Below are 66,824 nucleotides of genomic sequence, written 5' to 3'. Positions count from 1 at the left end.
GATGGGTCCAGAAGGTGAATCAAAGCACCTCTCCTTGGGAGGGGAAACACCTGTTCCTCCTGTTGGTGCTGCAGGTGATCATCTGCCTAGTGGTAGTAAAGGCCAGCAAGACTTTTCTGTCCTGGCACCTTTTGTGTGTGAGCAATCCTCAGATGTATTCAGTTTTGGAGGTGATATCAGAAATTCTGGTTGTGGGGCGCTGAATGGAAATGACCGTGCTTTTCCATGGGAAGGAAAGCAAGTAGCCCCAGTGTTGCAGGTGCAGATGATGGACTGCCCAACAGGAGTTAAAGGCCAGCAAGATTTTTCTTTCTTGGAATCTGTTGTGCTGTAGGAATTCCTGGATGTATTCAACCTTGGAGCTGAGCTCCTGATGCCAAACTGGGATCTGCATGTAAATGACACCACCTTTCCTTGAGAAAGGAGGCACCTAGTCCTGCTCTTGGTGCTGCATATGATCATCTGCTCAATTGAAATAAAAGTCAGCAAGATTATGTATTTCAGAGTTGTGCAAGCCTGTGTGCTCAGTGATACTCAACAAATCCGGCACATGCCCTAGCAGACTTTGCACAGCATTTTTTAGACACTGAAATTCAGAGTTAGTAACTCACCAAGTACAGCCCGTCTATTACGATCAGTTAGTTGTTTCCACACAGTTACATAACCCAGGAATCTTTTTGACCTGTAGATATGATGTAGGTATTACAGTGAACATAATTCACCTATCAGACACATGGACATTGAGTATTTTGCCAGGCTAGCGATGGCAACATCAACATCAACATCTTGATTTACTCCATCCTTATGGCTTGTTAGTTACAGGATGTCCATGGGTAGGGGATGCTCCTGCACCTTGTTCCGCTGACACGGTTTCCTTTCTTGATCGCTAGGCTTGAAAGTATACAAAGAACCTTACACCAAAGAACATCCTGCCTTTAGATAATCTTGACATATTCCACATTTTTGCAACAGTATGGGAGGCTCCAGGTCTGTGCTGGGGTTTGGTTTGGAAGGGGCAGAGGTGGCAGATCCATGCCTGCCTGCTGCTGTCAGCCATGTCCTGGGGATGGTGGCTCTGCCCCAGAGCAGCAGGGAGAGCAGCATGGAAGCAGCCATAGCTCCCATTGCTGAGGTTGGTCAGGCCATCCTGGCTGCCCCAAGCATCAGTGTGAGCCTGTACACATGTCAGAACTGGGATAGTACCAGGAGAACATGGCAGAGTCTCTCACCCAGAGTCCCTCAGAGCCAGCAGCTTGCTGGCAGGAGTCATTCTGCCTGCGCCTGCTGCACATCCCCTGCCAAGAGCCATCCCACCTGTCCCTGTCACGTGTTCTCTGCTCCTGGCTGCTGCTGGCACCAGCTTTCACGAGGCCACAGAGTGAGTCTGAGCAGTGACCCAAATGGTGAAGCAAGCTGGCTTGTTTTGCCAGGTTAGACTGAATCTGGATCACATCTGCATCACCTCACAAATGCTGGTGCAGATGTGAGCAGCAGCAGCTGGGGCAGGGAGTGAGTCCATGCTGCCAGCAGCAGCGCTGGCTTAGAGGGCTTAGGGAACTATAATATTCTCCTCCTCTCTTGCCCAGCGCGTTAACTGGGATGTCAGCTTCTCAAGAGGGCAGTAGCAGCTAGTTTAATGGCCCTGAAACTTCACAGTAGGCCTTAGAAATCTTTCATATGTTCTTAAATTTCAGACCTCGGGGGCCCAATGGAATCACCTGTCTGGACTTCCTATCCACAGGCATCCCAGGTCCCTGTGCTTGCAGCTGGTCTTTCCCGAGATGTTCTGACTTCCCACAGCTATCTGCTGAAAAGGGTTTACTGTGTCTGACAAGGTGTTTAGTTGTTGTTCTGACAACAAGGCAGGATGTTGAACAATGCAGGGAACTGTGGGATCTCTCTTGGGGAAATGCTACATTTCATTTTTTTCTTGTGCCTGCAGCAAATTCCAGGCAGGAGGGTTAAACCTGGTTTTGTTGCTTTCTATTTGCTTAGCTGCCCTTTGTGCATTACACTCAAGCCAGTATTAAATACCATTGTTAACAGCAAATTTTTTGGGGAAGGCAATGGAGAGAAGTGATTATACTTTTCTGAACCCTCTTTGCCGTTATTGAGTTACAGCCATTAAAAATGATGATGCTTAAGAGAACCTAAAGTGTGTATTATGTTGAGAAAAGGCTCTTGCCACAAGCAGTGTCTCTCAGTGATGTGACATGGTTTGTCCACCACAGTGGACACTTTCCAACTCAGAGCTGTGTCTGATAAATATTGACACTTACCTGGTTTTATGTTAGTCTACCTAATGATGCACAAAATTATTCTGACACACTTCAGTCGGAGAAAGTTATAGGCCCACCTAAGATTCCTCTGCCTGTCACTGCTCCATGTAGTACCAAGCCCTTTCCCTGTCAGTCTGTCTGAACACAGGTCCCAGAGGGAACAGAACAGCACAGCCTCTGATGGGATATGAAGCTAGAAGAATTAGCTATGCACCTGAGTTTCAGTTTTAGTTTCAGTTTTGAAGAGATTCCCTCAGTCCGAACACTGGCAATTTTTTCCCCTTTACACACATTTTTGCTGTCCTTAAGCTCCTCCATTCAGCTCTGCTCAGTGGGCAGCTCCACAGCTTTTTTGTCTTACATCTGAGATAATGAATCTTCCATGTGGAAGATTCTCCTCTTCCTGGGAGATTGCTGCTAAAGAGGCTGAGAAACTTGCTGTCACATGTTTTCTGAAACACGTTGGGGAACATCAACAGTTTCCTCAGGTGTTCATGTGGCTGAACAAGAAAGAAGAATCAGAAAGTATATGATGATGCTTAATATATATATTGAATAATAAAATAATTATTATTTATAATAGTAATTCATTTATTAAGACATTATATTTAATGTGCCTCTTGATTTGGCCTCAATCCTGTCTTCTCTTTAGCCTCTCCTAGGCTGGTTTGGTGGTCATTACTACAACTCTCCTTTTTGTCCTAATTAACAAGGAATGAAAAATAACTTTTAAACAAAGACATTTAAAGATTCGATCTTCCTGTCCCCCTCATTCTCCAACAGCACATAATTTTCTGTTGAATGTTGTCATAGCACATACGCTTCCTGTTTTCACACAGAAAAATAGACTGATCATTTTTATGCAGGCCTGTGCTTTTATATTTTAAAATGTTAAATATGCAGGTTAACTGAACATCTTGAAATAAAATCCCATAACAGCATCTTATATTTTTCTGTTCTTGGACAAAGGAAGAATCAAAATCAACCTGATAAGGCAATTGTTAGTCCAACATTTGCTGGGAGGATCTCCCTCCTAATGAAAAACAAGTAGAGCTTTAGACCAGGGCAAAAGTACAAATCTTTCAACTTCAGTCTTTCCTCTGCTCAGTCCCAAATTCCTGTCTAAGTAAAGATTTAAAATTGTATTCATTTTCCTTCTTAACCACCTGCTCCTGCTTCTGCAGAAGTAGAGTCAAAGGAGTCATGTAAGGAAAGAGGATTTGTCCATGTTACCTGGGACAAGCAGAGCTTGGACATTCTAGCTAACTAGAGGGAAAATAGTCCATATGGGTATACAAGGACACTCTGCAGATCATGATCAAGAGAAACCCAACAGAAAAAACTCAGTTAAAGTCCAGCAGGTCGTATTAATTCTGGTTTTCTGCCAATAGTGCAGAAGTGCCAGCTGGCCCCCACAGCTACGTGAGCTTCTTTCCCAGTGCTCCAGGTTCTGAAAGGGCTTTGTATGTACCACTGGAGCCAGTGTGGATCTGGCATTGCATCTTGTCTCATGCACTCCTTTAGGACTGGAAGTGCAGATCAGTGATAACATATACCTTGGAGCAGTGGTATATGTGGATTGACTTCTTCCAGAGCTTTCCTGGATGTGTCTACATTGCTCTTAGCAGAACTCTGAGTTCCAGCAGAGTGGTGAGGGGCCATCTGACCGCACGGGGAAACCCGGGCTCAATAGATTCCTGCCTCTGGCTGTTGCTGAAGGAAAAGGGCATTTCTAAGCTTGAACTGGTAGTTAATAAACAAATTTGTTATACTTCACTCTTCTGAAATTTTTCTCCTTTTCATATGAAGTAAATCTGAAAACTTTGAGACCAAGTCCACCCTTAGAAGTACGTTACAAGCTGAAAAAGGACTTTTAATGGACGAAAATCATATTTGAGCAACATGGAGGTGCTTAGTCCTCTCCATAAGACTCAGCTTGGGATGTCAGTGTGCATACATTTTTCTATTGCCATTCCCAGGAAAAATGCTATTTAAAAATATGAAATTAAGATGTATTTTTCAATAAAAATACAATCCTTACAATCCACTATGGACCTTGGCAAGTATGGAGATCAAATCCCTGATCTGGAATTCCTTGGCTAGAGGTGCAAAGCAATCCTTGCTCTGGTCTCCAGAAGGGAGTTACCCCTCTTCTGCACCAGTTCTGCAGGAGGAAAAGCAGACATGAAGCAGAACTAGCTGCTCAGTGCTGCACCTCGCTGAGTTTGGTGAAGTCTGGCAAGCACAACCTGAACTCCGTGGCTGAACTGTTCCGGGGGAGTAGAAATAGAACCTGGTTACTTTTTCCAGGCTTTTATATCCTAGTGGCTGCTGCTACTGTTAAATATGATAAACTCCTATTTGTTCACATTAGCCAGCCATCAATACTCCTTGTTTGCTGGGCAAGTCCAGGACGTTCCCCTCCCCACCTGTCAAATCTGGAGTGTGCTTTGGCACCCTGCCACTGCAGAGTCTCAACGACTTGAGCAGAAACGAGACATCCCAGTACTTAAGCTGCCTCTGTTTCATGAGCTTTTCTTCCCATCTGTCTGCTTTCCGAAGAAGAAAGTGTTTGCTGGTCAGAGAGGTTTTCCACTAGCGCGTCCTTCGGCTTTCCATTACCTCTCTGAGGTTATATGGGGTGCAGGGCTATACACTGTACTGTACTATATGCAGAGGTGTTCAGACTTAATTTATTCCCTTCTCCTGGATAAAGATTATTGCAGCTGTGTGTTTTGGAAAACTATCAATGAAGGGAGTTCAGCTCATACAACACACTTTCAATAGGGTACTGTACTCTATATTTCCAGGTTCTGTTTTAATTACACTTGCATATTAGCTTGGAGGAAGCTGAAATCTGGAAAATGTTTTCTCATATACCATGTCTTAAACCTTCCTGACCTTCTGTTTTATACCAAGTACTTTTATGTTTGTGATGAAAACCATACAATATGGGGGCAAGGTCTGGCTATCCTGGATAATCTGCCAGAGACACGCTGTCAGTCCTTCCTAGCAAAGACTGAACAATTCTAACTGAGAAATGTCCCTACTATCCCTCACCCCACCGCTTTCCAGCAGTCCTTCCTTCTTCCCTCTCTTCACATGGCTCCCAGCAAGAGCCCCATGTTGTGAATAGGGCATGCAGTGGCAGGGAGAGGCTCCTGCTGCTCCGAAGAATCTTGAGGGACTGAGTTACAGCATGGCTCATGCAGTGCCAGTGTACTGCCTGTATCCCAGAAAAACAAGGAAAAGGCCCAGCCTCATTAGAGGGGCTGTGTCCAGCAGTGCAGTCGTACAGCTTCTCAGAGGCTGGTGAGCCAGAGCAGCCATGGGGCCCTTGGGCTGCCTGAACAGTGGCTCCTCTTGGGCCAGGGGAGCAGATGCTGCTCTGGGATGCCTGTACTGCCTGCACTGGGCACTACTGGGAAAAAAAGAAACCAAAACAACCACCTAGTGTCCAGAATTTAAACCTCCTCAAGACAGCTGGTGCTGTGCTGGGAGAGCATGGGATTGGTGAGAGCTTTGGCACAGCACAAGCCCTCTGCCAGGAATAAGCAGCTACAAGCAGGTTGCAAGCAGGCTATGGAGCAGGTTACGGAGGTGCTCTATGGACTCACAGCAAGAGGCGCAAACCTCCTCCAGCAATCTGAGAGCATTTGCTTCCCAGGGCTGACAGCAGAACAAAATGTGTAGGAATCAGGCATCTGGTTTAGAGCAACTTTCAAGCAAATTTTATATCTATGCCAAAGAGAGCACAACTTGATTTTCACATCCTTGGGATGTCTGGAGAATGTCCTGGGACAAAGGGAATATGTGTGAGCAACAGAGAGTTTGTCAGTCCCCTGCCCAGCTCTTGAAGCCCAGCACCTCAATCTGTACTCCAGAAGTACAGATTGCTGCCAGCATCTTTCTTCTATGTCTTCTTGAGGAGCTCACTCTTCCTGGAGGCATGGGATGGTGGTGACCCCTCCAGCCTGGGATCCTGGGCTCTGCTCTGGAGCCTGGCACTGACAGGGCTCATAAGATCCCGCCTTCACTTGTCCCAACACCTCACCCTAAAAAGCAAAGTAACTTTTACTTCATAATGAATAACAGGAATTACATAAATCATATCAAGCAGAGACTTTTTAGTGGCACTGAATTGGGTTTTAACTCAGCTGTAAACAAGGATTTTCAACTCTGAGGCAAGAACTTATAAAATGGAAAGCTTTTCATTAGAAACTGGTGATTATGGAAAAGCAGGGTTGGTCATAATAGAAAAGCTGATTCTGAACTCCTAACATGATGTGGGAGCTGAGAGGGAAAGCTGATCCCCAAACTGTAAAAGTCAAAATCCAGTAAAAGTAGAAAGTTAGTAGTGCTTCTGTGGTGTTGATGAGACTGTTACTGCAACATTAAATGAGTTCTGGTGTTTACATACTAAAAGTATTTAGAGAAGTGAGAACCTAAAGGAAAAAAAAAACAAAGAAGAAAAAATCTGGTAACAAAGGTGCCCAGCAAAAGCAGAACAAAGTTGATCAACCTCTTCCACAGAAAATAAGAGAAAAACATTCATCACAGTCTGAGCAGGTAGAACAATGCCCATGGGAGTAACTTTTTTCATGCAGCAGACAAAGAAGCCAATTCAGTAATTTAAAGTGGAAACTGGACAGTAAGTAGAAATAGCTGCTTATTAAAAAATGAAGTGCTAATATTCCCAGAATTAGCTTAGAGCTGAATGTGGTGAGCTTTTTAAAACTTTCGGTCTTTAAATCAATTCTGGATCACTCTTTCCAAATATGTAATACCCAGCTATTATATAGCGTCATTTAATTCCACGGAACATTAAAAATAGGCTTAAAAAAATAGATGGCAAAAGAGACACGACATCAGACAGCCATGCTCCTCTAATAGGACAGTGGCCAGCCCCTGGTAAGTCCTACTGGTTTGAGCCATGGTGTCCCATTGTACCAGTTTACTCCGAGTTTTGCCTTCATATGGAAGAACAGTTCTGCCAAGTTAGACCATGGAGCTCATCTTCTACAGGAAACAGCAGATCCCTACAAAGAAAATAATGGATATGGAAATGGAAAATAAAGGACAAATGTGCAGCAAGGTTTTCTTGGCAGAGCTTTTGAACTTCCAGCTGCCAGGGCTCAGAAAGTCCCATGGACTCATGGTGAGCAGCTTTTCATGGATTTTTTTTCCTTTTCTCTTTTTTAAATGTATATAAATTTTAGCATCCCAACCAGGGTATGCTCAGAAGTTCTGCAGCTGGGCTACCCTGAGGGAATCAGTGTGATTCTGCTTGCTTCAAGGCTGTCCTGAGCCACTATCATTTGGTGTACTGTGGTTCTTGTTTGAGAGAAAACTTGCACGCAGTTCACATTCTTAGTCCTCACCACTTTTCCTTCTTGCCCCAGTCACCTTTCATTGGAGGGCTTCAGTCTCATTACTTCTCTCACAGAAGCTGTTCCATACTTCCTGTCCTTACTGCCCTTTTCCAGCCCTTTTGCATCCCAAAGTATTTCAGAGTTGAGTGCAGTGGCTGCATATTGTCTTCTCATTTATTCTCTACTTCCCTCTCAGTCATTCCTAAAGTTGTATTTGCTTCACTGATTGCTGTAAAAACTGAACTGACACTTCAGGGACTCAGAAGTAAATTTTTTTACCTGCAGTAAGCAGAGCTCATCAGGCCAAATGATCCTCATTGTTCTTCTTGCCCTTATCACCTGCAAATTAAATTGCCATCCTTCAACCACATTATTAGATTCAGTCAGTATCAACAGCCCCATAATTTGCATAGGATTGCCAGTTCCTAACAGTTACCCTTTAAAGAACTGAATTAAGTTCCTTTTCTCTTGAGACTCCCAAACCACTGGAATTTCCCTCAAATCCCAAGATTTATTAAAAATCAGTAGGCTTACTGGTGCAGGTTAAGTGTTTTAAAACTGACAATGCCAGCACATGCTCCTCATCACTTTCTTATCTTACTGGCATGGGGAATATTTCATTACTGTTGCAAGAAGTGATTTCTTATGTCTTTTTCTTTTACCAAAAATATAATGTTTAGAGAGATAGACAGCCCCACTGTGTTTTGAGATAAAGAGCAGGTCATTTTTCTAGAATTCAAAAGAATCAATTTGTGTTTAAAGTTTCTGTGCTACTGAAAGATTCCATCTTATATTTTCTGGAACTTAATGATCAAATATTATTATGCTCCTTCCAGTTGCTCAAGTCCTTTCTCTCTCCTCTCTCCTTCCTCACACTCAGTGTTTCTTACCTGTCTCTTGACTAATTCAGCAGCTGTTCTCACAATGCTCCTGAACCACCAGGTTGTCTGTAACCTGCTGTTTACCTAAGAATACAGGAAGTAAAAGAATCAGCATTTTACCTATTACCTAAATAGCAATTTTACCTATTACCTAAATAGCAATTTACCATATTACCTAAGAATACAGGAAGTAAAAGAATCAGTTAAATGTGGAAACATGTAAGTCCTTCCTCGAGGTCAGATCAGCTATTCCCCAGGGGGTGTTCAGGAGTAGGTGTCTGTCTCAGCCCTGCTTTGCAACATGTCCAGCTTCATGCTTGTAGGGCACAGGCATGAATGTGACTTTCCCCATAGCCGTGGGAGACACGAGGAGTTCTCCCTCCTGGCTCCTCCAGCCATCAGTGCAACAGGGAAAAGGAACTGGGCCCAAGCTCTCATCACCTTGGCAATTAAAAACCTGTCAACAAACCCAGGGACTCTTGTGTTTAATAGGAGCTTCTCTACTCCCTTTTTTGCCTGGAAAGTACAATCCCCTTATGCCTGCAGCTGAATTCCAGCAGGACAGAGGGACCCAAATGCCAGTCCCCTGCCAGGGGGCTCATTGGGACACCATGCCTGGTGTCACTCACCAGCTCCTGCTTGCCACAGATGCTTCAGCTCACTCTCTCAGTGCCTGGTTATTCCCTCTTGCTGTTGGGGAAGCTGCTTACTTTAGTGCTCTGAATCAGCTCCTGGAGTCAAGGGCTGCTGAGAAAAGCACAAAAATGCCAAAGTTAAGCACTTTGTAAAGTTCAGAGCTACCTTTAACCCCAGGCTGCACAAGGCTAGGAGAAGACAGACTGCTTGTGCCTGGGGCCCAGCAATGACATCTGTGATCCACCTGAAAGTCTCATAAATTGAAGTCCCTCATCATCCAGATTGAGGTTCCTAACCTCTGTTGGTTTGGAGTCTCACAACAGCACACGTGGCCACAGCCAGTGTTGGGCAAGTTACTGCTGTTTCTGTCTGTTCAATGCCACTGTCAGAAGTTATTTGCCTCTGCTGAGCTTCTGAAGTATTGTACCAGCAAAGATGGGGCCAGCAGGACCAGGGCAGAGGTCATTCTCCAGTGCTGGGCACTGGTGAGGCTGCACCTTGAATCCTGGGACTAGTTCTGGGTCCCTCATGACAAGAAAGACATCGAGGGGCTGGAGTGTGTCCAGACAGGGACAATGAAGCTGGAGAAGGGTCTGGAGCACAGGTGGGATGAGAAGAAGTTGAGAGAGCTGGGTGGGCTCAGCCTGAAGAAAAGGATACTCAGGAGGGAAGGAAGTTGTAGCCAGGTGATGATTGGTCTTTTCACCCACTGAACAAGTGACAAGACAAAAGAAAACAGCCTCAGGTTATACCAGGGGAGGTTTAGGTTGAATACTGAGGTCAATTTTTTCATGGAAAGGGTGGTCAGTCATTGAACAGGCTGCCCATGGTGGAGTCACCATCCCTAGAGGTGTTCAAAAATGTGTAGATGCGGCACCTGGAGACATGGGTTAGTGGTAAACCTGGCAACTCTAGGTTAAGAGTTGGATTAACTCTGGGTTAAGACCTCTGAGGTCATTGAGTTCAATCTTTGACTGCTCACTACCCTGTCAACTAAACCATAGCACTGTGTCACATCCAGTTGTTTCTTCAACACCTCCAGGGATGGTGACTCCACCATGTCCCTGGGCAGCCCCCACCAATGCTTGACAATTCCTTCTGTGAAGAAATTCTTCCTGATGGCAAACCTGAACCTCCTCTGGTGCACCTTGAGTCTGTGTCCTCTTATCCTGGTGTTTGTCAGCTGGGATGTGTCTGTTCCTCCAGCAGCACTGCCACCCACCCAGCTCATGTACACTTGGAGGTACATCCACTCTACAGTTGCTCCTGCATTTGCTCCACCTTATTATTCAGTCTTTCACCCAGTCTCAGCTCCTGCTGTGAAGGCTGCCTGTCTGTGTCCCTACAAGAGACACTTGTCTCCAGGTCCTCTCTCCCAAGCCACATTTCCTTAGAGCAGCTCCTCCTGCTTCTCCCAGCACTGCCTTTAGCCCTTTAATCCTCCTTAGCTGGGTTCCTGTAACCTGATCACCAACCCTATGAGTTAATGACATCTTTGCCATCTAAAGGTTATGAGTCTTGTTTCATATTGCCAGAAAAGAGAGCTGTGGGGAAGATATCCATCCCCTTCTCTCAGCATGGGGAGGACCTAAATTGTGTTTCTTTTCTAAAATTTCTGGAGAAGGATTTATGTTTTGAAGGCATTTGCATGAGCAAACTGAAATGTCTCTGGTTTTATCAGTTAAACCCTTATTTCTGACTTTATGCAACAATCAATGGCATTGTGTAAAAAGAGGCAGATGGAAACTGGATGTGCAGAAGCAATACCTTCATTTTAATTAAATTTAATTAGGTTTAATGGCATTTCTCTGGCAGTATGATGGGCAGAGGCTGCTTAGCCTGGATTCCTGGATGGCAAAGTATGGCTTAAGATATTGTATCAAAGAGATTCTAAGAGAAAAAACAGTGAAAAGAACATTTTCTGTCCCCTAGCAGAGGGTCAGCCAATTAATCACTGTTATTGTTGACTAAGTAATTTTTTCTTGACAGCTGTGCCCTTCAAAATGACATCAGGGGAAACTGAATCCATTTGCGTTACTTCAGCTGGCCAAATCACTGCAGAAAGTTGAAACTAGTCCTGAAAAAAACAATGAGAAAAACGGGAACATCAGTGAACTTTGAATGACAGAATAAATGGGCTATTCTGAGCATTCAGCAAAGTGCATTTACTGCTCTGTATTTACTGGTTTTCAAAAAAATTTCAAGATTATTGTTCATTGAATTTGTTGAGAAGCAATGAAATCTCCTGCAATTTTATTTTTAAATATCCTTTTACTACCCAACAGCAATAGTAAATCCATAAAATAACACAATTGACCAGGACTATGGAGTAAAAAAAAATATTGTTTGCTTTGTACATTCTTATTAGTCTTGGCTAAGATGTTATAAAAGCAGTATCTTTTAACACCTTTTATTATACAAGGGTCAAGGGGTTTTTATGTTTCTTAAATAAAGCTTCAAATAGCCCACATAGCGGGTTCCTGCATCTTTCATATGGCTGCTGCATAAACAAGCCCATTTTACACAGGAAATGACATAACCATGTAAAAGTGTACATGGAGTTTAGGCACATATTCAAACACTAATGGGAATGCATTGTTTTCAATGGCATACTTTTATGTTTACCTATTGAGCTTAGTGCCCATATTTTAGCCAAATATAACAAAAATTATCCACACATACCTGTCTTATAGTGTACTGTTTATTTGAAATTTGGACCTTCACAAAGACTCTCGTGGGACAGATAATGACCCTAAAAAGTAAATACAAATGAGGCATTCTCAGTGAGAGAGTGAAACCTGCCATCATAAAGGTGGAAAGCTAAACTTTTAACCTGTATTGCTTTACAGCTCAAGTTTCTGCCATCCAGTTGCTCGCACCAACTCACCCATGGGAAGAAAGCCGTAACAATAATTTAGGGTGCCTATCTTTGCACATTATATAATGACCTGGCTGAAGAAAGTAGTGCCAAACTCCTACAGTCATAGAATCACAGAATCACTCAGGTTGGAAAAGACTTCCACTAAACCACATCACCAAATGTCATATCTAACTTTTTGCTGAACACTTCCAGGGATGGTGACTCCAGCACTTCCTTGGCCAATATCAAGGTTCTCTGTTTCTCTCTAGTTTCTGTGCTGAGTGTCAACTCCAGGGTGTGCCTTATTTCTAAATCCCTGGGATTGGAGGGGAATGAGGATTGAGTGAACCCTGCCTGGGCCTTCCTCTTCTGCTCATCCGTGACATTCATGTACCTTGGGAAGTTTCAATGCTTGTTTCTGTTCACATGCCATCTGAAACTGCAGATTGCCTTGTAAAGTCTTGACAAGATTTGCAACAATTTGTGAGAAGACAGAAGTTTGTGACAGGGCCTTCCACTGCCTCCAACAATGTACCAATAAAGCACCTACAGGCTAGTACACATTTACACCATGGAGAAAGTCAGTAGAGCATTCCAGGATAAAATAGTGTCGAACCACAATTCCCAGACTTATCAAACAATTTCACAATGTAAATGCAAAAGGACGCTCTGGACATCGCAATACTGGTTTATAACTAATGGTATAAATGAAGAATATTCAATTTAAAACCTCAAAGTGAAAAAGAACCTACCCTATTCCTATGCCCACGATTATGAATTTGTCACTTTGAGCTGAATCAAACTTGAACAGTGCCAGGGATGTGCATTCTGTATGTCACCACATTTGAGAGACCAGCAAAGCAAACTGAATGTCATGTTACCTCCTAACTTGAACACTTGGGTTTAAACTGCTTCTGTTTTGGCCAAACCTGTTTTTGAAGCAGTAATAATCCATTATGATTCCAGCATTTTACCGTCTGTAGTTTCAAATGTATTTAAATTGATACTACAGACCTACTGGTGATTTGGCTTTTTATTTTCCTTTCTAGGAATAACTCCCACCATGCAGAATGTAGGCTTTTGAATGATCACCAAAGAGTGTCTTTTAAGACATTAGTTTGTCAGTATTTCTTTTAATTTTTCCTCAGATAATACTGTTTGCTTTGGGATAATTGCAAAACCTTGACATATTTTTCCATTTAAAATTTAAATACAGTTTACCTGAGCCTCAGTCTTGCTTTATTCATGCATTAAAAACATCATACAAGGACACTAAGAAAGAATCTCAGAGAGGTTTATACCTACTAGGCTTTAGGAACTTTCTGTTGTGACCAGCCTCATCAGAACTCTGAGGCTGGTCACCAGTTCTGCAGTGTGAACTGAACAGGAATTTTCCTCCTCAGATTTCCAAACTATCATGCCTTGTGTGTAACACCGGTGCTCCCATCCACCGCAGTTGTTACAGCACTTGATGAATCCAGGTGGTACTGAAGCAAACTGCCCCATGCAGGCAGTCCTAATCCCAGGAGTTAATTTGTCTTAACTTAGATTTGCTTCGAGTGTATTTAAATAGGCAGTATTTGCTATTTTAAACTGATCACTCTGAGCCATTGAGGAATGTGCCTGTGCGGTTAATAACTGGCATGGCACAGCTGTGTCTCCTGTGTCAGAGCAGAGATTTCCTTGGGAATGTGCAAACAGCATTCCCAGAGAATGGGAGCAGCACTTGTCGAAGGAAGAAAGGAGACAACCCTTTGTCATGGTAATTCAGCAAACCTCTCCAGGAGACAGCTGGAGCCAGTGCTAGAGGAAGCTGCAAACACACCTGAGAACAGCCAGGAGCAGGAAAAAAACTGTCTGAACAGATCGGGGGAAAAACAGCCTGAGCTGCCCTCCTGGCTTTAGACTTGGCAGGAGAATGTTTTCCCTCCTACTGTAGCAATGGCAAAAATCAGCAGTATCTAAATCAGCTTTTAGTAAAGCTTAGACTTGTAGTTTTGAAAGACTGGCTGGTGATAAGCAGTTAGTGATGGGGTCAGTAACTACTGCGCCCAGCCTAAGGCTCCATGAGGATGAAGAAGAGCAGTACTTGGGAAGCGCACGCCGAGAATCTGGAAGGGAGATAGGGATTCCCTGCGGGCAGCCCTGACCCATCAAAAAGACCATAAAATGCCTGAATTTCTCACACACTTGTTACAAAGTAGCTTCGAGTGCTCGTCATTCTAAGCGCCTGCTGCCCTGCGCTCTGGGGATTCACTGGCAGCTTTCTGGCCCCCAGGTTTGCAGCAGGCAGGCTGAAAACTGCAGTCCCTGCAGGCAGAAAACCAGGCAGTGTCAGCCCCTGCGGGAAGGAATGACAGCACTGGGCAAATCCCACAGACCGAATTTCCTTGCAGGGCTGTTCTGCATCCCCAAGCTGCAGGTGAGGGCACAGGGCAGGTCACCTGCAGAGGGGTGCCCCGGGTATCTAGCAGCAAGGCTGCTTATCCAAGTATGTTAAGATGGTTAAAGGCTGAGCTGCCCAGAGAGTGCAGGAGGAAGGGCAGAGCTTTATGTCACTGTTTATGGCCATTGACCAGGAATTTAGGGTGGTTTGCTGCTGGCATGAGCTTGAGAATGTCCAAACTGGGGTACTGAGCAGAAGGACCTTGGGGACTGTACTCATCTCTCTGCCTCTACCCACCCCAGTGATGCTGTGCAGAGCCAGGAAGTCTTATGACTTGATGGTCTAAGCAATATCAAACCTTAGCATTTATATTTTTTACTATTGATAAACTCCTTCAGTAATATCTGATGGTTCATAGGACCTTTCTCATTCCTCTGTAGTTGAACATTTGGTACCTGCTTTTGTGGGTGGAAACATGCAGGGGCAATCCCATTTATAATCCATGTCTGTAAAAGATAAAGGGAATATACAAGCCCGCAGCCCTTGGAGGGTGGAATAAAAGGATACCAAAGTTCTTTTGCAACAATCTGAATAACTCATTTTTGCCCCAAATACATCAAGTCATAGTGTCATTCCACCAGATCAAACCAGGCCTTCATTTCAGATCATTCTTTCAATGTTTCCACAGTTTCTCACTGTGGCAGCAAAATACACAGACATGTTTTGCATACCCCTGGTATCCTGCTGTATGGAAAGGTCCCTTCACTTGTGTTTATTGAACAAAAACATAAAACAATTTCTTAATTGCATTATAATTATGCAGAGTTGGACAGCTAGGCACAATGCAGCACTGTGTCAATAATTTATTACATCTTATGCCATAATTGAACACTTTTGCTATGAGCATTTGAGAACAACTTGGACCTTACACAGAATACTATATTTTGCTACATAATAATGGAAAGGTGGATACTTAAGTAAGATATGTAGCTTGGAGGAAAACATACATGGAAGCAAATACCTCCTGCCTCACCTATCTTCATGTAAAACTTAAAACTAAACCAACATATTATATTTAATGACCCCTTTCTTACATATGCATAGTTTCAAGAGCTAATCAGAAAGAAATCATATTACAGTGCAACTATTTACACCAAGATGGGGGCACACCAGAACACAACTCTTCTCGACATTGGGACTCTTTTCTCACATTTATGAATGGACAAACCACATGGGAATCAGACAGAAATTTAGTCTCAAGAACAATGTTCAAGGAACAGACAGGTCATATCCACAGTTCATTGATATCATCTCTATCCACTGCCTCCAGGCTAAAAGCAGGGGGTCTCAAGGTGTACAGGTATCATCTTCTCTGTCATGGACTTCACTTAGAGTCAGTCCTGTGTTGCCAGCAGCACAAGGCCTTAAATCCAGCTGTGTGACAGCATCCAAATGCTACTGAAATATGTCCATGGAGAGACATATAGAAACACTGGATTTATTGCTATATCCTTGTAAACATAGTTACCCTAGGGGTAAGAAATCTAGTTAACCTTGTTTGAGGAGAAGTTATGTCCAATGTGTCACATTACCTTTCATAACATATTCACGCGAGCAACTGTTCTGCTACCTACAACCACACGACTCCACCACCATGTCCTCGTACTGCTTGTAGACCACGTTGTTTGCAGAGTCAATGAAAAGGATGCTGATGGGGCTCAGCCGGGTTGGGACACAGCAAGTCGGGGGGGTGGATTCGGGGTCCATCGAGTTCATTAATGTCTGGATAACTGCATGGTTGGTGGGCTCCAGGTGGGATCGGAGGGGGAATTCACAGAGCCCTTCGCAGTGATATGCCTCATACTCCAGAGGGGCTATTATCCAGTCATCCCAGCCCATATCCTTAAAATTCACGTGGAGGGCTTTTCTGCTACACCTCGCCTTCAGATTCTTGGTGGGCCTCTTCCCTTGCCGTGTTGCTAGAGGAGCTCTTCTCTTCCGCCTCTGGTTGAATAAGTACTCATAAACGGTTTTGTCATCTTGGCCAGATCTAGCTTTGATTTCATTGAAGAATAAGTCTCTTTTTTTTGTCCTCCCAAATACCAAGAACAGAGCCTTTTCATTGACTTGTCTTCCTGTTCTATTAAATCCCACACTCCTGAGATCAACAGCTCTGCCTCTGTCAAAAGTTTCCAGTTCAAAACACAAGTTAACCAAGTTTTTAAAGTTCCTGAAAAGTTTCCAGATGTCAAACACTTCCCACTTGGGTGTATCAGTGATACTGACAGTCCGAGAGTCCAAGAGTGTTGAGGCTTGTCTGTTTGTAGAGCAACTAAATAATTTTACTTGGGAAGTTTTTCCAGAAGAATGAGACTTCCATGTATCAGAAGGTTTTTTTCTTAATATTCGAAGCTCTGCTCCCAGCAAACCATCTTTTTCTAATGCACTGATGTCAAAAATATATTTTTGTTTTCTTACAGCTGGTGCTCGCTCATCTAAAAAAAGCACAGATTTATAACTGTATATCAAGCACAGATCAATATAACTTATTCACTTCTTAATGGTTATCCTCAAATTTGCTTATAAGCCTCGAAGTAAGCCCACTGAACAGAAAGACTAGTTTTTGTCTAAGGGATCAACTCCATGCAGGGACTCAGAAGAACTCAGGGGCTCACCAGAGAAATGAGTTTCTGAGTCTGCCTTGTAGAAATCTCATTTCTTTCACCAGTGGGCATTTTCTACCTTCAAATTGTGATTAGCCAGTTGAAAAATAATACTTTTTCAGGGCTGAGCATCCACAGGATCTATTCACCACTTATATCCTACTTAACTTACTGAAACAGAGCTTCAGTGGTGGCCAGGCCTTATGCTGGCTCCAAACATGAGCAAATTTACCTTTAGACAATACAATAGTGAATTACTCCTTTAAAACCAGCATCCCTAGGAACTGGCAGACACTAGGATAATTGCCTAATTAACTAAACCCCACATGATTCACAGTTTTTCAAACTGGGCAGAAAAACATTTCTCACTTCATCCTGACTTTACATTTGCTTGCTTCAGCTGGTGAGGAATATAGCTGAGACAGCCTTCCAGTGACATGACATTAACAGTGCCTTCCAGTGGCAAGCTGGGAACCTGAAGGCAGCACTCGTGAGCAGTGTATCCCCCTTTCCCAGCAGCCAAGCTGTTAGTGAAGAGATGGCAAACAAATCCAGTCCTGGTGAGTCTTGCATCACAATTCCTTCACCAGCTGTGTTGCTTCCTTGAGAACGTGACAAAACCCTTACAAATGTCACGGGAAGCAACATGGGGCTCCCAGAGCAGGGTGGTGGGGTGAATATCATTCGTTGGGAGGTACATTATTTCTCCTGTGAAACTAGACACTAGCCCAAATTTCCAAAAGTGTTTGGAATGGGAATGTTGAGCTGCAAGTTCTGGAGTCTTGGATGTCATTACCCTTGGTAGCCTGTGCTGAGCTGTGGGGTCCTTGATGGTATCTGAAACTTTTAAGTTAGTACAGATACATCCATCCCATAGGATAATGACTCCTGGGTCTGCAGTGTAGTTCCTTACAATTCTACTTTGAACAAACCAGACTGGCCCTTTCATACTGAAACTTGTGGGTTTTCTTCACAGAATAGCTCTATTCTTAGCATATAATATGTTTTTAGGTACATTATGTAGTGTGCGTACATTAGTATGTACGCACACTACAATCTAACGTTAGCTGTTTCCATGAGCCAGTTTCCAGCTAGCTAGAAAGAAAATAAACAAAAATGCAAAAGGTTTTTAAACACCTAAGCATGCAAAGACTGATTGATTTTCAACAATATGCATCTAAAATATTTCCTAAATGTTTTCTTTGGCTGCCACACAACCACCTAGTTCTGCCTGTAAATGAGTTTTCCAAGATAAGGCAGGAGGACAAAATCTGCAGTAAAGTTGTGTGATTTAATTTACATTAAAAAGAGCTATTTGACTTTACTAAAGTAGGATTATTTTCCAAAACTCTCTGTATTTATAAACACACTCAGACATCTCTGTTCACACTCACTCAAACACAAGCTCCTTTCTTACCTTGTCCTTTGTCTATAAAGCTGGTTATTGTATTGGCAAGTCCAGCCTCCAGTTTTACACTTCCATTAACACCCTTTCTTTCTGCATCTGAGAGAGTCCTGTACAAAGAGAGCATGTATTCATGTGGCGTTATCGGGGGATGTCGGAAAGTTTCCTTAGCTTCCCTCTGGGTTACAGGCTCTTTAGTCTTTTTGGTTTTGAAAGAATCAGTGTCAGTACTGCTTGTGCCAGTTTTTTTCAAAGCCACCTTGCTGCTAAAATTTTGAACCTTTGGAGTCACTGTCCTTACTCCAGAAGGTCTGCTGGGGAGATGTCCTACCTTGCCCTCCATGGCTGCTGTTTTTGAGGGAACCTTCTTTGAGTCATCGTTCTTGGCCAGCAGAGCTCCAGCCTGAACAGCACTGCTTTTAGTCCTGGCCTTTGAGGTCCCAGCACTGTATCCATGGCTTGCAGTCCTCAGTGTACCTGCCCGTGCAGGGTGATTCCTCTCCTTTCCTTCGGGTTTCAAAAAACCTAGTTTAGATCCTGGATTACCCTGGCCTGCTTCAGAATTACTCAGCGCTCCAGGAAGTAGATCCAGAGACAGCCAAGTCAAATGCCAAAGCAGTAAAGTGAGAAAATGCAGGATTTTCATCCTCTGGTCTTCTTCTGAATGCCACTAAAGAAAAAATCAGAAAAGGTTCCTCCAGTTTGGCAGAAGAAAACATGAAAGAAATTAAAAACCAAAGTTAGCAAAAATTGTTTTCTTTTGAGATTAAAACATTTCAAATATCGTTGTTCAATACTTGTATCCAGTCCCATAGTGGAAATGCTCATGTACTCAGATACGATCTCCCCTGACTTCAGTTAGCAGCTATAAAGAACTTGTTCTTGAAAAGAGAAAGTTTACCACCTCGTTTTCTTCTGTAAAACTGACTGAAAACTTGAAGGAGTCTTGTTTAAATCCAAGGGTGTTTTTTTTTTTTTTTTTCCAAGAAGGAAGAATGGCGTAATGCTGCCTCTGTGTTAAAAGGTTTTTTTAAAGTTTTGAGTTTTGAATCCTTTCCAGTGAAAATATTTCACACACAGAGACCTGCAGGTGCTCAGAAATCTTTTACAAACCTGAACTCTGGAATTGGAAACGGAATTCCAACAAACCTATTTAATTACTCTCTGATGTCATGCTGTCTAAACTAATTTAACTGCGATATATTTCTTAAAAAAAAATCTTCTTTACCCTTTTCATTAGCATGAGTCATACTCTGCCTCATGTGAAACAGCTCCACAAGCTCAAAACTCCAGAGGATGCTTTTTCAAGTGGCAGCATGACCTCTGCCTCAGCCCTCGATGAACTTTACGTTTAGACAGGACAAACTGCAAGATCAACAACTAAGAGCTGTCACACAGTCCACTGGACACATACATAAACTAATTTAGAAATAATTCACGTAGCTCTTTTTCCAGAGAACTTTAACAGTGGCTTCACTTCGTCCTCCTGTGACTGAAGGGCTGCGCTGTAACTCAGGGGCTTAACGAGGGTAACATTTAATTTTACACAAACACAACAGGGTCGTGCCCGCAGTCAGTGTATTTTGGCTTATTTATTGCTGTGGTTAAAAAAAAAAAAAAAAAAAAAAAAAAAAAAAAAAAAAAGTGTCAGCCCAGCTGGAGAAGCAGCTCCTGCCGGAGGGGATGCCCCGCGGGGAGGGCGCGGTGCAGCGGGGCAGCAGTGCACCCTGCAGGCAGTCATCCTCCTTTTCCTCCTTCTCCTCCAGAGCCACTCGGCAGCTGGAGACAGGCCGAACCCCGTCTTTCCTCCCGAGACTCTTGAACACCAGCCTTTCTCTTAATTTTAGGTGAAAAATATCCAAGAGCTGCTGATCCCGGGGCCCCAAGAAGGCTGCAGGTCAAAACCAGCGCTCCTCACGGACAGGGCTGTCCTGTGGCTTTCAGCCATCCAGGAGAGATGTGGAGCAAGTGTGTCTTTCACAAGCTGCAAAAAACGAACTGTTGTTCTAAAAGAGCCATCGGGAAAAGAGGCACTGGGCTGGACTGAGCAGGGATTACTGGGACCCGTCTCTCATCTTGACTGGGCTAAGCCCAGTCCCTCTTCTGCAATTGCTTTTCTTTCTGAGTTCAGATGAAAGGGAAAACTTTTTAGCTTGTTCTGTGTGTCCTGTAGCATTCCCCACTCACCCTGACTAGTATCAGAAACACTGAACTGCTTTCATAAATAACTACCTGCATGACATGAGGAGCTCTGAATGCTTTACTTGTTTTGATGGAGGAACTGAAGGATAGAAGAGTTTTCAGTGGTTTTACTGAAATAAGGTAGATTCAAATCATTACCCTGATTTTGATCCAATGGCCCTTCCTCTGATGTCAGTTGTGCTTTTGATATTTCCCTACATAATAAAGCAGCTTTCCTCAGAGTTACCTCTGGTGAAACCATTCCCTACCAGTCACATTATCCCATAGCCTCCCCAGCCATGCCATCACTTTATCCTTCCCATATTGCCCACCTTTCTGCTGGGTGGTGTGCCATGTCTGGTTCTGCGCCATGGGGGTATTGATCAGCTTGCCAGTAAGCTACAAAAGTAGCTAAATGTTGAGTTTCCACTTTTAATCTATCCAGCTTCCAGTTTTCACAATGCTTGTGAGAATTTAGTATTTTTAAAAGGTCGTTTGCTCTCTCAAACTTGGCTGAGATTTGCAAACAGATTTACAAATGATTTAAGAGATGGACATGAAAGAACAGATGATTGGACAATGTGATTACATGTGCCTTGTCTTAGTAAATAAGATAAAAGCATGATCGTTCATATGTTCAAAGAATATTTACATGTCTGAGATATTTTTATCTAGAGGGCTGGGCAGAGCTAGACAGAAAGAAAAAGGAAAAGCAAGAAAGCGAGGTGTGCAAACTAATGCCTCTCTTTAAAAGAGGCTCTCTTGAAGCAAACTCCATCTCAGTGCTTGGAACCATGGGAGGATGGATGCTGTATAATGCACTGCATCCCACAGACCCCAGAGTGGAATGCTGACCTTGAACAAGACCCACAGACTGGGGGGTTCCTATGAACCCTACACCAAAGTGGAGTTTTTCCAGATGGCTAAAATCAAACTCCACTAGTATCTTCAATATGTAGCAAGGAACCCTCCTGCTGGTGAGGTTTGGGTACAGGACACAGTGGAAGCAGTGTTCTGAGCCTCTCACTGCTCACCACCAGCCGAATTCCTGTGCACCCTCAAGTGGCTGGGTTCACTAGCCCACCTGTCCTTCTCGGCTCATTCTGCGACAGCAGCTGCTCCCTCACATGGTGTGTGTAGGGATTAGAAAACGAAGGGCCATCCGTGTCCCTGCTCCCTGGAAGTGCACTGCCTCCTGTTCTCCAGATCTGAGATTATCCCTACATGAGCTGTGACACCTTCTCAGACAATCTGAGCAAGCCCTTCTGAATGTGCAGCATGGTCTAGAGGAAGGGATCACTCTGGGGAGCCAGAGGAAGATTTCATAGAGTGGATAATTGCCATTCCCTGAGGATGAATGGCTCCACTGGATGTGTCATGCCAAGAATTAGAATTTGTTCTCTGCTGCAAAGTTGCGGTTGAAGCTGCACGTGGAAGTTTTTATTCTAGTGATCTATGAGGAATTTCATTGTCCTTTCTCGGGTGGCCTGATTTCCAGAGAGGACTAACAGGACTGAGTTAACTCCATATATTAGGCCATTAGGCCTTTAGGCTGTCACATTGTTTTGCTTATTGAAACTAATTATCATTCTATTTCTGTGACGATTTAGACCTCTGTACCATAGCTCTCGGGGGACTGTTTTTTAAAAGTGTGACGTTATAATTGTAGCAAGGAACTTAACAGCTCTGTGCTTTTCAAAAGGAAAGAATTACACAAAAGTTACACGCTATAATTAAAACTTGCTTGTCTTAGGCCAGAGCAAAACAAATATAATGTTTCCACTTCCATGTGAAGTTGGCATAATTTTAAAACACTGTGCTACAATGTTGTGATGTTAAATAAAAAATAAAAAAAAAAAAGAAAAAAAAAAGAAAAAAAAGAAAAAAGAAAAAAAAGAAAAAAATTGGAAGTCCAAAGAAATAATTGTGTCATTGGTTATCAAGAAACTTGGCTACATCTGCAAACAGTAGTGTAGCACAAAGCACAGAATTTTAGAAACATGGAATATCCTGAGTGGGAGTGTTGTTTTTGTTTCTTAATTCCACAGATGTACCTAATTCCCCCAACTCTGAATTAAGTGGATTTTTTTTCTAATTTTGTACGTCTGCCTGTTACCAGTTAGAAAAATTCAGGGTTTGTTTCGAGCTTCTTCAAGCCTATTCACTGACAGTCCCTCCACTTGGTATACAATGCTAACTATCCTGAGCTGCCTTTGATAGATATTGTTCATTTTTAAATAGAAGCACGTTTAAATGATTCAAGATTTGAGAGAGAGATTCAGAGATCTAGAATTACTTAGCTGACCAAAGAGAATTTTGGTGGCAATTGATTTATTCTACCTCTTTAAAAAAACTGGAATGTCAGTGATGAAGCATTCACTGTCAGGAGAAAAAGCAAGGACTGAAAACGATTTAGTGTTATTGAGCAGCCAAATACAAAATGAGGTTAGCAATGAGGTTAACTAACTCCCAGAAAATTCCCGATGAAATGCGGAGTATTCACTACCAGATTTACTGATTGCACTCCCCGCCGGCGCAGCGGAGCGGAAGCGCCGATAGCGGCCAACGCTGCGGCGCCACGGGAAGGCCGCGCCGCCCCTCACGGAGCCTGCCCCGCCTCCGGGCGGGCCGGGGGAGCCGCGCCGCCCCTCACGGAGCCTGCCCTGCCTCCGGGCGGGCCGGGGGAGCCGCGCCGCCCCTCACGGAGCCTGCCCCGCCTCCGGGCGGGCCGGGGGAGCCGCGCCGCCCCTCACGGAGCCTGCCCTGCCTCCGGGCGGGCCGGGGGAGCCGCGCCGCCCCTCACGGAGCCTGCCCCGCCTCCGGGCGGGCCGGGGGAGCCGCGCCGCCCCTCACGGAGCCTGCCCTGCCTCCGGGCGGGCCGGGGGAGCCGCGCCGCCCCTCACGGAGCCTTCGCCGCCTCCGGGCGGGCCGGGGGAGCCGCGCCGCCCCTCACGGAGCCTGCCCCGCCTCCGGGCGGGCCGGGGGAGCCGCGCCGCCCCTCACGGAGCCTGCCCTGCCTCCGGGCGGGCCGGGGGAGCCGCGCCGCCCGCGGCCGGCAGGGCGGGCCCCTCCGGCGGGCGGAGCAGAGCGCCGGGCTGGGCCGGGCCCGCCATGGCGGGCAGCGCGGGATACGGGCAGCAGAGCTGGGGCTCGCTGCGGCGGCGGCTGCGGAGCGCGGAGGAGGCGCAGCAGCGCCAGGCGGGACTGGTGCGGCAGCTGCAGGACGAGGTGAGGAGCGGGCGGTGCCCGGCGGCGGGGAGGGCGTGCAGGGCTGCCCGCGCTGCCCGGGGGCACTCGGCGGGGGCCCGCGGGGCCTCCCCGGGCGGGCGGCGCCGAGCTGGGAGCAGGGAGGCTCCGGGAGCGCCCGTCCCGCCGCGCTCTCGTTGCCGAGCCCCTCCTGGGCTCGCTGCCTGCAGCATCGCTGGTGTTAGGCCCCGTTAGCAGGGTTTGTCCCGGGCAGGAGTCGGGCCGGTTTGCTTGCGGAGCAAGTTTGAAAACTCATTTCGGTCGCTTCAGGGACCCTCTCGAGCAGCCAAACGTTGGCTCAGGATACGTGGGGGCCGTAGATCAGGTAGAGATTCCCACACCTGTTCCCTCGTTCTGCTTGCTGCCGTTGTCTCAGGTGAGCAAGACAGTGGTCCTGTGAAAGAAATCCCGCCCCGATCTCTGTCATGTTAAAATGAAACTTTCCTATATTGGAGTGACATCTTGTTGCGTGTATCACCATCACTGTGCTTGGGCTGGACAGATTCAGAGAAAAGTTAATGTGGGGTGAGCAGAGGCTATTACAAACTACTTCTCTCATCTTCATTCGTTGTATCCATTCAGGTACTGCAGTACCAGACCTGGTGTCGAGAGTTGGAGCAGCAAATTAAAGCTGGAGGGGTGAGTGTGCAGGTTGTGAATTATAAAGGGTGTATCTAATGTTCCCAAATGCCAATAAAAAACCAATAAAAAACCTTCACAAACCAATGACAGGAAAGCAGATTTCTACTGTCTGAGGATTTAGAGAAGTGTTGTGAGTTTTTCCGTCAGTGTTTTGTCCAGTTGCCATTCTTAGAGCTGTTAGTAGTCCCAGAAATGCCAGTCCAGAAAACCCAGTTGAGAGTTTTAATTTTGTGAAAGAGTGCTTCATTGGAGTTACATTTGTCCCGGGTCTCAGGAGAGGACTGTGCTGTGTGTTGCATGATACAGCTGTCCTGGAGAAAGAACCAGTTGAAACAGCTTTTTGGAAGTCAGGAAGGCTGGTGGTCAACATAGAAAAGCATAGAGCCAGTTCTGTTTCTGCTTCATGGCTAATGTAAACCTAGAAGCCAAAGGGTGGAAGAATAGGAGAGCATTCCTGGGCTTCAAGTCCAAGTCAGCACTTGAGGTCATGAACTGAGGACACAAAGCAGTGGGAGATTGAGGAGAGCTATTCACACTAACACCCTTCCCCTCCCTTCCTCCCTGTAGTCACAACACTGTTACACCTGGAAGAAACCATGAGCTCCTGAGATAGCCAGCAAATGGATGGAAAAACGGTGAATGCTGACAGTGGTGAAGGAAACACCATCATTTGACTTAACATTTCCTTTCTTCTTCAAGGGATCCCTTCCAGGCAGGTGGGAAGCCACAGCAGACCACAGCCTGGAGAAAGCACTGCTTCAGGTGGAAGAGGAGCAGCAAAGGTACAAGGAAGAAGCATTTCTTCATACTTGGTATCCTGGATGCTCGTGGAAGTGAGGGAAAACCTCTCGGTGCTACCTGGTCTCCCCAAGGGAAGCAGTTGGGCAAGCTGCTTTGACAGGAGAAAGGTCCACAATCTGCTTTCTGTGATGCAGTAATAGTGCTGTGTGCTGAATGGTTCTGCTTTGAGTGGGGTGTATGTATTCTGGGTGAAAGCCTAAATTATTCTGTGGTTCAGTAGATGAACAACTCTGGACAGTAGTAGAGAAAGGTGGTACATCCAGTGACCATCAGCATGAAGAGGGGGAAAATTGTTACCTGTGGGCATCATCAAGGTTGAAGGGGAAACCAAAATCATGGGTGGAATTTGAAGGCTTAAAGCACAGAGGAGCAAATGAGGTTTTCATTGCAAAGAGATCTTAGTTAACCCTGTAAAGCGCGGTTACTGTGTTTCAGGCAACATAATCAGTGTTGAAGGAGCTGGAAAATCACAGGGATGCTGGAGAGCTGTTGTTCAGTGGCCTCATTGTTGTTTCTCTCTCTTTCCAAGGTGTGAGAATCTGGCAGAAGTGAACACTGTTCTGCAGGAGCACCTCGATAAAGCCAGTGAGGTTAATTCTGCCCTCAAAGAAGATGTTGCAAAACTGACAGTGGATTGGATGAAAGCCCGCGAGGAGCTGGAGCTGAAGGAGAGGGAATGGCACAGTGAGCGTGAGGTGAGGATAGGCTACAGGAATGCCAGCCATGATGCCAGATGGGAATGGAAATGTGTTTTGTTCCTGGCATGGAGAACTTGCTGTCTGGAAGCTGTCGGTCTGCTAGGATATACTGGTGCTTGACAGGGGTGTGGGAGGGAGGAGTGCCAGCACAGGGAGCTGGGGGAAGATGCCCACTTCTGTGACTGTGCTGCTCAGTCGAGGAGACAGAGGTGGGCACTGTAGGGCCGTCACAGGAACACTTGTCTCTTTAATAGTTCCTAAATCCTTCTTTTGAGCAATGGAGACCAGAGAGGTCTGTGTATGTTCAGATTCAGTGTGTGCCAACACAGGAGCAAGACATATCTCACATGCTGACTGCCTATTGTAAGCCAACCTGGAACTGGGTTTGGAGGGGCTTGTGTTTATTTTCCTTTGCTGAGACTTTGAGGTGATGAGTCACAATCAGCTTTGCTGCTACCCACTGCTACAGGAGAAGTGTTAATGTGTGGATGTTCCCTTCTTGGCAGGTGCTGTGGGCCTCTGTGATACCTCTTCAGTCCTTGATGCCCCTGGTGCAGTAGTTGTTAAAGGGCACCTGGTGATGGTGATTGTAAATCACCATCTCTCTTGTCTGAGAGATGTTACAGTGACAGTGAAGGCTGAATTGGCATTTCTTTTTGTCTTTGCGTGTTTAGCTTTATGACAACTACTTAAGGGCGGAACATAACCGTCTGCTCAGCCTGTGGCGGCAAGTGGTGACCTTCCGCCGCCATTTCCGGGAAATGAAGACTGCCACGGACCGGTGAGTGCAAGTGGAGGCGAAATGTCCTGCAGAAAACGTGTGGCTGGCTTGCTTTTCGGTCCTGCTTTTTGAACGCTGATGTTGCATTAGTTACAGCAGAGGTAGGATTTCTCCTTTGGCAGTCAGAAGCAATGCCATTCAGCATGCTTTGGGCTGTTCTCAGAAGAATTGTTTGCTGCCGGTCTTCAGATAAAGCCTAAGGGCTTGGGCCATGAGGACTGCAGAAGCTCTGAGCAGGTGATGACTATGGTGACGTGTAGGCATGTGAATGCAGGCACGGAAATGCATGGACACCTGGGAAGAGACTCACTGAAGCTGTGCATGCAGCATATAGAGTAGTCACTTTTATGAAATTATAAAAACCTGCGTTTAAAAAGTCTTACCAGGTTTCTTTTTCCACTGCTCCTAAGAGAAAGATGATTAATGCATATTTTTTTCTCTTTTCATTTCCAGCATAATTTTATTATGGTCAGTTTGTATCCACTTACTCCTCTTTCAGCATTGCTGGGAAAAAGAAGAGCTTCTCTACCCTGTGACTGCATTTGTCCAATTTCTTTTGCTTAGTTTGATACCTCTTTTTTATGGTTGTTTTCTTGTTCTTGGGGTCTCTGCAGTTCTTTTCTCCCAAGAAAAATAGTGTAGCCATAATAGTGCTTTCTAGTGTCAGCATGCACTTTCAAACTCTGGGTTACCATAAACCATTTGTCTTATTTGATTATGAGTCTTTCCTATTGTGTAGAGTCTGCCTGACCTGATGTTTAGTCCTTGTGTTGTTATGCTATAGCATGTGCTTTTATGTTGCAGCATTTCAGGCTGATTCTTATACCATGTTTCTGAAATGTTTTATTATATAGGTATAATCTTGAGTCTCTTAGCAATCCAAGTGGGGATAACAGAGCACTCAAGAGCACAGTGTATAAAAGCTGGGGATCTTGGTAAAATTCCTGATATCTATTAATGATAGAGTATGTTAATAAGAGTAATTAGAGGTGCTAGAGGCCTTCTGGCCTGTGCTATATCTTACTTCTTATATATGAGGAGAAAACAGACTCCACACTTGGCTGCCTGGTAAAGTCATTGCTCAGCTGTCAAAATGTGTCCTGGTCCCCAAGTGTCAGATGAATGACTTGTCCCCAACTAAGATGTCACCTTGCCTGCCAGCTCTTCCTGATGCATGATTGCATGCTTCAGAAGTGAGTCAGCTGATTAACATGGGGGAGTGAACATTGGCTCTTTCTTGGTTTCTCTTCAGAGATTTGTCGGAGCTGAAGGCGGAACAAATGAGGCTTTCTGGATCTATTCTTGTGAACTGCACCCGCCTGAACTCCTGTGTGCAGCTCAAGGAGTCCATCCCTCTGGGTAAACCTGTCCTGAAGGATCAGGCAGAGCAGCAAATGGAACCAAAAATAAACCAGACAGCTCAGGAAGTGATAGCCTTACAAGTCAGGTGGGACATGGAGAAGAAAGAGCTTCAGGATAGGTAAAGGTGTTTTAACTTTGCTGTTACTGACATTATCTTTTGTGGCACCTTCTTGGGTTAACAGATGGGCTCATATTTAGAACAGCTCTGCACAGTCCTGTGTCTGCCCCCAGTCAAAAACTCTTGTCTTCAACAGAAAGGATGAGAAAACAGTATCTGCCTGAGAGAAATTCTTCCAAGTAAGACAAGACTGGAAAAGAGATGGCCTCTGATAGTACTTTTGCTGTTAGCTGATCCTTGGTGAAAAACTGAATTCAGCATAAAGAGAGCTGTGTTTCTTGTACAGTCCTTTTACTACTTAGGGCTATGGTGAAGGAGTTGGGAGGAATTTGCCCAGGGCCATCATAAGCACTGCAGCACCTGTGCTGACAATTCCTTACAAGACAGAGCAGAGGCCTTTTGGGCAAGAAGTGCCATTTTGCAACATCAAGCCTATTAACCTGTAGAGATGAATGCTGTCTTTGTTGTGTTTCCTGGGTTGAACTTTGCTGTGCTATGCTTTGGGGAGCTGCTTGGCTCTTTAACAGGTGCTGGTGTGCAAAGCTTTTGGAATGGCATGTAGACCTTCTCTTCTCAGGGTGATGGAGCTCTCAGCCTTGCTTGTACAGTCTCAGAAGCAGAACGAGGAGAAGGAGAAGACCATGAAAACACTTAACGACACAGTGGAGATTCTAGTATGTTTTACCTTTACCTGGGAGATAGCCCAGTGTTTGCTCTCCAGCCTGAACACAGAGATGTGGCTTCCTCAAGAGAAACAGTGGTAAAGATGCCCATTGTATGGGAATGTCAGGCACCTTGCCAAAATATTTCTTGTCTGTTTGGCAGATGTGGAATCAGTCCAAATACAGGCAGTGGCAGGGAAGTGCAGACAATGGCAAGGAAGTTCAGGTGTCTTCCTCTGAGGGGTGGCAGCAATGCACTTCTGCCTGTGACTTTAGGTCTCTGAGGATCAGAGTTCTTGGAACTGACAGTTTAATAGCAGTCTATAAAAAGTTATATAGCTTTTGGTCTTCCTCTTAGTTTTAGCAGAGAAGAAATGGAATAGATATGGGCAACAATATACTGAAAGCACTAGAGCTGAGTGAGACTGCTACTGAGGATGGAAATGCTGCAGATGGGAGCAGTTCTTCCCTGCCCACCTTTTCTTTATTTTGTTCTCAGGAATCAAGTTGGTCAGAGAAAGAATTTGCAGCTTCATTGACTAACACTGCCAAAGAAGAGAATATTTTCCTTCAAAAGCTCATTAAAAATATCACTGAGGTGAGTACAGACCTGGTACAGGGAGTGCATCCCTGTAAATTTGATTTTGAAATAGTTGAGGAAGGCAACAGACTGGCTTAGGGACTAGAGATATGTGTTAACTGCCATTGCCTGTTTAATTTTTAGACTTTTCTGACACAGAAACTGTTCTAGCTTGTGAGTTGCTGTCCTGTGACAATTCAGTCATTAGAAGTTTCAGTACTTTTGCCTTCACCACCCCACTAAGGTCACTCTTGGACTGTGTTTTCAGAGTGTGCTACTTGACATTTGTATTCCAGCATTTCTTGGGCAATTCTCTCACCCTCTTTGAACAGTGAATCTATTGTTCTTCAGATCTTTATGAAAGTTCACTGACTCAAGTTGATGCACTTGCCAGCTCTGCTTCTTCCCTCTGTGTTCACTGATGGTTATAATCTCCCCAGAATCACAATTTTCAGGGGTAACTGTAACTTAGTCCTAAGGTTCTCTTAATAGAGAAGGATTTAGTTGTCAGCTCTTCTACACAGCTGCAAGAAAGTGAGTGTTCAGGCAGCCTCCAGCCACTTCACACTTGTGAAGAGTAGCTGTATTCAGAAATCCCTGGAGTACCTGTAGCCACAGGGACAAACCTTCTTTGTGGACTGAAGAAATGAGAGAACTGAGTTTTTAATGACTCCAGGGTAAAATGGGAGGAAAAGGAGAACAAGATAAAACCAAGTAAAATGAGCAAAGACTAACAGCTGGATGTGGGCTTTCAGATGGTGTTAGACGACAGTGACAGCATGGTCAGCATTATCTGCACTGACAGTTCCCAGCATGGAGACTCTGGGGACATCTTCTCAGCTCCGAGATCTGTTGATACAGGGCATGCCTTTGGATTGGTTCTGGAAGCACTGGCAAGGATGCGAGGGGCAACATGGGTGAGAACTTCTGTGTCTTCCCCAGTGGCCACAGGCTTGGTGCTGAGAATCAGCTCGACATCTTTCCATTTGCTTAGCCACTTGAGGCACTTTTTCTCACCTTCATTCTCGTGCTCCTGCCCTACTTTGCTGGTCCTCCCAGCTCTGTATTCTACTGCTTTTCTCTCCTTAATGCCCACCCCCTCAGCACAGCTTTTGTCTTCAGGGGAGCTGTCTCTGCTAGCTGTTTCTTCCAACTCTTTGGATCCACCTTTCCTGCTCCTTATTGCTCATTTGTGCTCCTTCCCTGCCCGTTCCTGCAGGCCCTGAGAGAAGAGCTTTCTGCTAGGCAGGACTCAAACAACTTCCTGCTGCAGCAGCAGAGACATCAGGAAGAGAAGTGCAGAGAGGTGCAGCAAAGGCTTGAGCAACTGGAGGAGGCGTGTAAGAAGTCCAGCAGCCACCAACGGCACCTTCAGTCTTTAGTAGAAACACTCAGAAGGTGAGCATTTCCTCCTCCTCCTCAGATTTCAGAGGCAATCTACTTCCAGGTCTGGGAGTTCAGAGGTGTCCTGGGTGAAGAAATCACCTGCCCTACCATATGTGGGCCTCAGTGTGGCTCTCAATCATCATCCTGTCTGGGTTTTTCATGCTCTACTGTGACTCTCAAGGCTGTCTGGAGTCAAGCTCTACTGAGCTCCCATGGCTCCACAGCCCTGTTGGAATAGAAGACTCCTTCTCACAGTGCTGCTTCCCTGAATTCTTTTGAGTGCCCCTAGCCAGACACTGCGTCTCACTGAAGGAAGGCAAAATTCTGCGTTCCATTCCCTTTGGCTCTGGAGGATTTCCTTGGGAGGGAAAGAGCAAGGTCTTCCTTATCCCACTGCCCCCTGCTCCACCCTGGAGTGCTGAAAACGGGATTGGTGACTCTTCCGGCCTCTTTGTTCTGACTGAGCCTTGTTTCTGCAGTGACTGTGCAAACCTTGAGAAAACTAGGGAAGAGTTACAGGAACAACTTGGATTAGTGGAGCAAGAAGCTTCACATCTGCGTCAGAGTAATGCTGAGCTGCAGATGAAGGAAGAGTCAGCCCAGGCAGAAAAGGCAAAGCAGCAGGACAGGATGGAGAGAGCACGCCATGAGCAGGAGCTCCTGTGAGTGTTAAAGCTTTCTCTGGCAGTGCTGGACTTGAGGAGGTCTAGTGTGAAGGAATGAATGGTGCCTGCTCCTCTCTTGCAGTATAAACTGTTTCTTCTATAAAAACCTCTTTCCTCTTCTCATAGAGTGAAAGACTTGGCTGCACTTGAGGAAAAACACTCACTACTGCAGAGTGAGTTGGTAGTCAAGAGACAGACACTGGAGAAATTGCAGCTTCAGAAGGATCTGCTGGAGCAGGAGAAGGATGAGATTGCCATGGCTCTGGAGAAGGTATGGACACCTTATTCCTAGGCAGCACTTGTGGGAGTGGGAGTTGTGCCACCAAGATCACCTGAGATGTTGTTAGAAGAGAGGGACACTATTGTTCTTCTTGGAAAATGGTGATCCAACCAGACAGGCTCTTTGGGGTCATTGGTCCCCATGATCTTATTGGGAGCTCTGTTCTAGGTGTAAGTCAAAGACACCCAGGGAGGTGGAGTTGCTGCCTGCAGTCTGGGATTTTGTTGCCCTTGTTGTCCCATTGTTCTTTTGCCTCTCCAGGCAGAGCGGTCAGTGGCAGAGCTGACAGGGGCTCAGAACAAGCTGAATGCTGAAAGAGCTGATCTACAGGCTGCAGCAGTGAAGATGAGCAGCATCAATGAAGCTCTTGCATTGGACAAAGTGCAGCTAAACAAATATGTGTGGCAGGTGAGCAGAGTTGCCGGAGATGTTGCCAGATGCTTGTCTCCAGCTGCTGCAGCTTCTCAGCCTTCTTACCTTGGCACAGTCTGACCAACTGTGGCAGTGTTCCTTTTGTGTCTGAGCTAATCTTTTGTAGTAATTCTTCCTGTACTTTATTTCCTCTATGCTTCTGTGATTGTAGCTGGAGCAAGAGAAGGAAGTTTTGTCTGCTAAAGTGAATGAAATGGAGAGAGCAAAGATCTGTGAGCAGGAGAAGCTGAACTTCTGTGAAAGAGCAAACAAAGAGCTCTGTGCAGAGAAAGCCCGGCTAGAGCAGCTGCTGAAGGAAGCAGAGGAGCAACGGGAGGAGCTGTGCCTGGAGCTTAGGACACTGGGAGAGGAGAAAGCAGAAACCCAGGAGAAATTCCATCAGGTGATCAAAAGTATGGTGCATCCTTGTGGGCACTGGACTACTTGGATGAGGGAAGCTTTACCTGTTGGATTCTGCAGTGGTTTTGTCAAAGGGACAGGTGGTAGTGCTGGAGGTCATAAGGCTTTGTTTGCTCCTTTTTGGAAATGTGTGGGTGGCTTGCAGAGCTGTTCCACAGTTCTCAGAGTTGTCCTCTGCTTCTACAGAGTCTTTTAGTCCACCTGTCTTTGTTGGCTCCTTTTTGGGTCTTGATAAGATGCACACAGATGATTGTGTCGTCGATGAATCTGAGTGGGTGGCAGAAGATGTGGCAAAAGGATCAAACTGTGTAGCTCTGAATTGTATTTCTGAAACAAAAAAACAGGTCTGCATGTTTCTGTTGGTGCATTTTGTCATGAAGTTGGAGCACGTCCAGAGAAGGGAACAGAACTGGGGAAGGGTCTGGAGCATAGATGTGACAAGGAGTGGCTGAGGGAGCTGAGGGGCTCAGCCTGGAGGAAAGGAGGCTCAGGAGGCACCTTCTTGCTCTTTACAACTCCCTGTGACTGGAAGGTGCAGGCAGGTGAGGGTCGGGCTCTGCTCCCAGGGAACAAGGGACAGGACAAGGGGAAACGGCCTCAAGCTGTGCCAGGTGAGGTTTGGATTGGGTGTTACAGTGGAGCTGCAAGAGGAGGGTTTGTTTCTCATGGTCTCTGTCACACAGTCTACATTCTGGGGTATGTGGTAGGTTTGGCAAATACACAGCAGAGGTTTTGCTTTTGAAGAAATGAGCTGAAAAACACATTTAGTCTTCAGGATTGAATAGCAGTAAGGGCCATTTAGTCCCTTTCTTCGTGTTAGACAAGTTAGCAGTCTTGTTGGTGTGAACTGCTGCACAAGGAGAGTGTGATTTGGCCACATCAGCCAGACGTTCATCAGTCACTAAATAACTGCTCACCACAAGAGCTGCTTTCCTGCCAAGCATGCCCTCGTTGCAGAGAGCTGCTTTGAACACTGGAGGAGGTGACATTTGATATGGGTTTTGTTCTAGAAGGGGAAATTCTGTATAATTTCCTTTGCTTTAGTGAGCAAAATTCTTTCCCAAACGTTCCTGAAAATGTTTGGCACTAAAATAGATCCTGATAGAAATTTTGTTTGCCAAGTGGCACTTGTAGAAGATGCAGCAATTTTGGGTAACAGTGTGGAGTTTGGAGTAGGGATGTTTGTTGGGAAGGAGCTGTCTGGTCCCAGGCAAGCCAGCAGGGCCTGACACAACACTTGCAAGGAAACAGTGCCAGAGGCTTTTGGAGGCCAGGGTATCAGAGCTGCATAGGGCAGATGCTGTGAAACTTTGAGCCCAGAGCACAGGAGCTCCTTGTCCTCTGGCTGCCTGCGAGCTGGCACTGGCTGGCTCTGCACAGGGCTCCTGAGGAAGGGCTCAAACTGTACCTTGTCCCACTTCCAGGTTTCCCAGCAGCAGGAGTCGTCAAGGAGGGCTCTGGAGCAGCTGCGCTGGGAATCCTCTGGCCAAGGGCACCAGCTGGCCCAGGTGTCCAGAGAGAAGGAGCTGCTGCGCCAGGAGAAGGCTGCCCTTGAGGGCCAACTGGCAGCCATGGAGCAGCACCAACATGACCTTTCCAAGCAGCTGGCAGAGACCAGGTAAAGGCAGGGAGCAGACCCTGGGTGGGACAGGGCTGAAGAGCTGTAATGTTAAAGGTAGTAAGCACTACACAGGGGTTTATTGTATCCTCTGTCCTTTTCAGAAGTAGATTTGGCTGTTGAAGTCAAGTTGGGCTGGGCTGTCTGTGCTGTGCCAGGCCATAAGGAAGGCCTGGGCACTGCTTTGCCACTGAAATGGCACAAATGTGCCTTCTCTGGACAAGTTTCCATGCAACTCATTTTCCATACTCAGGTGTGGGGATCTTGAGCCACATTGTCCTGGAATGTCTATGGGTGTCAGGAGCAAGCAACTCATGTCTCTCTGTATTTGCAACTTGTAGGTCAGCAAAGGAGAGCCTGGAATGCAGCCTGTTTGCTGCTCAGCAGCAGACATCTCAGCTGGAGATCACCAGGAATCATCTGGAAGCTCAAGTGCTCACAGTGACACAGGCCAAGGAGGTGGTAGAAGGTGAGAACCTCGTGTGCTTTGTTAGTGGTGCCGCCCCTGCCTAGAGAAGCTGCTGTAAAGCCACCTCTGTCCACAGGGCTTCTGAGGAGTGGTGGGGCTAGGGCCACTGAAAGGGCCTGAGGTCAGGAAAGCCAGTAAAGACTCTGACTCTTGCTGTTGATCTTGATTGCAGGACAAGTGAAGTGCCTGCAACATGAGCTGGAAGCAGAGAGAGCTGTCAGGAGGCAGGAACAGGAAGACACAGCTCAACAGCTCTTGCAGGCAGAGCAGCAGCATCACGAAAGCCTCAGGCTTCAGGGAGCTGCTCAGCAACTGCAAATAAACAAGCTCCTGCAAGACCTGGTAGGGAGCAATATGCTTCTGAAAGTCCAAACCGGTGCTGTGGGTTGGTTTAGCACAAGCAGAGCCACTGGGTGGGTGTGAAAGGGCAGCAATCCTCTGCCAGAGGCCTCCTGCTGCTGGGCTGGGCAGCAGAGCCAGCGGCTCGGACCTGGAGCCACCTGAAGGCCCCAAGGATGGTGCTGGGACAGTAAATGCAGCCAGGGCTTCAGTGAGGGCATAAGACAAGTTCCAGAGCAGGTTTGGCAGTGCCCAGCCAAAGCGTGGCAGCCCAGGGCAGGATCATCCCCGAGTCCCACCTGCCACGTGGGGCAGATGCCAATGTGGAGCAGGTGCCAACGTGGAGCACATGCCAACAGTGCTGCTGGCTGCAAGCCTGGGAACTTGGTTCCTTTCTTGCTGTGCTTCCATGGTGGACAGATGGATCAGCTTTGGGCTGGAAGAAAATGGAACAAGTCCCTTGTGCCCAGTCCTTTGCTGCTTGTTCCTGGGCCATCAAAAAGGGGAAGGTGACATCTCCTTTTCTGAGTGGTTGGACTCAATGCTTGGGAAGGTCTTTCCCAACACATTTGATTCCACAAGTCTCTGATTCTTGCACCTGCTCTGCCTCCTTTTAAATTCTCTGAGAGGACATGGTTTCTGGAGGGCAGAAAGCCAGTACTGTTGTCTTTTCAGGTTGGGGTTGGTGGAAGGGATGAAGCTTCACATTTTTCAGCAAGGAGCTTGCCTGGGACTTCATCTTGCAAATTTCTCCTCCCCTCCTCAGGCAAGTGAGCACAAAAGGCACTGTGCAGAGATGCAGGAGACACTGGAGCAATGGGAAAAGGAGAAGGCAGAGAGAGAGAAGGAGCACAAGAAGGTGCTGTTTGAAATGAGGCAGAGAATTGCCACCCTGCAGGCCCAACAAGAAGAGGAACAAACTAGATTTGAAAATTCCAAGCGAGAGGTAATGATTGTGAAAGGAGAACTGGTGTGATTTTCTGCAAGGCTGGAGCTATGAGAGATGGCAGGATATGGGGCTGTGTGGAGCATGCCCTCCGTGTCTTCCACATGGAATCTGGGCAGGTGAAAGGTGAACGAGGCCATCTTGGGGACCAGGAATGAGCCCCCTCATCACAGGAAGCCAGGCAGAAACATCAGCTTTCAGCTGAGACTTTTGTGCTGCTCTTGTGTTCTATTTTTCCAAGAGCTGTTGGAATCTTCACTGTTCTCTTCAAGGTTCTCTTACCACTCCCGTTTTGCTGTGTACTGGTAGGTGTTCATCGCTAAAGGGAGTTTGTAGGACATTTCTTTTACAGGCACAGGGAGGGCGGCGTAGGAATGCTGACAAGGGAAAAATCATTTTAAAGACTCGTCTGGAGTATTTCTGAAGAGTAACCCAGCAATGTGTTCCGGGCTGTGTTTTCAGACACTTGCTGGGAAGCTGTGTCTCCCCCGGGGCAGACAGTGGCCCAGGGGAGCAGCAGCCCAGTGCTCGGAGGGCACGTGAGCCTATCAGACTTTGCCTCTTGCCACACAGATGTTGCAGGAGAAGTGTGAAGGCCTCTGCTCTTTCCTTCTGTGCAGATCCTGCTGGAAGAGCAGAATGAGAAGAGTGCTTTATCAGAGGCACTGCTCCAAACTCAGGGAGAGCTCAGCCAAGCCTGCCAGCAGGTCCAGCAGCTCAGGCAGGAGGTGAAAGAGCAGCAAGAGAAGGGGCAGGTAAGTCTGATGAGGCAGGGACTCAGAGGGCAGGGCAGAGACAAGGGCACAAAAGGCAGCTCCTGGGACTGAGGAGGCAAGGGCTGCTTCAGGCCCTGGGAGCACAGAGCCTGGGAAGCTCCAGAGCTCAGCCCCAGGAAGGAAGGCATGCAGTGGAAGTTGAGCTGGGTAGAGAAGCCAAAAGTAGCTGAAGGAATGGGATTTTGAGGCAGCAAGTGGGAATAGCTGAGCCTGAGGAAAGGTCTCAGGAAGTTGCTCTGCATTTTGTTGCCAGGCCATCAAGGCAGAGCTGCAAGCTGAGCTGCAGGAGGCTCGGAATGAAATCCAGGCAGGGCAGAGGAGGCACCAGGAAGAAGTACAAGGCATCAAAGAGGAAATGAATTTTCTCCTTGAGCAGAGGGAGGCTCTACAAAAGCAGGTGAGTGCAACAGCAGAGGCACTGCCGTCATCCAGCAAGGGATCTGTGCCCTTCTTGCTTTTCCATGGCAGAGCAGCAGCTGATAGGGGCTGCCTTGTGCGGATCCCTGGGGGCTGCCTTGTGCTCTGGGGGCTCCCTGGCAGCTGCTCTGAAGGACACTCAGTGCTCTGCTGAATCTCAGCTGCTGCCTCCTTTCCCTTTCCTCACAGCCTCTGCTGTGGCTGACAGTGACAGGCTGTGGCTGTAGCCTCTGACTGCTTTGTTCTGTTTGACTGCAGGTGGGAGAGTTGACATCCCAGCTGGCAGCCTCCCGAGAGTCCCAGGAAAGAATTGTCCGGAGAGCCCAGCATGACGTGAGTGAGGCCCAGGAAGAGTCAAGGCAGAAGTTGTTGGAGGTTGAGCATGTCCAGAAGATGCTGGAGGAGGCAGAAGACCAGAAAAAAGAGCTACAAGTGCACCTGCAGAAGCTGGAGGGAGAAAGGAGTCATTGGGAACAAGTGGCACAGCAGAATTCAGAATTGCAGGCTTCTGTGAATGCCCTGGAGAGTGAAAAAGCCAGGTAAATGAAAGCCTGTGGGACTCTGCATTGTGGTGAATGGATTCCCTCTTTGCCATCTTTGCACCTGCCAGGGGCTCTGGCACCATTTCTGACATGGCAGATTCTGAACTCTCCGTGCAGACACGTCTCATTGTCTGGATGTTGTGTTTCATTTGCTTTTCCTTTAAGCCTTCAGTTGGAGTTTTTCTGAAGGCCAAGGCTTATGGGGTGGCTCTTTCCCTCTGAGGAATGTTGTGTTGTCAGGTTAGGTGGGTGTGTTAACAGTGCCCAAGCTGCAGCAGAAGGAGTTGGATACATCCATCAGCTCCGCCTTGGCTCCTGTAACTTGAAGCCTTTGGGACCTGGATCAGCCTGGCGTCTGATTCTTTATGTTGACACATGATGTGTTAAACCCATGATTTTTTATCTAAGCCAGATGAACAGAATCACAGAATGTGTAGGGTTCAGGGGACCACAGTGGCCCATCTGGTTCCACCTCTGTTCAAGCAGTGTCATCCCAGAGCACGTGGAACAGGATTGCATGTAGATGGTTCTGGAATATCTCCAGTGAGGGAGACTCCACAGCCTCCCTGCGCTGTTCCTCCAGACTGTTCAGGGCTCAGTCTCAGCACTGGAAAGAATTTCTTCCTTCTGTCCAGGTGGAACTTCCTGGGGGCATCAGGTCCTGCCCATTCCTCTGGTGCCATTGCTGGGCCCCAGGAAGCAGAGCCTGGGCCCTGCTGGGAGCCCTCCCTGCACGCAGGGACAGACAGGGCTGGGGGCCCCTCTCAGCTGGGGCTCCAGGCTGAACAGCCCCAGCTCCCTCAGCCTTTCCTGGGCACAGAGATGCTCCAACCCCCTCATCAGCTCTGCAGCCTCTGCTGGCCCTGCTCCAGGAGCTCCCTGTCTGCTGTGCTGAGGAGCCAGAGCTGGACACAGCACCCTAGATGTGCCTCCAGGGCTGAGGAGAGGGGCTGCAATCCCTCCCTGACCTGCTGGCAATGCTTCTCCCAGTGCTTTCCAGGATCCCAGTGGCCACCTTGGACACAAGGACACACTGCTGGCTTGTGGAAAGTTTCTTGTCCACCCCCAGGTCCTTCTCCACAAAGCTGCTTTCCAGCAGGTTGGCCCCAGCCTGTGCAGTGCCTGGGGCTGTTCCTCCCCAGGTGCAGGACCCTGTGTTGGCCCTTGCTGAATTTCAGAAGGTTTCTCTCTGCCCATCTCTCCAGGCTGCTGAGATTCCTCTGAGGGGATGCACAGTGACCCTGATGGGGAGGCATCAACCACCTCATCCAAGTCATTGATGAACAAGTTCAACAAGAGTGGGCCCAGGAGTGAATCTCAGAGGACACCACTAATGACAGGCCTCTATCAAGACCCTGTGCCACTGATTACAACCCTCTGGCTTCTGCTGTTTAGCCACTTCTCAGTCCTGCCCATTGTCCACTCCTCCAGCCCCCACTGCCTGAGTTTCCCCAGGAGGATGTTGTGAGAGACAGTGTCAAAAGCCTTGCCGAAATCAAGGTAAACAATATCCACTGCTCTCTCTTTGTCCACCCAGGTAGTTGTTTAATTGTAGAAGGCAATCAAGTTGGTCAGGTGTGATTTACCATTAGCAAATCCATGCTGACCATTCCTGATTACCTTGTCCTTCCATGTGGGTAGAAGGGGCTCCAGCATGAGGTGCTCCGTCACCATTCCAAAGATAGAGGAGAGCCTGACAGGTCTGTAGTTCCCTGGGTCCTCCTCCATGCCTTTTCTGAAGACGAGAATGATATTTGCTTTCTTCCAGCCCCCAGACATTTCTCCTGATCTCCATCACCTTTCAAAGATAATGGGGAGTGGCCTTGCTCTGGTGTCCACAAGCTCTCTCAGCACTCATGGACACATCCTGTCATGGCCAGTGTGAATGTTGAGTTTGCCCAGGCACTCACAAACCCAGTTCTCCTTGAAAAGAAAGTCTTGCCAAGGGATAGTCTTCCTTCCAGCATTCCTTTAGCCTGGTGTCCTGTGCCAGAGATCCCTGAGAGATGGTCTTTCCAGTACAGGCCGATGCAAAGTGGGGCACCCAGGAACTCTGCCTCCTCTGCATCCTCTGTTACCAGGGTCTCCCCTCCATCTAGGAACAGACACATGTCATCCTTGGTTTTCCTTTTATTAATGATGTATTTTTAAAAGCCCTTCTTCTTGTCCTTGACATCCTTGCCCAGATTTAATTCCATGATCATCCTTGGACTTCTTTGTCTCGTTTCTATTTACTCCAGCAATCTCTATATTCATTCCAAATGGCCTGAGCCTGCTTTCATCTCCTGTGTACTTCCTGCCTGCATTTGGAGAATGATGGTTCTTTGCTTATCCACTCAAGGTCTCTTGCCCCCTTTGCCTGATTTCTTGCTCACTAGGATGCATTGTTTTTGAGCCTGGAAGAAGTGATCCTTGAATATCAGCTTGGACCCCTATACCCTGCAGGGCCTATTCCCATTTGCTTCTTTCAGGAAGATCCCTGGAGAGGCTAAAGTTAGCTCTCATGAGGTCTATGGTTGTAATCTTGCTTGCTGCCCTGCTTTTTCCTCCCCCACAGCTGAGCTCCACAATCTCACTAATAGGCAATGCAGCCAAGGCTGACCCCAAGCTTGACATCTCCAACAAGGCCTTCCCTGATTGTTCGGATAAGGTTGACCAGCATGCTGTTGTGGGATCCTCCACTGCCTGTGACAGCAGGTTGTCATCAATGCTTTCCAGGAACATCCTGCACTGTGTTGCTTCTCTAGCTGATGGCAGGGAAGCTGAAGTCACCCACAAGAACCAGGGCCTGTGATTTTGAGATTGCCTTATGTTTCCTGTAGAAAGCCTCATCTACTTCTCCTCCTGTTCAGGTGGCCTCTAGCAAACACCCACAGCAGTGTCACCCTTATTTGTCTGTCCTTTTATTCTGAGCCGTAAGATCTGGACTCACTCCATCAAAATCATGTACCCCAGACAAAGCTTGACACGTTCCAAGTGTTGCCTCACACAGTGGTCAACTCCACCTCCCCCTCTTTGGCACCCAAGGGATACGAATGTCTCTCATGGCCATCTGTTGACTTGTCCACAGGCTGACTCTGTCTCTGGAAGAAAAGGTTCTGAGCCTCAGAACCCTGGAAGAAAATAACCTGGCCCAGACATCTCAGCTTCGTTCTGCCCTTAACCAGGCTGAGGAGCTCCACTCAGAGCACAGAAGAGAAGTGCAGGAGCTCAACACCCAGGTAAGCAGTGCACTGGCATCCTCTTCTCCAGGGACACACAACACCACCTTTGTCTTGGAGGCCACAACCTCCTTCCCTTCCCAGCAGCGTCCACTGCTGCCGTGTTCTGCCTTGTGCTGCTTCTGGTACACCCTGAGGCCAAGGCTGCATGTGCTGTGTGCTGCCAATGTCTTCCCCCATTCTCTGGCCTGGTCCCAGCAGGAAATGTGGGAGGAGAAGCAACAGCAGACTCCTTTGGAGCTTCTCGGTCCCTCTGTTAGCAGTGTTGTCCCAGACAGTGTTGGGGCCTGTGCCAGGCCCTGAGCAATGTGGGGACACAGACGTGGCTATGGCATGCTGGGGACAGCACTTCCACCACAGCCAGTTCAGCCAGAGTTCAGAGCTGCAGCCCCAAGGATGCCCATTGCCTCCCTTTCCCTGTTTTCTCTCCATTTGTCTCCATTGGAGTCCTTGCTTCTGGGCCTTCTGTTTCCTGTGTGTTTTTTGCCTGAGGTCATCTCTGCTTTCTTGCTCTCCCTACTGCCCACTCTGAGCCTCAAGAGCAGCCCTGTCCCTGAAGCTCTGTGCATCCATCTTCCAGATCCACACTCTGCAGGATGCAGTGCTGCAGATGGAGGCTACCCAGGCAGCTCGAGAGAAGCAGCTGCTGCAGGAGCTGGAGGAGTCTCGAGCAGGAGAACAGTGCTTGAAGGACTCTGTGCAAGTGCTGGAAACTGAGGTGTCTGAGCTGCGTGTGAGGCTCCAGAGCTCCGAGAACAGAGCAGAGACATTGGCCACACAGTGTCAGCAGGTCAGTGGTGCCTATCAGGAAACTCAATCCCAGCTGGACAAACTGCTCTTGGTTCTTCACCACATGATCAGGGACAGCAGAGATGTGGTCACTTGGAGCTCAGGTGAGTGTGGGAAGCTGGATGAGCAGGTATGGGAGAGCAAGTGGAGTGAGGGGGTGGTTTCCTGGTCGTCCTGGTATGATACACCTTCAGTTTAGGCTGACTCAGGCCTTGGGATGTCCTGACAGCTTGACTTTCCTGCAGAGACACAAGTCCATGTTTGTATGTAGAGAAATGATTGAAGTCAGAAGGGAGAAGGGCCCAAGTCCTGTCAAGCCACAGGGACCGTGCGCTTGTCTCTTTGAGGCAGTGCTGACGTTAGTGGTCATCAGAATAATGTCAGCCTGCTGCAAGGCGAGCTCTAGGACAGTGACAAAGCCACCTCCTCCTAGCCAGAGAGGCTTTGTTTGTTGGAGACCATCGGATTAAATCTTGAAACATAATGTCTTCTCTTTTCAGAAGAGGGTCATGTTGTGGGCCTAATTGCTTCTCAGGCTGGGGATGTCCCTGCAGAGCTCACAGTGGACAGAGTGGCAGCAGCTTTGCAAGACCTGCAGCAGCACCTGGAGCATTCCCAGAAAGATCTGGTAATGTGTGCCCAGTGCACCCAGAAATTCTGCCTTGCTGCTGGGCTGCTGGACAAGCACAGTGCCAAGGCCAGGATGAATGTCAGTCCTTGTAGGGGAGTTGGCTTACTGGCATGGGGAGGAAGGAAGATTATAATCACATCTACCAGTATGGTCCAGCTGCCCTCTCCCACCTGGGCTATTTCTGCTTTAGTGTTTGTAGCCCTTTGTCTGCTGCCAGCAGTGGTACTGACAAGTTATTCTGCTCCTCTTACCTCTTCCAGAATGATGCAAGGAAGAAGATACAGGCCATGGAGCTGGAGCTGGGCACAGGGCAGGCTCAGATGGACAATCTCAGGGCTTGCAATCGGGAGCTGCAGATACAGTTGGAGGAAAGTGCACAAGGTACAGCTTTTCCTCTTGCACCCACTGCCCCATCCTGTCTCTCCAGCAGGGTTCTCTGATTCTATGCAGAGGAAGAATGCCCAGAGATGGCAGAAGGGAAAAACAACCAGCAGGAGATTTATCCATCCTGGTGCCAGTGAAAGCTTTTTCTCAAGATGCTGTGGCTGATCCTGTGCACAGCTGGTGTCTTTCAGGTGCCCTGTCTGTGCTAAGGAGCTGTAGCTGGATGCCTCAGCTCCATTCCCCCAAACTCCAGGCCCTGCCAGAGCCTCCAGGCTATTGGCCTGTCTGGAGCACAGCTGCACAGGTGTTCCTGCTCCTTTGTCTCTCTTGGACTGTTCACTCTGCACAAGCCCAAGAGCAAACACTTTTTCCTATTCCTCTGAACCTTATCCCTTTTATTCCTGCTTTTCTGTCTGCCTGGAAGTTTCCTTCATTTCTGTCAGCTTTGAAGCCCTTGTGGGCTTAGGGCCTGGCAATCACAGGCAGGCAGAGAAGACAGTGCCGTTGTTTCTGCAGGACACACATCAGTTTGCCTTTGCTTTGTTTCTTCCCCTTCCCCTTCTCCTTCCCCTTCCCTCCTGCAGCAATGTGGAGAGCAGAACACCAGAATACCTCTCTAGAAATTGCCCTGAAGGAAGAGGCTGTGACTCTTCATCAGGAGGTGGCGTCTCTGCAGAGGAAATTGGAGAGCTTGGAGCAGGAAAGGAAGGATGTGCAGGTGAGACTGGCAGATGCTCCAACGGGCCATTTCCTGGCTATGGTTGGACCTTGTGTCACTTGTTCGAAGGAGCACCTTTTTTCAGTTTAGTTTTTTTTAATTTCGTTCATCTGAATAAGGAGGAAAAGGTGTTGTAGTCATGCCAAAGGCAGGTAGTGCTGAGGCTGCTGATTTTCCTCCATGACAAATTTCTGTGCCCTAGAAGCTTTAGTTCTCAATGTCTACGCTGTCTTTAATGATGTTTCATGATTTGGGCAATTCCTCATGTCCAAACCCATGTTCATATTTCTAAATATCTGGACCTGGAAGGAGGGGTGAGAAGACCAAGTTTGCTGTTATTAGATAGGTTTTTGGCCTTGGCCATCTGAGAGCAGCCGGTGGGGAGAGAGAAGAGGTGAAAGCCAAGTGCTGATCCAGATAAGGACGTGTGCCTGCAAGGGCAGAACTCCTCCTGAGTGGCAGCAGAGAATGACAGACTCATCTGGCCATGGCTGCTCCAAGAGAGGGCAGTGGGGCTCTCGGGGATGGTGCCATGGAATCTCTACACAGGAGAGGACAAAACCCACTCCTCTTGGCCCAACCCCAGAGAATGAAATGCTGGGGGTGTTTGCTCTTCCCTTCCACCCTGATGGGGAGCACAGGCTCATGGCACTGCCTCAATCCTGCTTAGCACGGACTTGAAACCCTGGCTGCAGTTCTGGCAGCTCCTCTGCAAAGGAACACGGGAGTGGAGCTGCAAGAGGTCAGGGAAGGGCAGAAAGGAAGCTGGAATGGGCTCAATGAGCTGGGAAAGATGCAGCATCAAGGGTGGACCCAGCAAAGGTCTGCAGCATCCTGAGAGGCAGAGAGAGAGGGGCAGCTGGTGCCTGGGCCTGCGGCAGGAGTCCAGATGTGGTATGAAAAGCAAACAGAGAGAGAATGAGTCACCCTTTTTCTCCCTTTTTTGCAGCATGAATGGGATAGGCTGCAGGCAGATAAAGAAAAACTAGAACATGAGATAAAACTTCTGGATGAATCAGTTACAGCCTCTGAAACCCGAGCAAATACAGCAATAGACAAGAATCACTCCCTTGAACAAGAACTCCAAAGCGCGCTGTCCATGTTAAAAATTAAAAATGAGGAAGTGCAAAACCAGGGGAAGAAAATGGAAATTCTTCAGAAAGAGGCAGCAGACACCAAGGCTTTGCAGGAGCATCTCACTCATGTGACTGCTATCCTGTCAGAGAGGGAGGGAGAAATAAAGTTGTACCAAGAGCAGATTAGAATGTTGGAAAAGCAGAAAGAAATGCATAAAACTGCTCTTAATCAGGTTATTAAGGATATAACAGAGAAAGAACAGAAGACAGAATCCCAACAGGAACAGATACAGGAGCTGGAGAAGCAGCAAGAAAAGCAAAGAATTGTTTTAAGCAAGATGGGCCAAGAGCTGGAAGAGAAGGACCAGGAGATCAGATCCCAGCAAGAAGTGATAAGGGAGCTGGAGAAGCAGTTAGAATTGCAGAACTCTGCTGTCAGCAGGGTGAGCAAAGAGCTGGAGGAGAGGCAGCTGGAGATCAAATTCCAGGAGGAGAAAATAATGATTCTAGAACAGCATGGTGCAGTACAAGTCAGAAATCTGCTTGTGGATCTTGATGATATGAAAGGAAACCTGAAGGAGAAAAGATTGGAGCTTCTTTCTCTGACTCAGCAGATTCAAGAACTGGAAAAGGAGAGAGAAGATGTGAAATCTCTAAATGCTAGCCTTGAACACCTGCGGACTGTTCTTAAAGACAGAGAGAGTGAGTGTGACACTCAAAGGGAAGAGTTAAGGCTCTTGCAGCAGTGCAAGGAACAGCAAGACGGGAATCTGCAAGAGCTTCGTGGTAAAGTAGAAATCATGACACTTTCTTTATCTAAAAAAGATCAAGAGCTTGAGTCACAACAAAAGCAAATGCAGGAAATTGAAGAAGTCATGGAAATGCAGTTAAAGACTGTCCGTGACCAACTGGAGCAGACCTTAGCAACCTTAAAAGAAAAAGACAGACTTATGGACATCCAAAAGCAACAAACAAGGAGCTATGAGGAAAAAACAGAAGAACAGATTAATGTCTTGCACAGAGACTTAGAATACTCTAGGACAGTACTGAAAGAAAAGGATTTAATGATTGAATCTCAGAAGGAATTGATTGAGACCTTCCAAAAACAAAAGCAAGACTCTGAACAGCAGAAGCAAATTCTGCAGCATCTTCAAGTGGAACTGAAGGAAAAAGAGCAGGAAATTTTGTCCCTTAGAAAGCAATGTGAGGCATGCAAGGAAAAGGAGGAAAAGCATGAAGCTGAGCAAAGAAATTTCCAGGCAACAGCACTGACTCTGAAAGAAAAAGAGGGAAAGATTTGTGTTCTGGAGGATGCCATCACAAAACTTCAACAGCAGAAGGAAGAGACAGCGGTACAGACTAAAGCCATACTGCAAAAACTAGAAGATGCTGAATCTTCTCTTGAAACTAGAGATCAAGAGATAGTGTCTTTGCAAGAGCATGTCCAGGACCTTCGAGAGCAGAAGGAGGTGGTGGGCAAGCAGGCCAAAAGCCTAGAGCATGATCTAGACAAAGCAAGCCAGATGTTGGAGAAGAATCATATGGAGTTCCTCAAGCAGACAGAGCAAATGAATGCATTCCACCTTCGTGAAGAAAGCATGAAAGTAGCACTAACATTATGCCAGAAGCAAGTGACTCTGCTTGAGGAAGTGATGAGGAAGAAAGATGAAGACAGTGACGCTCTTAGGCAAAAACTCCAGCACGCAGAAGAAGAACTGAAGACTTTGCAGAATCTCCAGCTGAGGCTAACTGAGAAGAATGAAGAGGTTAGACATGATGGAGAGCAAGAGTTTCTGAAAGAAGCCTTCCCTGAGAAAGGAGAGATCAAGGCTCAAAGTGAGCAAAAGCAGTTAGAAGAGGAAATAAGAGCTCTTCAGGAAGACCTCCAGCATGTTCAACAGACTCTGACAAAGAAGGATAAAGAGATCAAGTACCAGACAGACAGAGTCAAGTATTTAAAGAAGACTCTGATAGAGAGAGAACAAGAGCTTAGGAGGCAGAGTGAACTCCTGAAAGAATTAACATTGGCTTTGCAATGGAAAGATGAAGGGGAAACTCTAGAAAAACAAATACAAAAACTCCAAAAATGGGAGAAAGAGGTAGTAGAGAAGAGGAAAATTCTCCAGGAGAGAGACCATTTCTTGCAAAGGCAGAAAGAAATTACCCAACAATTGGAAGCTGATTGGGTAGGGAAGGAGAGGGAAGCCAGCGGTGAAGAGTTGGAGCATGTGGCTGCTGCTTTGAAGCAGAGAGAAAGCAGAGAACATGAATGGAGAGAGAACACTCAAGTCCTGAGTGCTGCACTGAGCAAGAGTGAAATGGCCAATGGGAATCTGAAGAAAGAGATAACCATCCTGCAGAGAATGGTTTCAGAGAGAGACACAGACCGATTTCATCTCCAGGTAGGCACTGGCATTGACCTTCAGTCCACTATAACATCCCTGAATTATTCCAGTGATGTTTCCCATAAAGAGGTGGGGCTCTATATCCCTGTCAGTCCAGGCCTGCTTGGGTAAAGCAGCCTGGGCTGCAGCAGGCAGCCTTGTCTGTGTGCCTGGCTCCAGCCAGAGACCATTGACTATCTGGAATTGTTTCCTGGCATGCCCAGAATGATGGATACAGCTCTGGAGCTTGCTGTTCACATCAGCTCCAGGCCAAAAGCTGGGCATGGGGAGCTGCTTCTGCTGTGTCCACACAAGGAGAGGCAACACGTGGGGATTTGGATTTGGTGTGGGAAGGAATGGAGCAGGTGAGCAGAGTGGTGGACTAAACTGAGCAGAGTTTTGTACCGAGGGCTGAAGAGCAGCTGCACCGCTGGTGCTTCCAGGATGCTTTCTGAGATGGAGGTTTTTGAGGGACAGCTTTTCCAGTGTATTAAAAGAATGGGATTTCTATTATTGCCTGGTCAGGTTAAATGCTTAATTATGCATGCAGGACTTGTCTGCCCTGCTATCCAAAAATCATGGGGGCAAACTTGTGTGTGTTTCTCCAAAGTGAACTAATTCAGGTCCTGTTAGTGAAACAGCTGCAATAGCCTGTTCTGCAGCTTTGCCAAGAATTTGCCTATATTCTAGTGTCTGATAGTATATTGGCATGTGTAAGAAGTGCTACTAAGAAAACACTGTGTTTTTCCATTATACATTTACTTATGACTTGAAAAATATTACTTGCATCCTGAACCAGGATTCTGACAAGTATTTAGATCTGTTGATGAGAAGTAAAGATGTGACAACAGCAAGAAGTATGAAAAAAGCATGAGCTTTCAATTACATCCATGTAGGTCAGGTATGCAAGAACATTCAGTCAGGTAATGCAGTTGCATCCACACAGACTGGTTGAGTCCTGATACCAAGACTACATTTATAGGTGCTCCAAGGAGCAGTTCATGAAGAAAGGCACAAAGGAGGAGGTGGCTCCTGACTAAATTCAGAGCAGTGCATATGGTCTGATTGATAATGTGATATTTTCAAAGAGCAGTTCTGTATGAGGATGTAACAGGTGAAGAGAATAGAGAACAAAACTAGTGTTATATCATTGCAGAAATATGTGCTTCACCCACGTCTTGCACATTTGGTTGTCCGAGGACAGAGAGTAAAACTGTAGGTAAGAGAATTGTGATGATCAAAAAGGATGAACAAAGATGGTAAATAACTTCCCTAAGAGGAAGATGTAAATGTTATAAGTATTCACAACTGACAAGAAATGTCTGAGAGAGAGAAAGGTGGAGACACTACAGAGCTTTGTAAAAGTATTAACTGACTGGATAGGAAATTAATCCTTCCAGTCTCTCAAATCCAGAATGGGGAACACTGAACAAAACTAGCAGGATGCAGATCCAGAACAAATTACTCAATTCTCCAAGGGGATTTGGAGGAGGGCTCCTAGAGAGAGGGTGTGTTGTTTTGGCCTGTGGACAAGAAGGAGAAGGACCTTAGCACTGTCCATTCCTGCTGTGGTCATTCTCCCCGATGTATTGATCCTGACACCCTTCTAACCTTTGTGTGACACCAGCTCATGGAATCTCCTCTCTGAATGCCCAGCAGGCTGTTGCTGAAGGGGAGCAGCTATCATGGCTGTCAGAGAAGAGACTCGTGTTGCAGAGCTTGGAATGTTTGCAGCAAGCAGTTGCAAAGCTGGAAAATGAAAGGGTGGAGCTGAAGCAACAAAACACTGAACTCAGGAGGACTCTTGAGCAGGTAAATTGGGCTTTTACTGCCTGTGCAGAGCCTCAGGCTCCTCTGGAACACTGCATGTTAGCCCAAGCAGCACTTTGGAGTCCTCTGCTTGTTTCCCTCCCTCTCCCTGTGCCTGCTGTGGGCACACCCTTTTGTTTGTTCTCCCTCTTGTGACAGCCCATGGCTTTCACAAAGGCACCTTCACTCTGCTGCCTCTCTGTCCCTGTGTCCCCAGACCCACACTGACCTCTCTTGCACAGCCCCCAGAGAGAGCTTTTCCCCTCAGTGTTGTCTTACAATTCAGGGTCTCAGAGGAGACGTCTCCTTGCTTTGATGTCCAGAGGCCCCATTGTTCCATGTTTGCTGACAGGTTTCTCTCACCCTTTTTTCCCATCCAACATGCAGGTGGAACACGAACGGAGGAGACTGAAGAGATGTTTTAGGGGTCGGTTACTCCCAGATACCAGTGGATTTTCTCTCTCTGAGTCTGAGCAGTGTAATTTGTCCACTTCTAGACAGGTGAGAACAACATTTTCCTTGGTGTGAGAAGGCTTTGGTCATACAGAGGAATGTTGGGAAATCCCAGTGGCAGTAGCCCTCTAGAGACCTAATAGAAGTCAAATATTGCCTGTGGCCATGACCAGACTGAAAGAACATCCTTTCATTTTATTCACAGGAGGAATCTCATGCTCACTGCAGTCGGCACTTAGCTGAGTTACAGAACCAGGTGAGGAGTAGGAAAACTTCTATCAAAGGCTGCTGTGGCCATACTCATGGGCACAGGTGTGCATGCTGCTACAGCCTGAGTTGTGTTTGGCTGTCAGGAAGTGAGTACAGCAGGTATCATCAGTTGTGCACCTGTAGGCAACAACCAAACAACATCCTTTACCTTGGTCTTATCTCTGACTTGTCTAAAGATCAGGCAAGATCAGGGGGGAGAGAGATGGCATGAAATTCAGAACACTGGAAGTCACCTGAAAATATCAGAATCATAGAATCATAAAATGCTAAAGGTTGGAGAAGCTCTCTGAGATCGAGTCCAACTATTAAGCCAGCATTGTCAATCCCAACAGTAAACCCTAGCCCAAAGTGCCACAGCCACATGTTTTCTGAACAGTACTAGGGACAGTAATTCCACTTACTTCCCTGAGCAGTCTGGACCAGGATGCTCTCCTTTGTTGCCTGTTTCCATTTTCCCTTGACTCCGTAACAGTGGACCTTGCATCTTAGCAGAAATCCAGGGATCTGAGGCAATGCCAGAGGCTTATTATTTCACTGGGCTTAGTTGCCCACATTGTGCTCTGCTCCTGTGTGAAATGCTCTGAAGTTTGAGAGAGGGAGAGTTTTCCCCCTGCCTGTCCAGCAGCTCAAGTAGAAGAGTCCTCCAGTAGCTCAGGGAAGCAGCAGCCTCAGAAGCTGAGGCACAGCCTATGGAGAAAGGGGTCAGTGGCCCAAGTTTGTGCTTTTGAAATCAGAGTTGGGTTCCTAAATGCTGTTGGAACTCTCCCTAATAGACCTGTAACAGCTGAGGGATGTACATGGGAAGGGTTTGCCAGCCATGAACTGGACTCGTTGATCATCTGAGCTCTGTTCAGGGGCAGTCTGGGAGCCTGTTCCTTTCCCCTTCCCGCAGGGCAGAGTGTTGGTGAGGGCTGCACTTGGAGGCTGTGTCTGCCCCGAGAGCTGGTTCCGTGGGGCTGCGGATGCTCCTGCCAGCGTGGGTTTGTCTGAGCCGAGCCTTGTGCCTCTTTCAGGTGTCCCTGCTGCAGTCACAGCTGGCCCAGGAACGACAGCACCGGCAGAACTACATTGAGAGCTGTGCAAGGACCAGTCAAGAGCTGTCAGACCTTCACCAGGAGCTGTCCTGCTCCTTTGCAGCTGTGCTCAAGGAGCCCAAAGCTGCTGTTCTGGAAGCAGAGACGCGGAAGCTGGATCAGTCTCTGAGCCTTAACTCGGCAATGATGTCCCTGGACCATCTGTCTCTGGGGACACAGCCTGAGCATCCAAGAGCCAGAACTGATGATGACGTGAGGTAACAGCACCTCTTGTCTATTTGAATGGAAGGATTTCTGCTAAGACATAGAGCTTATGGATGTGAGAAAGAGGATCAACTCAGGGCAGGGCTACTTTCTGCCTTTAACATCATCTTTTACATTTGTTGGTCTCACGTTTAGCTGGTGTCAAACCTCACCTTATGTTGAGGATAAGGATCTATGAAGCATTATTTCATTAAGCAGATGATTTCTGGGGCCAAAATTTGAATATGTGAGGACAATGACATAGGTAAGGAGAGAATGAAGCATGGAGAAGGAAACCCAAACAAGAAATGAATAATCCCTGAAGAGTAAGATGTGGGGGTGACATCTGTCTGAGGGCAGCTACTTGAAATAAAAGGGCACAGAGTGTCCTACAAACAGAATAACGTAACAGTTTGTGGTGTTTGCATTTGCAAGCATCTCCTAGGGATAGACATTTTATTTTTTTTAAATAAAAATTTTTTCAGAAGGAAATTATACTTATTTTTGCTGGCACAGTGAGGCTATTGCAAGCTCTTACACTATTTTCCTTCTTGAGGACAGAGGTGTTCCCTGCAACAATTAATGGGAATTTGAGGTGTTATCAAACAAAGAGATGAAGACTACACAGCAGGGATCAAAGTTCAGTGAGAAATGAGGCTTCCCTTCCCGTCTCCCTTTTCTTCCATTTTTCCCTCCAAAGCACTCGTGGCTTGTCCCACCAGCTGGCCCGAGGGACAGCTTGGCTGCTCTCCACAGGCTGTCGGTGCCCAGCTCTAGCTCTGCCACAGCCCGAGGCCACAGATGCTGTGGGGAGTGTGTCCTGGGCAGGGAGGGGGAGCTGCTCTCCACCAGCAGCTGAATTCCCTCCCTCTCGTGCTGCCCATGCTGCTGGGGATGCAGCCATCAGATTTCTTGGCCAGTGCAGGGAGAGGTGTCCTCTGACTGTTATCCCCACCTGTCAGCTCAGCAATCCTGTGTCTCTAGGTCATCCATAGGGTCTCTGAGAAGCTGGCCACTCTCAAACACAGCTGAAGGAAGCTGGAACCCTCTGTTTCACAGCTGGAACCCTTCTTACAGCTGCTTTCCTGCCTTAAATCCCCTTTTCTAGCCTGCCCCTCCCCCCTCCTGCCCCCAGGATGTGACAGATTGCAGGGAGGAAGAGTAGAGGAGGATGTGGCTGGGCGATGTCTCACCTCTCACCACCACGTCCAGGGTGTTGCTGACAGCAGACCAATCTCTCGAGGCATTCATGGTGTAGCACTGGCAGCTGTAGCGGCCGCTATCACCTTTCTGCACGTGGGAGAGGTTGTAGTCACCTTGTTCCTTTGAGAGCAGCTGGGCTCGGGTCTGGCCCTCCAGGTACAGGAAACAGCCGGTGCTGGGGCGTGCGGAGGTGCAACGGAACATCACGTCAGCTCCAGCAGTCACCTTGTGCCCAGGCAGGACAGAGAGCTCGGGTCTGGGCAGACGGAGCTCTGTGGGGACAGGAGAGGGAATGAGAAGGTGCAGAGGGCTTTGACGTGGTGCCAGGAGCACCAGGATTTCTGTGAAGCCACCAACTGGCTCAGGCAGAGGTGAAAATGGTCCCCACCTCTCCAAACCAGGGAAGAAGAGAAAAATCCCGCCCATCACGTGGGCCAAGTGGCTCCGTACATCACCCTTCAGTTCTCCCCACCACCCCCTGAGCCCCCCCACCCCACCAACAGTCCCCTGTGACCCCCAGAACATCCCAGCCATGCCCCTGGGGCATGTGAATCCACAAGAGGGGAAACAGCACATCCCTCACCTGCATCCCCCACCATGGCCATACTCTTACTGCCAGGTAGTCCCCATAGCTGCATCACCCTGGCTATGGCCTGATGCCCCTGGGCCTGTAAGCATATCCCCATGTGCCTGCCCCGTAGCCATGGTCCCCTCACCACCCATGTATATCTTCCTGCTCCTCTGCAGCTGCTGTTTCCAGAGATAAAAAGCCACATTTCCTGTGAGCACAGCAGGGAATTGAAGCTGCTGGGCCAAGGAAGTGCCAGGGCTTCAGTGCAGGGGGGCAGAACTGGGCAGTGGGCACTAGGCACTGGGCAGTGGACAGCAGCAGCAGCTCCGGACAGTGGGCAGGGGTCTCCCCGCAGTGCCCATCATGGCCCTCAAGCAGCCAAACACGTGAGTGGGTCTGGGGGGTGTCACTGGGGGTTTGTGGGGGGACACAGGGCATGGCTGGGGCATTCTGGGGGTCACAGGGAGCTGTTGGTGGGGTGAGGGTCTCAGGGGATGGTGGGGAGAACTGAAGGGTGACTGAGAGAGGTGGGGACTGCTGGTCAGGGCTCCCAGGGAGGGGGGTTCGGGGGCTGCTGGGTGTCTTGGTTTTGACTGGGAGAGAGAATTTTCTGCCCAGAAGCTGCTCCAGCGCTGTGTTTGGGATTCAGAGTGAGAACAGTGTTGGTAACACACTGACTTAGAGCCCCGTCGAGCTGGCTCCAGGTCAAGGACTTTTCTGTGTCCCATGCTCTGGCACCGAGGGTGGCAGACCCAAACTGGCCAGAGGGAAATTCTGGACCACAACTTCTTTCCCAGTACAGAAACTGGGAGAGGGTTGGCCAGGAGCCACCGATCACTGCTGGGGGATGGCTGGGGCATTGGCCAGTGGGTTGTGAGCAACTGTTGGGCATTGCTGGTTTCTCTTGGGTTTTATTCCATTCTCTTTCCTCTTCGCTGGTCAAAGTAGGAGGAGTAAAACCAGTAATATAAATATGTTTGTGTTTTAGTTATTAAACTGTTGTGTCAACCTGCAGTTTTACCCCATCCCACCAGAGCAGCGAGTGACTGCATGGGACTGAGTTCCTGGCTGGGGTTAAACCACCTCAGTCCTTATTGGTGCTCAACTGGGGCACAAAGAGTTCAGATAACAATAGATCTGAGCAGAGCATGTTGAAAAAAAATTGTTGTAAGCATCTCTTGTATTTATTTGATAGCTGTGGATCACAGTTTGTTCTTGGAGTTCTTGCCCTTGCACTCAGGTGCACTTTATAAAACCCTTCCTGGTGTGTATGGTCCCATGGGAATGTTCATCCTCCCCGGCTCTGGGCTAAGGTTATCGTTCTGTTGTTGTTGGTAACACTGGGCTGTGGTACGAGAGAACGGCTGGAGCTGAATCCCATCTACCGGCTGTGCTCAGCATTGCCGTCCCCGCTGGGTTTCGGGAGCCATCCAGTGGGAATTGTCAATAATTACACCTTTAGGCTTTTCTCCTGTGAGGACCAAGTAATGAGAAATCTTACAGCGTGACCTTGCCTTTGCCTTGCCTTCCCTTTCCCAATGTTCTGCACCTACCCAAACCCTCAAGTCAAGTCCAAGAGGATGGGCGCGTAGAGAGGTCTGAAAAACTGGGGGCTGTGCTTTAAACTTCTTCCTTTTCTATAGCTGCCTTCCCGTGCCCACTGCACTCTGATGCACCTAGGAAGGTTTCTTACAGGCAGAGCCCACCAGGTGCACGGCATGGGCTCTGCTCCAGCGTTCAGGCAGCCCTGTCGTTACAGAAACTTCCCTATATCAGCATCCCGGAGGCACTCTGGCAGTCACACTCCCACCACCAGACTGTTCCTGCTGGGACCCAATCCCCTTTGCAGTGGGTGGCTCAGCTGAGCCAAAGGGTGCCCCCATTGACTCTCCTCACTCTCACACAGTCAGACCAGGTTTCCCACAGCACAGTCTCACACATCTCGTTCCACAAAACAATTTATTCACAGCACGGGAACACAGAAACAGCTCAAACCAGAGCCTCCAGGGAGGGCCCTTGAACCCCTGGGCTGTTACACCTTCACAGTGCAAGCACAGCAAAGTCTCATCTCTTCCTCCTGAGGCTTGGCATCTGCCCTGTCTCTGAGTGGCCACTGGCCTGTCTGTGCCACAGACCCCCAGGCTCTTTGTCCTGCCAAGGGTCAGCAGGTCATGGGCTCTTGCCTTGGGCTCCTGCCAGCCAGAGCTCAGCCTGGAGCTGGCAGTGCAGCTGCACCCCGAGCTACCTGCCCAGGTGTATTCCTCGGCAGCTGTGCTCTGCAGCTGCCAAGGAACTGCACACAGGGCCTCCTACTCGGCCTCCCAGGACCTCAGGCTGGAGCTGCTGCAGCTGCCTGAGCACTGCCCCAGGTGTGGGTGTGTGTGAATGCTGCAGGGCTCACGGCCCCAGTGGCTGAGCAGGACACATGGCACAGGGAAGCTGGGGTGCAGCCGATGCTGCTCCAGCTCTTGCCAAGCTGGTGTTGGAGTCCAGGACACAAGGAAAACCCCTCAAATTGCCTTGGGGGCTCTGAGACCCCTGCCGGGACCCCAGGAAAACATTGCCTTTGGAAAAAACTGCCAACACAAATAGATGAAATGAGAACAACAAAATTTTAAATTAGATAATAGTTTAGTGTAACAAAGGGTCCCTAATTAATAGCAGGCTGGACAGAGCAGATGACACATCTGAACCAATGTGGGTTAGTGGTTATCGTGTCGCTCTTGCCTTTACAGCAATGACTTTTATACATTCAGAACTTAGTTGACAGGTCACACAAAGTATGTAAACAATCTCTGTCTTAAGGTGGTTAAAGTATCAGAGCTACAATTCTGCATATCAAACCTCATTATTGCCCGGAACACCTTAATGTCAGAAGGGAATTTTTCCTGCGTCACAGAGGCCAACAGGGCTCAGTCTGGAATTGCTCACCCTCCAATAAATCATGTCTTCACTCTTTACAACAGTTTAATATGTCACAGGGTGAAAATTTGTAGGTTTTTGGGTTTTTAGCATGGAAGTATATAGAGGCAGGAAGGAGAATTTTGGGCGGTGTCCTAAGTTCTTCTTCCTACTCCATCTTGTGCTGTGACAGCAGCACAAACACATTGGTAGAATGTAGGTGATGCAGAAAATTGCGTGTCTAGAATTGGTGGTAATTATCGGTACAAATTTGTAAATATAGTATATTTGAAAAGTTAATTGGATTAGAAATCTTTAAGAGACCTTGGAGGCCAGGTCTCGTGTTCTTGGCAGCAGTATTTTCCACCGCGTTAAGCCTGGTGTAGGGTGGTGTGCGGACTTTAAGATAAGAAAATGAATAAACACCTTTTAAGACTGAAGCTGCAAGTTCTCTTCATCTTTCAAACTGGCACAAGACTTGGAAAAGGAAAAAAACCCTAATTAAGGGGATTTTGGACTTGAAATACAAGAATCTGGAGAAGAGCTGCAGCTGGAGCGTGTGCCAGAAACTGCTTTGGGAAGAGAGGAACACTGTCCCTGGGATGTGCCCCTCGCTGTTTCCCAAGAGCCCCGTGGTCATCAGCCACTGCACGTCCACCAGACTGCTCTGCCTGTCTCTTGCCTTTTGTGCAATGATCGAGGCCAGCAGGGCTCCGCAGTGTAAAAGCTGCCCCAAGGAACCAGACGGGCTGGAGGAACGGGCACTGGAGACGTCACCAAATCCAGCCAAGAAGGGGTAGGAAATGAGAGTGTCAACAAATGGGGCAAAAAACCCCTTATTCAATACCAATTTGATGTGAATAAGCAGATGCTTCTTTATTCAGGTGCTTCTTTATATCAGGGGGATAACTCCTCTGGAAACATGTTCTACTTAACAAACCAACCCCATCCATTTTATATACCTTTTCTGCTGAATCAATTATGTACATTCTTTTACATACTGTGCATACTATACTTGCTCTTAAATTTAACCTTTACATTGATTGGTTCTAGTAGTTAGTAACTTCATCAATATTCTTATTCTAAAGCAATCATTGATCATCCCCCCTGAGGCCTACTGATTGGAATCCTTTATATTAAAATCAAAATGGGAAGGGTAGTGTGTTTCCAAGCAACATTACTCATGAGCATGACCTCCATAGAACAGTCCACTAACTTCCTGGGGAGGTTTCTACAGTTACACATTGCATACAAAGCACTTCTGGTATTTCTATACCTTATCTTTCACAATTTTCTACCTATGATCTGAGCTAACCCTTTTATATGATTTGATTCCTTAATCGAAATATTCATAACAAGGAGCAGCAGAAATCAGGGCAGGGGAGACTGGGAAGGTGGCAGAGAGGTGTCTGGGCTGAAGGGGAGACTGAGGAAAGGAGAGAAGAGGACTTAGCCCATGCTTCTCTTCTCTTTCTCAAAACATGACCAAGGAATCTCATGTTGCCAGGGATGGGCCAAATATCCAGTTTGCTGCAATTTCCCCCATTGTGGCTGCTTGGCCATGACAGGGAAGAAGGTCTAAAAAGAGAAAGGAGGGAAAGCAGAGCCCAAACTGTGCATGTTTTGAGTGGCAATTCCTCACGTTCCTTCCTGCTGGTGAGGACATTTTGCCTCACAGAATGACAGAACAGGAGAGGGGGAAGGGGCCTGTGGACAGGAGCTCTCACAGCCAGGTCACACAGAGGGGGTCCCACAGGGGTGTCCAAAGGGGCCCCCAGGTGGGACCCCCTCCCTCCTAGATGTGGTGGGCAGTTTCCATGTGACTCAATGTCAGCTCAGTGATGTGACAATGTGGTGATGGGACATCACTGTGATGTAACAATGGCCCATCACTGGGACACCTCTGGAGCACGAGGAGTCAGTGTGGGATCACAGCACCACAAGAGCTCTTGGAAGGAGCTGTGGAGCTCCATCTCAGTGCTGGTGTCCTGCCAAAAGCAGAAGCACTGCTGATTGCATTGGGAATTAGGGGGAGGAGAGCAGTGGGCTGATAGAGCTCAGTTGGTGAGGCTGGGCCTTGGGGGTCTGCTCTAGGGCCTAAGGACCCTCAGGACCCTCAACTCCTGCTCTTGCACCTGCTGTGCTGGAGGCTTATTCGGCTACTGCCTGAGTTTCTGTGTCTTCCTAGCTCAGCCCCAGAACTCCACACCTGGGAGACTGAGCCACCAGGTGGATGGATTCTCACCTGCTGAACCTCCCACTCGGAGTCAAGATCTATGTGAAGCCCAAGTCCAACACTGTCTTCTGCAGGGGAAAGCTGGGGGAAAAGGTAAAGGAAGTAAAAGAGAGCAGAAATACTCTCCTCTTTCATGGGGTCCCCATCATGCACAGTTCTTGTGGCCACCTCTTCTGCCACAGTCAGAGGAGGTGGCCACAAGTCAGGCAGGGCTGGGCAGCAGAGGGAAGCTCCAGGCTCCCTGGAACACAGAGAAGCACTTGCCAGTCTCTTCACTGGTTTTTGGCACTGTACATGTGTGTGGCCAGGTCCCTGCCTGCAGCAGGAGGCTGTGTTTGTCTGGGTGCCAGGGCAATGAGCCCCTCCAGCTCATCCTGCTGTGTTGAGCCAAGCTCTGGTGGACCTTTGAGAGAAACTCCAACCTTCTCCTGCTTGTTCTGTTGGCATATTTGGAAGAGCTTGGGTTTCCCTGGTTGAGGAATGCACACACTGTCCTCCTCCTCCAGCTTGCACTGCACGTTCCCAAGGCAGAGACTTGCCAGAGGCAAAGGCAGCCAACACAGCCCTTGTGCCTGCCTAACCCAAGGACACTGGTTTCATCCATTATCACCTGGCTGCATTTGACCTTTTCAGTTGGAAGGTTCATTTGTGGTTGGGTCAGCAGTTCTTCCTGGGGGCCTAAGGTGTCTATTTGCTGGTGGAGTCTCTGCTGGGGTTTGTCTTCTCTCCCTCAGCCCATCCCATCAGAGCCCAGCCAGGCCCAGCGTGGCCCCACAGTCCTTCTGTGAGGACCTCTGTGCCTTCAGAAGGATGGAGAAGAGTGCTGATCTTCAAAGTACCTTGCTCTTTTCACAAGTACCACATGGAACTTCTTTGCTGCTCTCTCCTGCCTCCTTCATACTCTGGGAAATGTCTCTTACAGCTTCATGGGCCATGTCCTTTCAATTTTGATGATCCCTACATCCGTTGTATGAGCCTGCAATACAACTGCCTGCATGACCCCCACCTTCGGGACTACCACAAGCGCAAGGACATCCTGCGGATGCTGAAGAGACAGGGCGTCATCACCTTGGACAACAAGGTAGGTTTGGATATCAGGCTGATCAAGAGCAGCCCTCTTCAAGCGGGGCTCCCACAGCCCTTGCTGCAGCTGCCTGCTGCTGTCAGAGGGCAGGGCTGTGCACTGGTGTCCCTGGGAGCAGAAGCAGCACCAGCATCCCCCTGGCAAGCCCCAGTCCTGCCCTTCTCAGCCTGCCCCACACTGCAGTTCAGCCCTGGCCAGGGGGACATCAGTGCCTCCAACACCAGGGTATGGGGTAGGGCTTAGGGGCAGCTCCCCTCCCACTGGGGTTGGGCTGTTTTTGGGAAGGCTGTCTGCATGGCTTGACAGGACTTGGGGGATTCTGCCCTCATCCCTCCATAGGTGGTTTGCACTGCGAAGGAGTTCAATGACTACAGGCACTACCTAACTAGGATCAAGCTGCAGATAGAGAAGATCTTGGGGCAGCAAGAGGTAGGCAAAACGTTGTGTTCAGGGGCACGGGACTGTGCAGGGCTGTGCTGCTGGGCCGGGCTCTGCAGTGAGGAAAGGACTCCACGGCTGGGAGCTGAGCCAGCGCAGGGGGCTGAGCTGGGCACGGGCAGCAGGGCCATGTGCAGGCACACACAGTGATGAGGGAAGCCCTTCTCTCCTGCCCTCATGGCCTGGCTGAAGCAGAGTGCTGGCCTGGGCCTGCAGGAAGCCTCAGCATGGAGGAGCTGAGCAACATGAGCCACAAGCTGGTGTCACCTCTCAGGAAGGGCTCCTGCCACCTCTGGCCAAATTAAAGGATAGTCCCAAACTGCCAGGAACCACTGACACTTCCTGCCAGGCAGAGCGGTGGCTGCAGCCTCAGAAACCTTCTTTTCCACATCCACAGAGAAGCAAAGAGACCCCCCTGATGTCAGGAAAATTGAGAAGAGGGAAAATAGCTTTGGACAGGGGCCAGACCTACTCCAGAGCTGAGCTGGGCACTGCTGCTGACTCCCAGAGGAAGATGAACAACACTGCTGATGGCTTCTTTAAAGCTGTCTTTGAGCAGCTGACTGCTGCAGAAGCTGAGAAACTCCAAGACCTGGTTGAAACTGTTGTGCATGAAGTCTTCGGGAGGCTCAGGGTTCCTCGAGAACACTATGTCAACTTTTTAAGGAGGACTGCCCGGAGGATCAGAGGGATAGTTTTTAGTGGCTGTGTGAGAACAGAGACATCTCTAGACCACCGTCAAGAAATGGAAATGGTGGCCAAAGAGCTTGTAGTGAAAGTGTTGGAGATCTTGGGGAATCATCTGGAGTCCAAAGTTTCTAAGCCAGGGAGGGCAGCCGGGCGGAAGGAGAAGCCTGTTGATGGAAGAGCCATTCGAATAGACAAATCTAAAGACGCTGAAACAGACAGAGCACATATAAATGCTTGCCTTGACAAACTCACCAGACAAGTTGTTAAGAATGTTCGCTGCCTCTTGAAATCTATGGTGGCTTCTCAGTTTGAAGGAGACTCCAGCTGCGAGTGCACTGAGATCCCGGAGCTTCCCAAGGGTAAGGTCTCCAACAGACGGATGCAACTAAGATTCCTTGGAGAATCTGAAGAACAGAGCCAGGAAGCAAACACAGGAGTAAAGCTGCCTGCCTTAGGGAGACAGCTCCATGCAGAAGGGACTTGCTATCCCAAAACCATGGAGTCCAAGAATCCTGCAGTGGTGAAGGAGAGCTTGGTGAGAAGAAGGAATCCAGCAACCTCAGGCAAGACTTTGGATATAAGGATCATGGCAACTCGAATCGTTCAGTCTCTGTTGGACCAGGTTGGTCAGCATGGGCCTGCACCAACCCTCAGACAGAATTTTCAAGAACCTATTTCAAATCCAGCCACATCCCAAGGCGGAGAGGAGAGCTGTGCTGATGAGAACACTCTCCCCTCCATGGATCCAAAGTTTTCCCAACAGTCTGTCCCTCCAGAGGATCCAAAGTTTTCCCAACAGCCCATCCCTCCAGAGGATCCAAAGCCCCCTGCCCAGGCTGGAGCACGGCGTAGATCAGTGCATGCAAAGTTCGTCTGAGGTGAGTGAGGTGTGTGGCAGGAGAGCTGTAGGGCTTCTACTAGATGGCAAACCTCACACCCTTGTTCTGTCAATAAAGACTTTATTCCTAAAGCCTTGCTTATGCTTCCTCCAAACCATGCCAATTGTTTGCATCTGCTCATTTTGTCTGCTGTAACCTGTCCCATCCTCTTCCCTTCTACAGCCTCAGCCAATTTTACAGGGAATCTGAGCTAGGGAGGCAAGGAGTAGCCAGCATTTTTGTCTTGTACAGCAAGCTTTGCTGTCGGGCAAGTGGAGGGACACGTCCCATTGGAGGCAGCTTGGGTTTCACCTCATGTGAAGGACAGTTATGTCTTTGTCTAGTGATCCTTTTTGTAGGGCCCTTTCTCCTCAGACCGAGCTGCCCCAGAAGCTCTGCACGAGCACTTGCTGTCACAGTGCTGGGATTCGACAGCAGTGTGTGCAGCTCTGCCACCTTCGGGTCTTGCCTGTCCAGAGGAGGGAGGCAGAGAAAAGGTGGAGGCCCGAAGTTTGTTCTGAGTTTTCTCCTTTTTTTCACACCCTGTCCAGGACTGGAAAGGCCAACCCACATCCCCTTGGGATAGAGTAATGCAGCTGCTCAGCAGTGGTGGTCGGTGAGCAAGGGCTGGTCTGGCACAGCTGGTGGAATGGCGCCACTGCAGAGGGGTTAAATGGGCTGGAAGCCTGGACACAAGAGCACAGCTGCCATCAAGGGCCTGTCCTTTCCCTAGGTGATAAGGAGCAGCTGGGGACCTCAGGAAGACAGCGGCTCTCGCCACTGGGGCTTGGCCTGCCCACAGGAAGGCCTTGGAGCCTGCCCAGCAGCCCGTCTGTGCCTGGCCAGGCTTGTTCCATCTCCACCTCAGGCTGCAGATGGGGCCCTGGGGGGAGCCACAGCAGTCCCAGCCCTGCCGCAACTCCAGAGCGGAGACAGAGCGTGGTGCCTCTGAGGGCACTGCTCCCTCGGGGGCTGGGCAGGGCCTCACACAGGTCCTGCTCCTCACACAGGTCCTGCTCCTGCCAGACTGCCTTGCCTCACCTCTGGCTGCAGCCCAGGGCCCCTCAAGACACACATCTCCCACATTTACCTCATCAAAATGTGTGAATATTGAGAAAGAGGTGCCAAGAGGCTGGAGCCAGGCCCTGCTGGGCAGTGCCCAGCAATGGGGCAAGAGGCAACGGGCAGAAACTCTTAACCAGGAGTTCCACCTGAACATGAAGAAGAAATTCTTTCCTGTGTGGAGACTGAGCACAGGAACAGATTGCCCAGAGAGGGTATGAAGTCTTCCTTACTGGAGATATTCCAAAACTGTCTGGGCATAATCCTGTGCCACATGCTCTGGGATGACCCTTGTTGAGCAGGGAAGATGGACCTGATGAGCCACTGTGGTCCTTTCCAGCCTGACCCATCCTGGGATTCTGTGGGAGCAGGACCCTGGTGGTATCATCAGCCCTCCATCGCAGCCTAGGGAGCTTTGGGACTGTCAGGCCAGGGTGTGGCTGCTAGCCCTGCCCTGAAGGTGTTACAGGGAAGATGTTCTCAAGCAAGCAAAATTAGGCACAAGAAACACTTGCTAAGTTTGCACAGTTTTGTTGCAACTTTGCTGCTTTCAGACAATTTGATGTGTTCTGTTCTGTAAGAAATACACAGTCACTGATAACACTGAACAAGGACATAAAAATAAAACTATTTGTTAATATGAATGAGTCAGCTGAACTGGGTGTGTCTCACTGAGGAGGCACACCACCCCCTAAAATGCACATATTTTTATGTCCTTCCCCAGCTGGTGGGGGTCCCTGTCCCCTTTCCCACTGGCTGGGTTCTGAATAACTCACATTCTTTCTAACCGCCTACTGTGCTCAAACTAACACTTCCTTTCCTCTCCCATTTCTCTCCTAGTGACAAGCATTTGTTCACTGTACTTTTCCTTCCACCCCGTGCTCACACGGCTTAGCCCTGTACTAGCTACATCTTTGCCAATGTAACATAAGTGTACATTCTTATGGATGAAAAAATAGCTGAAGAAAAACATTATTTTATCTCTCATAGTTCCCGGAACAGACTCACTTATACAGGCAGGTTGCTGTTAGTCAAGTTCTCTTGCTCATGTCTTCAAAGTCACCTTCAGATTGGAGTTTCTTCGAACACAATATGTCCTGCCCATTTTCAATCAGAGCAGAATCATATCAGTATCCATGAATCTGAGCAAGACCTGCTGGCCATACTTGAGAAGGACTCAATCTTGAGTAAAACTGCTATCTCTAAAAATAATAAAAATCTGAGTTTCTTTAATACCAAATGTTGCGGTTGGCGGGAGAAATGCCGCAATCGATACGACTAATCAGCAAGACTCAGTTTATTTAGAAAAGTTTACACAATTTATAGCACATCTAATAAGCTCACGCATATTACTAAAAGCAAGCTCACTATTGATTACGTTAGAAAAGCACTAACTAATTTCCACCTCTGCATTCCTGTGGTTAGCTGTTTTCCAAACTTCTGCTTTCCCATCCTGTTGTCGCAGCTACCCTCAAGGCCACAGTGCCTCTGCCTATATAGATAAGGGCTGACCATGCATCCTGATGCTTATGCAGCTGCAGGGTCTATGTGACCTCTCGCAGCTAGCCATTCCTCTACAACCAAACTCATAAATTGTTTCGATATAGAGGCAATAGAATGAAAAAGATTTGACAAGCAGCTCTACCAGTCTCTTTCAGGCCCTGTTTTTATTATATTTGCACTAAAGCTTTGAAGTTTCAAAATTTGGCTTCTGTTGTTCTCTTGCTAACTATAAGACTAAAACAACAAATTTCCTCCAAATCTTCCCCCCTGTGCCTGACCTGGACCAATCTCTGCTGGCTCCATTTTCCAAGACTGCTTCTTGTACTGGTTTGAAAGCAAAACCAATGAGACATTCTAAGTCAGAAACACAATTTAATAGGGGGAGGAAAAAAAAAAACAAACCAAAAACCAGTAGTACAAAGGACCACTGACAGAGTCAGAACGCAACCTGACACCCAGTGAGGATGGTGGCAGCAGTCCAAGGTAGAAGTGGTCTTGTTGAAGCAGTGATCCTGTAGAAAGGTCCTTTAACTCTTGTCCTCTGGGAATCCAGTGGTTAAGGGCTCCCTGTGCTGTCCCAAATCCCAGATTTTATCCATGTGGGAATGCTTGGCTCCTCCCCCTGGGCAGAGCATCTCACAATGGGATGATATCATCCTATGAGTCATGCAGTGGGTCCTTGATTGCCCATTAAACAGAGATAGCTCCTGGAGGGGGTTACCTGTGAGTCATGATGCAAAGCATTGATGGGCTGTTAACAGAAGATAGTCCAGAGTGGTAGGCAAGGGAAACACTGCCCCATCTGGTTTCAACGGTTCATGAAGATGATGATAGAAAACATACTTTGGGCACATCTTACGTTGTAACCTAGGACACTTCGTTATTCAAATGTTGTTCCTCTTGGAGTAATGTAATCCAAGTGAGGGTAGCAGTCAGAGGTTTTGGAGTGTACATGCAACCTGTGTCAGCTGGAGGTCAGCACCTCTGGCTAGTGCAGGGACTCCCACTAATGTCAGGCTCAACACATTTACAGGAATAAGGGCAAAAGGATGAAAGGCTTTAATTGGAATTATTTATCACACAATAAAACTGCTAATACAGTGCCTTTCTTATGCAATCAATTTTATCAGAGCTATATTTTCAACTATAGAACGATGTTACTCACTCATCCTAATGACCATGGGCAATCTCTTTCACCCAGCCTTGAAGGGTATCCTTGAGGAATGTCCCCTCTCCACGGAAGGATTTTCACACACCTTAGGGAGGTAGACAAGAAATCCCTGCTGTGAAAATGTGTGATTGGTCTGTTATAGTATAAAGTGATTGACTGTCAGTCAGACACAATTTTAGTCCAGGTGTTGTCATATCTGCTCAGCAAAATTTTGCTGAAACAGATGCTATCAGCTCTTTTATTTCTTTTACTTGACATTTGAGACTTTTGCTTCTGTCTCGGCCTGCAAGCCCCTTCTGATGCCAGCCTTGGTCAGGAAGCACCCATCTAATTCTGTGCTACTTCAGGTCTAATTCCAGGTACTTGGTCTCAGCACCCTTCAGCAATAAAACCTCGTTCCTCAGTCCACCCTTGATAATTTGTCAGTAAGACAAAGTTCAAGCTGCTCTAGCCTAGCTCAAGCAGACCATCCTTACTACACCCGCCCTATGAATGCAGACAATCTTTGCCTCATGAAATGGTCATGCAGCTTCCTTTTGCCTCTCTGCTATGGAAGCGTCTACAGTGTATGTAAAGAATATGGGCAACTGTGTTGAGAAACATGTGGAATGCCTCTCTGCTCCAAACGGTAGAGATGTGGAGTGTGCCCCTGCAAGCACAAGAAAAAGTACTCCACTCCCAAGTTACAAATAAGGCATCAACCTAGAGTGTTCTCTCCTTCTTTTGTTATCATTGGTTAAAGTTATACTGCAATGTTCCTACCTCTGTTATTCCTATTGGTAAACTTCCTTCAGCCCACCCCTCGGCAGTCCTTGCTCCTCTCACTATTGGACCCTGACCCTAAACTCCACCCTTGCTCTACCCTATAAAACCTACCACCCTACCTTTGTTATTGTTCTTGTCCCTGGTCACCATTCAAGTTATGTGGTAATCAAGGATACTCAGGTTTCCAAAGGAGAACCCATCTCATCTCTGTCTACATTGATCATCGGTGGCTGTCTGAAACTCCAGGGCCCCAGGGGAGTTGTTGTACCTCCACACAGAGGAATGCAACAATTGTTGGAGAATGTGGGCAGCAGCCACAAAGGGCATTGAGACCCCACGTAGTAGGTGGCACACTGTGCAGCTGAGGGGGTTTGTCACGATTCACTAATGCAAGCAGGAATCGTGATGGTTCCTTAACTGATCTCAGAGTGCAAAAAACAACACAGAGGGGATTTCACTATTCATCAAAACAAATGCACTTTTATTAGTGCCAACATCAAATGCGATAGAAGGATTTGAAGGGAAACAAAGGATAGTGAGAAAAGAGACAGAGAGGGTGGGTATAGCTACAAATGGAGAGACGAAATCCTCGTGGTCCAGGCAATAGTTCCATCTTCTTCCCTGGGGAGATCTTGAAGTCTTTGGTAACTTAGGGGTCCTTATTGTCTTCTCCAAAACAACAGGCAGTTGGCCAAAAGGTGGGGAAATCTTTACGGCGTGTTCATTTCCAGAACTCGGAACAGGTCCGCCGTCAGCAGGTACAGTGTTAACTCAGAATAGGTCAGCTGTCAGCAGGTACAGTGTTAACTCAGAACAGTACAGCCGTCATCAAGTGCAGTCAATTCACCATGATTTGCCAATTGTTTCTGCTCAGATTCTGATGTTCCCATGGAAATGCGTGCTAGGTTTTTCCATTGAACACACCTGCAGGCAACACTTGGCAAACGTCCCACCTCAACCAGGCCAGCACTCCTGTGTTGGGGTTTTAGAGTCCTTTTAGGGGTTTCAGTCTTGGTCCTTGACGATGGTCGTGAGGCAGATGAGGGATCTTCGGACTGTTTCTTACAGAGTTCCTCCAGGCAGTCACTACTCCAAAGAACCAGCTATAGAATCCAGGTTTTATTGAACCCAGCTGCAGACAAGCTGAGCTTCTGAGGCAGCAGAGAACAGCCCTCAATCGATGTCCCCTTAAGCTACTGGAAGAAAGAGCTGTCAAACCTTGTGTGTGATCAGGTAAAGCAGAACCAGGTACCAGTCCCCTAGAACTTTAGGCCAAGCTCACAGGAACTCTCCATGCTAGGAGGAGGGAAGAAAAGCTCGTGGGAGAAAAGTCCTTTCCAATAGCCTCCAGGCTATTGGCCTGTCTGGAGCACAGCTGCACAGGTGTTCCTGCTCCTTTGTCTGTCTTGGATTGCTCACTCTGCACAAGCCCAAGAGCAAACACTCTTTCCTGTTCCTCTGAACCTTGCCCCTTCCATTCCTGCTTTT

At 47.7% G+C, this 66,824-nt stretch overlaps 3 protein-coding genes across 5 annotated transcripts; 2 read left to right on the top strand and 1 right to left on the bottom strand.

Moving 5' to 3' along the window:
• Window positions 1-16,040: 16,040 nt before the first annotated feature.
• Window positions 16,041-19,128, bottom strand: GDF5 (growth differentiation factor 5). Its single transcript, XM_066330467.1, has 2 exons — window positions 18,495-19,128; window positions 16,041-16,909 (listed from the first exon to the last, which is right to left on the bottom strand). The coding sequence occupies exons 1-2, from the start codon at window positions 19,126-19,128 to the stop codon at window positions 16,041-16,043; spliced, it is 1,503 nt and encodes a 500-aa protein (XP_066186564.1).
• Window positions 19,129-23,756: 4,628 nt separating this feature from the next.
• Window positions 23,757-51,326, top strand: CEP250 (centrosomal protein 250). Of its 3 annotated transcripts, none has more exons than XM_066330465.1 (31): window positions 23,757-23,891; window positions 24,492-24,548; window positions 25,251-25,333; window positions 25,882-26,047; window positions 26,725-26,831; window positions 28,084-28,311; window positions 28,889-28,985; window positions 29,473-29,571; window positions 30,309-30,470; window positions 30,773-30,951; window positions 31,419-31,601; window positions 31,731-31,875; window positions 32,146-32,292; window positions 32,468-32,698; window positions 34,140-34,333; window positions 34,675-34,802; window positions 34,975-35,144; window positions 35,908-36,087; window positions 36,708-36,842; window positions 37,117-37,260; window positions 37,539-37,819; window positions 40,893-41,043; window positions 41,624-41,936; window positions 42,333-42,460; window positions 42,724-42,844; window positions 43,432-43,565; window positions 44,515-47,043; window positions 48,685-48,837; window positions 49,222-49,335; window positions 49,493-49,543; window positions 50,571-51,326. In XM_066330465.1, the coding sequence occupies exons 1-31, from the start codon at window positions 23,775-23,777 to the stop codon at window positions 50,850-50,852; spliced, it is 7,209 nt and encodes a 2,402-aa protein (XP_066186562.1). In that variant the 5' UTR covers window positions 23,757-23,774; the 3' UTR covers window positions 50,853-51,326. The 3 variants fall into 3 exon arrangements, with proteins under 3 accessions (XP_066186562.1, XP_066186561.1, XP_066186563.1); XM_066330464.1 differs by having other exon boundaries at window positions 48,682-48,837; XM_066330466.1 differs by lacking the exon at window positions 30,309-30,470 and having other exon boundaries at window positions 48,682-48,837.
• Window positions 51,327-57,699: 6,373 nt separating this feature from the next.
• On the top strand, window positions 57,700-59,650 carry FSIP2 (fibrous sheath interacting protein 2). The gene is made up of 3 exons (XM_066330468.1): window positions 57,700-57,838; window positions 58,668-58,826; window positions 59,169-59,650. Exons 1-3 carry the CDS (start codon window positions 57,743-57,745, stop codon window positions 59,415-59,417), a joined length of 504 nt encoding a protein of 167 aa, XP_066186565.1. The 5' UTR covers window positions 57,700-57,742; the 3' UTR covers window positions 59,418-59,650.
• The last annotated feature ends 7,174 nt before the right edge of the window (window positions 59,651-66,824 follow it).

The sequence above is a fragment of the Sylvia atricapilla genome, chromosome 16, assembly GCF_009819655.1.
Source record: "Sylvia atricapilla isolate bSylAtr1 chromosome 16, bSylAtr1.pri, whole genome shotgun sequence".
Taxonomy (NCBI): Eukaryota; Metazoa; Chordata; class Aves; order Passeriformes; family Sylviidae; genus Sylvia; species Sylvia atricapilla.
This window is presented reverse-complemented; position numbering and strand designations above follow the sequence as displayed.

Coding starts and splice junctions, on each gene's coding strand:
- GDF5 (XM_066330467.1), bottom strand. CDS start 19,128: ATGAAAATCCTGCATTTTCTCACTTTACTGCTTTGGCATTTGACTTGG. Junction 16,910..18,494: donor CTTTATAGACAAAGGACAAG/GTAAGAAAGGAG, acceptor TGCTTTTTTTAG/ATGAGCGAGCACCAGCTGTA.
- CEP250 (XM_066330464.1), top strand. CDS start 23,775: ATGGCGGGCAGCGCGGGATACGGGCAGCAGAGCTGGGGCTCGCTGCGG. Junction 26,048..26,724: donor AATGGCACAGTGAGCGTGAG/GTGAGGATAGGC, acceptor TTGCGTGTTTAG/CTTTATGACAACTACTTAAG. Junction 43,566..44,514: donor AGGAAAGGAAGGATGTGCAG/GTGAGACTGGCA, acceptor CCTTTTTTGCAG/CATGAATGGGATAGGCTGCA.
- FSIP2 (XM_066330468.1), top strand. CDS start 57,743: ATGGATTCTCACCTGCTGAACCTCCCACTCGGAGTCAAGATCTATGTG. Junction 57,839..58,667: donor GGGGAAAGCTGGGGGAAAAG/GTAAAGGAAGTA, acceptor TGTCTCTTACAG/CTTCATGGGCCATGTCCTTT. Junction 58,827..59,168: donor TCATCACCTTGGACAACAAG/GTAGGTTTGGAT, acceptor ATCCCTCCATAG/GTGGTTTGCACTGCGAAGGA.